The 72,089-nt window shown below is 46.0% G+C and overlaps 1 long non-coding RNA gene, 1 other non-coding gene and 1 pseudogene across 2 annotated transcripts; 1 reads left to right on the top strand and 2 right to left on the bottom strand.

Annotated features, from left to right (window-relative positions):
- Positions 1 to 18,286: 18,286 nt before the first annotated feature.
- Positions 18,287 to 18,359, top strand: trnak-cuu (transfer RNA lysine (anticodon CUU)). The gene has a single exon. It is a non-coding gene; the product is annotated as a tRNA-Lys (tRNA).
- A 17,957-nt stretch (positions 18,360 to 36,316) lies between these two features.
- On the bottom strand, positions 36,317 to 36,480 carry LOC132207998 (U2 spliceosomal RNA; annotated as a pseudogene).
- Positions 36,481 to 49,223: 12,743 nt separating this feature from the next.
- On the bottom strand, positions 49,224 to 65,297 carry LOC132207995 (uncharacterized). Its single transcript, XR_009444104.1, has 3 exons — positions 65,206 to 65,297; positions 52,211 to 52,324; positions 49,224 to 49,900 (listed from the first exon to the last, which is right to left on the bottom strand). It is a non-coding gene; the product is annotated as an uncharacterized LOC132207995 (long non-coding RNA).
- Between the last annotated feature and the right edge of the window lie 6,792 nt (positions 65,298 to 72,089).

Genomic DNA, 72,089 nt, shown 5'->3' with positions numbered 1-72,089 from the left:
ATCCTTTGGGTGCAAGACAGCCACAGTTCTGTTAGGAAGGAGCGTGGCTTGGATGGGACCTTGTAAATGCTGCTGGTGTCATACACCTGCTGCTGTTTTCCTTCCAGGTTGTTTATGGTGTTGTGAAATGCTGCTGCTGATGATCCTCGTAGATTGTGGACACTGCTGTCACGGTGCGGTACGAGTGAAGTGAGTTAATATCGTTCCAAACATGAGGCTGCTTTGTGCTGGATGGTGTCAAGCTTATTGAATATTGTTGGAGCTGCATTCACCCAGACAAGTGAAGAGAATTCCAAGACAGTGCTGACCTGTGCAGTGCAGATGGACAGCATGTATTCTGTGGGATGCTGTTGTTTTTAAAACTCCTTTTCATTGCAAAATATCGTTTCGGTGTTTGGGAACATTTATTTTGTCCTGTCAATGATGAATGGCCAGTTCTGGACAGAGAACTGTGCTTTATTTTCTTGCAGATTGAGAGTGGCCAGGCCTCTGCATGTTCAGTTGTGATTGTTTTCAATCTGTGTTCTCCCAGCAATTGCTAACGTGTGCAATGAGAGCAAACAGTCAGTTTCCTGAGTGAAACGAGTCTTTTTTTTTTAATATGTTCTGTGGACTGTGATTGCTCACAATTGTATGTGTGCAAACTGCACTTGCTCAGTCCTGTGTGAGCAGTTGTTCCCAACCTGTGACCTGCAGTTGGTCAATCCTGTGTTGCAAACTGCTTTTGTCTGTGTACATGTGAGATAACTGCACAGAGGCCGGTATCCTGTCATCAAATCACCCTTTATTTACCCTTGCTGAGTACACTGCCTATGGCCAGCCAGCTCCGAGTCATTCCCCTGAATTGAGGAGATTGTCAATCCACTGTTTTCTTTTTCCTTTCGAATCCCACAGTGGCAGATAGTGGAATTAGAATTCAATAAAAATAATCTGTAATGATGTGTCCATTGTTGATTATCAGTTGAAAAACAAAACCCCAACTCCTTCGCGAATGTCCCTCAGGGAAGGAAAACTGACCATGTCTGACCAAAATGTGACTCCAGACCCACAACAAAATGGTTGACTCGTAACTGTCCCTTAGCAATTGCCCAATGCAGTTATCAACGGGCACTAAATGCTGGTCCTTCCAGTGACACCCTCATTCCACGAATGAAGAAATAATAGGGTATATTTCCCTTCCCACCCTCTGCAAGCATTGCAGCAATTCGTACTGGTTTTGTAACATCATTCAAGCCCTTGCCACTCTCTAACGCTCTCACCACCTCCAGCTCCTTCAACTCTCCCTGGTCCTGTCATCTCATTGAGCCCCGACAATGTTTCCTCTTGCAACTACACTCCTCTTGCAAGGAGCCCATCTGCAGTCCCTTTAACACCTACTTCCATATATGATGGCCCGTTGTCATTTGCTGAAACGCATTCCTTCACTTCAGAATTTTTTTTTTTCCTTTGTTTCTTTCTTTGGTTTTCTTTGAATCCGATACTTGGTTCCCTGAGTGAGAGAGAATGGGAATTTCTTGCTGAGGTTTTGTCTGTTCCAGTGGAATGTCCATTTGTTGAATGTTTTACACCGTTCCGTGATTATTTATTCACTCGGGATGTGGGTGTTTCAAGCCGGCCAGCACTTATTTGCCACCCAAGCTGCCTTTGAACTGAGTGCCTTGCTGGGCCTTTTCAGAGGGAGTTGGGTGTCAGGCATGTTGCTCTGTGTCTGAGGTCACATGTTGGCCAGACCAGGTGAGCAGAGCAGATGTCCTTCCGTGAAGGATATCGTGGAACCAGATGGGTATTTCAGACATTGTCATTAATTTATGGATTAATAGTCTAGTGAGAGGAACACACGGCCATTGCCTGTCCCACTCGAAGCTCGTGTATCCCTGAGTACTGATACCAGTGCACCATGAATCAAAACTCCTTCTTCCTGACCATTGGGTGATCCTGACACCTTCCTGGTGATATCAGCCAGTATCTCTTCAAACAGTAACTGTCACAGTGTGGATCTAATGATTGCCGCTACAATGAGATCCTGAGCCAGCAGAATTTTCCACTCCAGAGATGTGGCAGCAGAGGCCAAGGATGGAGATGGGGATTGTCCAGATGGCTGCGGTGCTCAGCCCTCTTCCACATCTGTAGTCCTCACTGCATCAGTCTAATTTCTCAGTCTGTTTATGCTTCTGTCTTTGGCAGCTACTGAAAGTTGCTGACTGAGCAGAATTCCTGACTCCAGTCTCGTCCATCACCATGTTGAAGTCAACTGGAAAATTCAAGCGACGACGGACAGGGAGATCTGGAGCATTCGTCAGATCCTGCAGTCAGGTAAGACGCTCAGTGAGCAGAGCAGAAGGCTTAAAACATTGACCCATGAGCTGCAGTGCAGAAGGGGGCGCACAGTGTAGAAAGACCCCAGACTCAATCACAACCCTGCTGATGTTGTAGGCTTGCTCACCGAGCCAGTAGCAGGTAGACCAACATATAGGCTAGCCAAAGAACGATAACGGAAACTGAAATACTTCATGGACAACACTATCCACCCAATACACTCTTCCCAAGAATTCCTCAACATCATCAAGGACACCAGAATAGAAGAGGAGCAGATGATGATATTCTTTGATATTACAGCACGATTTACATCCATAAACACTGACCGAGCCAAAGAGACAATGGCCACTCTGCTGGATGAACCAGGATGGCAGGCGCTCCAAACTAACAGAATCAACAAGGACAGCATCCTGAAATTGCTGGATATGTGTCTCACCTCCATATATTCAAACAAATCAATGGAACACCAATGGGATCCCCGATATCAGGACAACTTGCAGAAGTGGTATGCAAAGATGAGAATGGAGAACGCTCCCCACTATCTAACCCAAACTCTGGGTCCCCTGTGGTAGATGACACCTTGATGATCACATATAGAGGACCAGAAGAAACCCACTGACAGATGAACAACATCCTCACTAGAATAAAATTCATAAAAGAAGAGGACAATAACCCTTCCTCAGCTATGGTGGAATGTAAGAGCAACAGGGAACTCCAGATCATTGTGTACAGAATGTGTACAGCCCATACGCACCAGATATTTTATCACACCAGCAACTATCCACCAATACCTGTAAACGGAGGTACATCAGGACATAATTCAAACGAGCCACAACACACTGCAGCAACCTGGAACTGCTCATAGCAGACGTGGAGCACTTATACGGAGTTTTTAAAGGAAATGGATACCCAAAAGGCACAATCCACTGTTACCCACAGGACAGACCACAACAATAAGGCACAATACAGCCAGACACACCAGTCATCCTACTGCAAATCAGAGACCTATCAGCGGTGACCACAAGACTATTCAGATCCTGAGGTATCAGGCTCGCCCACAAACCAACAACCACCTACGACTGCTCTTGACAAATGTCTGGGATCCCACACCCAAAACCAATACGAAATACCATGCAAGGACAGTGAGAAACATTATGCAGGCCAAACTGGAAGAAAACTGACAACAAGGATGCACAAATACCAACTATCCACCAAGAGACATGACCAGTTCTCACTGATTTCAGGACACACTGACAAAGAAGGACACCAATTTGACTGGGACAACACATCCACAATCGTACAAAGCAAACAGAGACATGCTAGGGAATTCCTGGAGGCCTGGTATTCCAACTGGAAATCCATCAACAAATAGATTGATCTGGACCCGATATACAAACCACCGGAAAACAAAACCGGAAGTGATGCCAACCACCCCAGCAAACCGAGGCACATAAATAACAAGTGGGACAGAACACCAGCCCTTCACTGGAGGCACACTGACAACGTTACCGAGCAGGGTGATGAAACATCTGCAATCAAACACACTGTCTCAGCGAGCAAGTCTAAAACATCATCCACAACCTGAGCTGCAAATCTTCTCAAAAACTTCACCACCCTACTTTCAGCTCTGTTTTACTGAACTTTCCAAGGACTGCATCGGAAGTCCATAATTCTCAATCCAGGCCTGTGCTGTCTTCGTGAGGATAAGAACAGCAGAGTTAAAAGCGGGCCTCTCTCAAGACAGTGGCATTGAACCCTGGGATGTTTCCGTTCCGTGTTCTCTCTCTAACAGTCAGTCATACAGCAAGTCTACAGATCCTTTGTTGCAACTCATCGTCATCAGTGCGTTGAATCCTTCTAACTGCTTGAACATTAGGTATCTCTGGCTCCTCCAGTCCTCGCTAAAATCCCTCTGTGTATTTAAAACCTCTGCCAATTCTGACTCCCCTTCCCATCTTTGCAAATTGCTCCAGTCTTGACAATGTGTCCAATCCTGGTATTGTCCTCCTCCTCAAGTCATAACAATAATTTTGACACTTGTCATCTTATCCACTACTTACAGTCCACCATGTCTCTGTGATATCCTCCAGCCCCGACTCACCTCCCCATCTGGACATACATCATCCTCATGCCCCTGCAACACATGATATCACTGTAACTTGCTCCAGTCCCAAGAACACTCCTGCCTCCCGTAACACAGCACCACATGACCTCTGACAATTGACCATTCCTACAGACCTCCCTATCTCTCTAAATTTCTCCAGTCTGATAGCTGTTCCTGCCTGTGTAAACTGCTCGAATATATTGCATTCTGAAGCCATTTTAATCCTCCTCATGTTTGCAACCTCGTTCAGTGTGCAATCTCTCCTATCGCTACAATGCTCCTCATTCTCCATCCTTCAGGCATTAATTAGCCTTCCTAACTCTTTAACCTCTTGAAGCCACTAAAATCATCCATGTACCTGTAAAATCCTCTTGATTGCCTTATCTAACTCCAGCCCCGACACCTCTCTTTCTTTCTCTAACGTCCTTCAGTCTGAAGATCCATGCGAACTGTCACCTCATCCAGTGTCTACAATACTTTGTATTACTAACTTCATCCAATTGCAAAAACCATCCTGAACTCTGTAACCTGCAACATGTGAATCCCTCCCTATCTCTGGAATTGGTTGCAGCCCCCATAGCCCTTCACATTACTGGAACCTTCTTTTGTTCTTGTAACCTTATCCCATTCCAAACCTCAACTTATCTGTATCCTCCTCCTGTTCCTATAACCCTTGTGAACTTCTAGATCTTGTCCAAACTCTGTAATGCTCTGTATGTTGCATCATCTTCCAAAGCTGTCAACTGTCTTTCTCTCTCAAACCTTATCTAGTTCCTGCTCATCGCCCTCTCTCTGTCAAGTCCCTCGGTCTCCAAAGTGCTACTTGCAAATGTAAACTTCTGCTGTCTAAACAAAGGGCCGTATGACTGTCACCTCCTTTTTGCCACTGAAATTCTCCGTGTATGTTACCTTCTCCATTCGTTATAGCATTCCCTTTCACAGTTACCTCCTCCAGCCCTGAGAACCATTCCTGTCTGTGTAAACTCATATTGCCTGTACAAACCTCTCTCGTACTGTAACCTCCACAGATCCTCTCTGTCAATTATGCCAATTGATCACAATCAGTGCCCCCCATCCTTAAAACACGAACCGTCTTTGTAACCTCTTCCCCACCCTACAACCCTCCCTTTGTCTGTAATCCCCTCTAGACCCTGTAATCCTTGCATTTCTTCCATTCAGGAGAAACCTCTCTGCCTTGATAACTTTTTTCATCCCCCGAACCCCTCACTATTGATGTAACCATCCCCCATCACCACAAACTCACTATCACCATCACCTCTTGCAGCTCCTCCCTATCTCTGTACACCATCAAGTCTCTACTAACCTTGCTATCATGTCGTTTCATCACTACAACCCTCACAATCACAATAAACTCAACACACTCATCAGTGACAACACACTCCATCTTCCTCCACCCTTCCTTGTGCAAGTAATCTCCTGAGTCGTTCAAAACCTTTGTCTGTTATCTCTTTCAAAAACAAAGATGATAATTACTTTTATAACGAAGAAAAGCTTCTACCATCCTCCCTGTCACAGTAACCTTCTCTAACCCCTACATACCTCTAGTTTTGTCACCTCTTTCAGCCTGTACACTTCTGTGTAACATTGTAATCTTCTCCAGGCTGAATGACTCTCCCTGTGTCTTTAACTTCGACAGTGCTCCACAGCTCTCTTTATCTCTGTAACTTCCTCCACTCACTCCAACACTCCCTATCATTGTAGATTGCTCCAGTCATGACAGTTTCCGTATGGGGAGAAAGCAGGAAGAGGGAACTGAGCTAAATGATCAGTCGTGATCTGATTGAAGAGTGGAGCAGGCCCATGGGGCTGAATAGCCTACACCTAACCCATTTTCCTATGTTTCAGCGTAACACTGCCTCTCTCCATAACCACCTCTGGCTCCTACTATCCTCCCGATCTGTGTAACTTACACAGCCTCTTATCACTGGAACTTTGTTAGACTGCAGAATATTGCCTGTCTCTCAAACCTGCTCCAGTACCTGCAGTACTCATGGTCTGTTTCCTCCTGCAGCCCAATAGCCTTCCATGTTTTCTTTACCTTTAGCTGCTGGAATTCTCCCTATTGTGTAACATTATATCCTCCAGTGTCCCGACCTCCGTGTGCTCCTCCAATCCCTGTAGCCACCCCTGCCTCTGTGACCTTGTCCCACACGCTCATACCTCTTACAACATTGAAACTTTCCCTATCTCTGTTACCGTTTCCTGCTCCTTTAAACCTGTCTGTATGATGCTGTATAGCTCATCAGCCCACCCTGTGTATGCAATCTGAACCAGCCTCTGTTGCCCTCCTTTTATATCTGTAAACTCCTCATTTTCCTGCAAACGTCTATCTCCAGTAAATTCCTCCAGCCCCTGTCTCACTCCCCATCTGTCAGGCCTCCTCCAGTCCCTGCAGACTCTGCAGCCCACAGTCTTTCTAACCTCCTTCAGGCCCAATAAATCTCCCTACACTCTGTACACTTTTTGTAGCCGTTGCAATGTTCCATTTCGCTGTTTGCTCCTCCCCTGCCTAGAGCCCTGCCATTCTTTGTAAACCAGCATCTCAAACACTGTCTCTTTGTGTAATGCTGCAATGTGTTCCCTATTACTGTAGCTTAAAAATGCCCCCCTCTCTGTAGATAGCTCTTCCACCCCTGTCAATGCAAATTTCACCCACCCCTACAACCCTCCGTGTCTCAGGAACCTATCCAGTTTGTTCAATGCTACTTTATCTGTATAACTGTCTCTTTGAAGACACTTTTGGACTCCAGCCTTCCCATCTATCTAAATTCCAGAAGCTAAGTCTTGCTTCATCTGTACATTTCTTCAGTCGCTATAAGCGTCCATTTCTGTTTTCGATCCTATTTTCTGTGTACAATGCACCATTCCATAAAACATTCCCTGTTCGTGTAAAGCACCGCCATCCTATAAGCATCCTTATCCCTGCAAACTGCTCCAGCCCTCCTAACTTCCCTCTCTCTATGAACTCATGCAGCCCCTACATCTCTTTGTCTTGATGTGACCTCCTCTTAGTTCTAAGGTCCTGTCTACCTATGACATCTCGTCCACTTAGCACAGCCTTCCCAAACTTGACATGTATTGACGTCTGTGTAGTCTCCTCTACTCCTGACAACCGTTTCTATTTATATTACTGCATTCAGATCACATGCTTTTTAGCTCCCTGAAACCCCTTCCTGTGATTGCAACCCTCCGTATTTATGTAAAATTTTCATGTGCACAAAATCATCCCGATCTCAATCACCTCCATTTACCTCCGGTGCTGTTCTGGGGATGTTTCAGAGATAGGAAGGTTATAGAACCTGGACATGTTCCAGAGAAAGGGACATTTGCAGACATGGGAGAATAGTGCAAATGTAGGAAAAGGTGGGATCCTGCAGAATGTTAGGGATTGGGGAATGTATATTACCTGTAGGACGGTACCGAGGTAGAAAGGGTGTGGAGTGAGAAGGAGGTTACTTTTTGTATCACGGATTTTCCTGATTGCATCATGAAATTGTAAAACAAAATAGTTTGTATCTGCAAATGCAATTGTGAGATCTTGCTGAGCTGATATTGAGGCTCATTACTTGAATGTCTGAGCACTGCCTCAGATTCCCAGGCTGGGAGATGTGAGCTCTGATGTGAATCTATTTGCCCAGTCTGTCTGTGTATCTGACACTCATCTGCTACAGCTCTGGTCAGAAAGCACTCTCCATGCATCAGGTGATACCCACATCTACATGACTGGTCAGAACTCCCCTCATCAACGCATTCATTTGGACTTTTTTTTGATGTTACTTTGAAGTAGCAGTTTTGTGAGCTACAAGAATTGTTCTCCAATGGGACAGAATGAAAAATGTAGTCTAAAGTTTTGGCAAAGATCAATAGCTCGGGTTGTGGATAAGACTGTTGACTTGCTCACTGAGCTGGCTTATATTTGTTCAGGAGTTTTGTCACCGTGCCTGGAGACAGCCTTTGAAGCAATGTTATTCTACTGTGCTGGGAATTTATGCTTTCCAGTCCATTATGGTGAGTACTGTCATTTCCAGTTTTGATCTGTATGGGTTTGTAAATAGGGTCCAATTCTATAAATTTGTTGATTTGAAGTATGGATGGAGAATCATGCCTCCAGGAATTCCCATGCATGTGTGTGTTTGGCGTGGGCTACTGTGCCCACTTAGCCTCAGTTAAATTGACGGCCTTCATTGTCTGAATGCACAGATATTAAGGAGAATTCATTGTGCCATTTTGCTGCTAGCTGATGTTCACATATTCTGATGGCTAATTTCCTTTCTGTCTGTCCAATGCCATGTTTTGTGGTAGTTGTGGCATGGTATTACGTTTTCGAATAGACAACAAGACTGGATGTAAATTTGCTCACCGAGCTGGAAGGTTCATTTTCACACGTTTCGTCGCTTTTTTTGAATTTAAAAAAATATACTTTATTCATAAGATGCACAAAATAAAACATATTTATACACCTACCCAGTCATGCAAGCCGCTCCGGATTACCTAGGGGGTACGTACACCAACTAAAGGAAAAAAACAAAACAAAGAAGACAAAAAAAGCAAAGAAAATACCCCGGCAGTCGTCTCCCCGCACAGTCCGCATTGGCCCCCTGACCAGTTGGGGAAGGCGCCAGCTGGGCCCAGTTACCAGATAGGGTCCAAGATAATAAAATGTGAGGCTGGATGAACACAGCAGGCCGAGCAGCATCTCAGGAACACAAAAGCTGACATTTCGGGCCTAGACCCTAGAAGGGTCCTGAGAAGTGTTCCTGAGATGCTGCTCGGCCTGCTGTGTTCATCCAGCCTCACATTTTATTATCTTGGATTCTCCAGCATCTGCAGTTCCCATTATCTCTGATACCAGATAGGGCCCTTTTTTTTCTATTCTGGACAAGGGGTTTCATACGGTGGTCTTTCCCCACCGCACCTTGGCGGCGGCTGCCCCAAGCTTTAGCGCGTCCCTCAGCACGTAGTCCTGGACCTTGGAGTGCGCCACTTTGCAAAACGCGGTCGGGGCCAGTTCTTTCAGCTGGCAGACCAGAAAGTTGTGGGCAGACCAAACAGCGTCTTTCACCGCATTGATGGTCCTCCAGGCGCGGTTGATGTTGGTCTCGGTGTGCCTCACGGGAAACAGCCTGTAGAGCACGGAGTCACGCGTCACGGAGCTGCTCGGGACAAACCTTGTCAAATATCACTGCATCCACCTCCAGACCTCCTGTGCAGAGGCACACTCCAGAAGGAGGTGATCAACAGTCTCGTCAACCCCGCAGCCACCTCGAGGGCAGCTTGCGGTGGCGCAGAGATTCCGGGCATGCATAAAGGATCTCCCTGGCAGAACCCCTCTCACTGCCAGCCAAGCAATGTCCTTATGTTTGTTTGAAAGTTCTGGCGATGAGGCATTCTGCCAAACGACTTCGGCCGTCTGCATGTGGAACCACACGACGGGATCCACCCTCTCCTTTTCCCGAAGGGTTTCGAGGTTACTATGTGCTGACCACTGCCTGACGGCCTTGTGGTCAAAGGTGTTTCCCTTCAAAAATTTCTCCACGAAGGACAGGTGGTACGGGACGGTCCAACTACTTGGAGCGTTCTGCGACAACAAGGCCAAGCCCATCCTTCGCAACACCGAGTACAGGTAGAACCTCAGTAAGCAGTGACACTTGGTGTTTGCGTACTGAGGATCTACGCACAGCTTGATGCAGCCGCACACACAGGTAGCCATCAGGGTGAGGGTGGCATTTGGTACGCCCTTTCTCCCATTTTCTAGGACTTTGCACATGGTGTCCCTGTGGACCCGGTCAATCCTCGACCCCCAAATGAAGTGAAAGATGGCCTGGGTGACCGCAGCGGTGCAGGTCCAGGGAATAGGCCAGGCCTGCGCCACATACAACAGTACCGAAAGCCCCTTGCACCTGACAACCAGGTTCTTACCCGTGATGGAGAGGGACCGGAGCGTCCACCTGCCCAGCTTCTGCTTCAGTTTGGTGATACGCTCCTCCCAAGTCTTAGTGCACGCCCCAGCTCCACCGAACCAAACACTGAGCACCTTCAGGTAGTCTGTCCTGACGGTGAGGGGGATGAAGTTCCCAAAGAACATGGCCTCGCTCTTACCCCTATTGACTTGGGCATCCAAAGCCAGTTCAAACTGGCCACAGATGTCCAACAGCCTACTCACCGACCGATCGGTGCAGAAGCCGGCAACATCGTCCATGTACAGGGAGGTCCTGACCTGAAGGCCTCCGCTGCCTGGGATAGTCACGAACTTCAGGCTCACGTCCTTCTTGATGGATGCGGCGATGGGCTCCACACAGCACACAAACAAGGCAGGAGAGAGGGGGCAGCCCTGCCTGACTCCAGATCTGACGGGAAAACTGTCCGATTCCCACCCGTTCATCGAGACTGCGCTAACAATGTTGGTGTAGAGCAGCCGGATCCCGTTGTGGATGCCCTCCCCGAACCCCAATTTGGCGAGGACGTCCCTCATGTAAGCATGAGAGACCCCGTCAAAGGCCTTCTCCTTGTCCAGGTTGACGAGGCAGGTGTCCACCTGCCTGTCCTGCACGTAGGCGATCGTATCCCTGATGAGCACGAGGCTCCCAGCGAGCTTCCTGCCTGGCACAGCACAGGTTTGGTCAGGGGCAATCAGCGACTCCAGGACAGACCTGCCCTGGTTGGCTATGACCTTGGCCATGATTTTGTCGTCCACATTCAATAGTGAAATGGGACGCCAATTCTTAATTTCTTCTCTCTCCCCCTTCCCCTTGTAAATGAGGGTGATGATGCCTTTCCTCATGGACTTGCACATTTCCCCTGCCCGAAGCACTCTGTCATACACCTCCATCAGGTCCTGACCGACCAGGTCCCACAGAGCGGAATACAGCTCAACCGGTAAGCCTTCGCTCCTGGGAGTCTTATTCCTCTCAACGGACTTGAGTGCTCTGGTCAGCTCGTTCAGGGATATTGGCCGGCCCAGCCACTCCCTCATGCCATCGTCTAAGACCTCCGTGATAGACGACAGGAACGACTCGGAGGCCATGCTGTCCGTGGGCTTCGTGTTGTTCAGTCCGGCAAAGAAGAATCTGCTGATCCTCAAAATGTGGGGCCGAGACGACATCACCGAGCCGTCGTCCTCCTTCAGCCGGCTAAGCACAGAGCTCTCTTTGTGCACCTTCTGAAAGAAGAAACGCGAACACATCTCAGCCTGCTCCACGGAGTGGACCCTGGACCGCAAGATAATCTTGGAGGCCTCTGCGGCGAAGAGCGAGGCTTGCTGGCCCCTCACCTCGCGGAGGTCCTCTGTGAAATCGACCCCCATTGACTGCAGGAGGAGCAGGTTCTGCATCCTTTTCTGGAGTCATGACAGATTTCCCCACCTCTCTCTCGCCTTCCGAACGCCCTTGAGGACAAAGAACCTCTTGATGTTCTCCTTCACCGTCTCCCACCAGTCGCCCAGAGATTCGGAGGGGTTTCACGGTTCTCCAACCAGCGTACTCCCTCTTAAGCTCCTTGAAGTTCTCTGTGGTCAACAGAGTCGTGTTGAGGTTCCACGACCCCTTGCCGGCCTGCTGGTCGTCCTGTAAGTGACAGTCGGCCAGCAGGAGGCAGTGGTCAGAGAAGAACACCGGCTCGACGCCGGTGGACCTGACTGAGAACGCCCGCGACACAAACAGGATGTCTATCCTTGAGCTGATAGACCCGTCTGGCCGCGACCAGGTGCATCTCCACTGCACTCCGTCTGCACGGGTGCTGAAGACATTGATCAACTTGGCGTCCTTCACCGTGCCCACCAGGAATCTGGATGTGACGTCTGGTTGACTTCCCCCCCACCTACTGTCCCCATGCCGGATGTTCCATCTGCATCGATGATGCAGTTGAAGTCTCCGCCTAGGATGACCGGCCTGGACGTAGCCAGCAGGGGTGGAAGCCGCTGCAGGACGGCCAACCGCTCACTCCGCTGGGGTGTACACCTTGATCAGCCTCAGGGGAGCGTTCCTGTAGGTGACATCAGCCACTAGGAGGCACCCCCGCCACCACCTCCTGAACTTGAGAGATGATGAGTTTGCGCCCCCGCAGCAGAATAGCCAGGCCCAAGGAGCAACAGTCGCTTCCCCCCCACCCCCCCCGACCAGATCAAAGGCCCACAGGTCCAGGCACCCGACCACTTCCTGTACCTGCTGAGCTGCGGTATCCCGTACTCCTGCAGAAACAGGAGGTCTGCCTTGACGGTGGTCAGGGAGGCCGACGTGGACACACATCTTGCGGTGGACTTGACCCTGCGCACATTAATGCTCGCAACTCGTACCTGCAGTGACCGCAGTACCCTCCCCGATTCCAAGGTCCAGCCCCTCCATCTGTCCCTTCATGCCCATTGCCCGGGCTAACTGCTGGACGCTCTCCGGGTTCAGGAAACCGTCCGTGCTGCCTTCCGGGTGGCATCCCCCCGTCGGGGGTATGGAGTCAGGAGAGTCCAGCTCTGGGTCAGGCTGGGGACACACTGCTTCCTGCTTCCCGCCTGAAGGTTCGGGGGGGCCTCCAGGGCCAAAGCAGCGCGTGGCTGGGTGTCGGTGGGAGTCTCAGGGCGCCTCCCATCACCTGGAAGCGGTGTGCTGCTTTCCTTCTCCCTTGAGATCTTTAGCTTCTGCTTTGGGCGGGTCCCCTCCGAATCTTCCCCCCCCCCTGTAGCTGCCTCTTCCTGCCTGATGGCTGCGGTGCCGGGGCCCACCGGCACACCTTCCTCCTCACTTTCCGGACCGTCGTCCACTCCCTTGGGTCACCTGTCGCCTCCTCCATCGACTCTGGGTTGTCCGGGGGGAGCAGAGCCTGCAGAGGCGCTTTGCTGGCCTCGGGTCCATCCTGTGGGGCTGGGCCCGCCTGCACGACCTGGCTGTCCTGCAGACTAGCGGGGTCCTGGCAGGGGCCTGGTGCCTTCCCCTCCTCTGGGGGGGCTCGCCCCGCATTGCCTCTGCTGGCGACCTGGGCATAGGTGTTCCCCTGATGCGGGCATGCCCTATAGATGTGGCCCGCTTCCCCGCAAAGGTTGCAGCTTTTTTCTTGTGGGCAATCGTTTGCCAAGTGTCCCTCCTCCCTGCAGATGGTGGCTTTGCAGTCGGCCGCCACGTGACCTGACCTACCAAAGGCCTGGCACACTTTAGGTTGCCCTGCGTAGGTCAGGTAGCCTTTGCTCCCACCGATCGCGACGCTGGATGGTGGGTGTATGATGTTCCCGTCCACGTCCTTCCTCAGCGTCACCTTGACCTGCCTCTTACTGGTCCAGATCCCGAAGGGTCCATGATGTTGGTTCTTTCCCCTTCCACCTTCACATACCTTCCGAGGAAGGTCAGGACATCAACTGCTGGCACATGCGGGTTGTATATGTGTACAGTCACCATACGGCTCCTCTGCACTGACATCACGAACAGCGGGACAGTGGTCAGTACTGTGAGGGTCAGTACTGTGAGGGGGCCCTTACCTCCTTTCTGCTTGAAAAACTCCAGGAAGCGCTCGCAAAGCTTGGCACTCCTGAAGGTTACATCATATAAACCTCCTCCAGGGAAATACTGCAGGCAGTAAATGTCCGCAGCAGTGAACCCACAACAGTCCAACAGGACCCTCTTCATGAAGAAGTTGCAGTCGACAGGTGCACCTTCATCCACCTTCTTCACGGAAACATGGATGGTGTTCTGGACCCCCTGACCCAGGGCACGAGCACTCATCGCAGCCATCGTTGCAGGTTGGCTGCTCCCCTGACCCAGCGCTAGGCTGAATCCAGCATTAAGATCCACCGGTTGCAAGGGTGCACAGCCAACCCGACGTCTTCTTTCCACCTCCAACACGGTCACACTGTCCTCCTCTCGGTCCACAAAAGAATGGGTCTTTATTTTTACCGGATGTAAGCTGGTTCACTGAGCTGGAAGGTTTGTTCCCAGACGTTTTGTCGCCATTTTAGTTAACATGATCAGTGGGCCTCGGGTGAAGCCCCCGTGTCATGTCCCGCTTTCTATTTATATGTTCAGGCTTCCTTGGGTTGGTGATGTCATTTCCTGTGTTTTTTCTCAGGGGATGGTAGACTGATTTTGGAGCCAATGTGTTTGTTTGATGGAATTTATTCCGGTTGGAATGCCATGCTTCTAGGAGTTCTCGTGCATGTCTCTGTTGGGCTTGTCTTGGGATGGATGTGTTGTCCCAATCAAAGTGGTGTCCTTCCTCATCTGTATGTAAGGATACGAGTGATAGTGGGTCATGTCGTTTTGTGGCAAGTTGATGTTCATGTATCCTGGTGGCTGGCTTTCTGCCTGTTTGTCCAATGTGGTGTTTGTCACAGTTCTTGCAAGAAAAAACCTGGCCAAAGAAACACTGACTGCAGTATTATGAGAAGAACAGAAGACACATACACCAGACACCACCAACCTCATCAGCAAGGACAACATCAGCAAGCTAGTGGACCTATGCCTCACCACCCACTTCACTTTCAATAACAAAACCTACAGACAAACCAACGGTACACCCATGGGATCTCCGATATCAGGGTTCTTAGCAGAGGCAGTAATGCAGAGACTCGAACAAACAGCTCTGCCAATCAGCCAACCCAAACTTTGGGTCTGCTACGTGGATGACACCTTTGTCATCACTAAACGAAACAAATCAGAGGAAACCTTCAAGACCATCAATAATACCCTTACTGGCATAGCATTCACAAAAGAGGAGGAAAACAACAGCAAACTGCCATTCCTAGATGTCACAGTAGAGCGAACAGCCAATGGGGAACTTCAAACCAGCGTCTACAGGAAAACAACACACACGGACCAAATACTGAAATACAGGAGCAACCATCCCAACACCCACAAACGAAGCTGCATTAGAACATTATTCCAACGAGCCACTGCACACTGTGCAGCACAGAGGAACTACGAAGAGCAGAAGAAAATCACCTATACAGCGTATTCAAAAAGAACGGGTACCCAATGAACACCGTCCGCCGATTTCTCAGCAACAAACCCAAACAAACAGACAAAACAGGCTCAGAAACCATAACCACGCTCCCCTACATTAAAGACATTTCTGAAATGACTGCCAGACTACTCGGACCTCTTGGCATCAGGGTAGCCCACAAACCCACCAACACACTAAAACAGCAACTAATGAACTTAAAAGACCCTAGACAGACAACGAGCAAAACGAATGTCATTTACAAAATACCTTGCAAGAACTGTGACAAGCACTACATTGGACAAATGGGCAAAACGCGAGCCACCAGGATACATGCTGCAAAAAGAAAATCGGAGATGGCAAAACCGATCTGCAGCGAAAGTGATCACACATGAAAACGCAAAAGCAGATCACTAAGCAAAGACACAATCTTTTCGGTCGCGTTCCCTGGTGGACTAGTGGTTAGCATTTGGCACTTTCGCCGCTGCGGCCTGAGACCAATTTCCCCGTAAGGGAATGGAAGCTCTGTAGTACTACTCTATGTTGGTGATAGCGCTTCTGACTGATTTTTCAGGAGCTGACACCCGATCTGTTTTGTCCCAAAAGTTATCATTTAAGATAAAAAATCTGACAATCTGACACAAAAACAGTAACCCAAAGAGAAACTCAGCAAGCATGGTAATATCTGCAGAGGGAAACATTTCGGATCCACTGACCATTCGTCACTGCCAGGTTAACTGTGTTTCTATCGTAATATGCTGGGAGACATTGTTAACTTTATCTTTTGAATCATTTATTTATCAAAATCACACTTGCTCCTTAGCTTACCAGCATTAACTTTTGAACTTTAAAGGGACTTGAACAGCACTAATGCTCCTTCTGTTGCCCTGAGGTAATGCGATCCTCTGTTTTTTTTTTCTTTTCTGTCAGCAGCCATGTGAAGTGGAGAATTGGTCCTTCCAGTGTCTACCACAGTAAGCTTCTACTTATCTCTCTTTGTCTCTGTGTATCCACCTGGCCGTCTTTCACATTATCTAACAGTCCATCTGTATATACCCCTCATTTCCTGTTTATGCTCTGTGTAAAGTCTGACATTCGGAGACACTCTGAGAATGGGATGTTTTGTACTGGACTTACATTCCTCAGATAATGTGTCTTTTGTTATGGCTGAGGTAAGGAGACATTTCTTGTCTCAAAAGATTATGAATCTCCAGAATTTAAATTGGAATTCCTAATCCACCAGGAAAAAAAAAACAATGTCACAATTATAGGATTATAGCGATTGTCTTTACTGTTGGTGTAAAATGTTTGATTGATGACACCAGAGAATGAGAGGGATTGGCTTGTGGTCTCTGTGCTAAGACCACCACATTCCTGGTAAGGGTGCAGTTTATCCTGCCTCACCTCGTTACTCCTGCCAAACTGTGAATGAAGGGATGAGAATACAAGTAAAGGTGAAGCAGAAGTGCTTGTGGAAGAGCAGAAAGGAACTTTATGATGAATCCAGCAGTAAAAGAGACCCTGAAGCAGACTCGTGATGTCAAATGTGTTTTCTTTGCCAGTAAAACTCACTCACCGTCACTGCTTCAATTCAATGGTCCCTGCTTTGTGAGGCGGTATCTTTGCTGGTTGTTCACACTGTGAATGTTACCATTGTTGCTCATGTTCATGCTAACTCCACAACTCTAATGCATGTAAGCATCACACATAAACTGGAGATTGGAGCTGAAAACCGAGAGACCTCCAGCTGTGCAACAAGACTGGCTCCCTGCATTAGGAGCTTCGGCAAAGCTTCATGCCAATAGCTTCGGTTTTGCAAATAGCCAGTGCATTCAGTTATTGAGAGAAAGATTGGCGTTTCAAGGCTACCCAAGAGCCCAGCTTCTTTTATTTTGCTACCCTGTGATGTTGCCGGTGATACAGAAAATCGTCAATCGGGATTATGCCTTCAGGAGATAGCTTCGAAACTTTGTCAGCTCCACTGTTTTCTAGTCAGACCTCCAGACATCCAGGTTTCAAAGCAGTTATTCTCAACATTGTGATCCGACAATAAACCAACTATGTACCTGCATTTAGTTAATTGAAGTTTATGAAGAGATTGGAATCAAACAAACCCATCAACGATTGTGTCTTCCCCAGCTCCACGCTCAGTGAGACAGGGACAAGCAGCAGGATTTTGTCATCACACTGTCCATGGCCACTGCATCTTCAATCAGCTGCTTGCTGCACATCCCTGGCAGGCAAGATCCTACAACCAGGGCCAATCTTCTCCATCCACCAAGCACAAGATCAAGAAAAAAACAGGAAGATTTCTCCCGCTCAGTAAATCCCAGAGCACCATTGACACAATCTCCGCGTGAGTGGAATTTTCTCTTAGCTCCACTTGGGAAAACTTAACTGACACTCCGTATGAACGTCTCTTCTCCTGTGAAAAATGACATTTCACAAGGTATGCAGCAGATTCTTCTTGATCTTTGAATAGTTTTTAACTGAAGTGTGAAAATCCAGCCCCCAAATGCGAAGCTACAGAAGTTGCTGATGTACTGATCAAACAAAGTGCTGAAAGTATTAAGTGAGACTGGGCAGACAGACACACATCTCACACAATCTGTAACAGAAATCACTGGGTTTATTGCAGCAGATTCACCATCCCAGAGTGACTGACAGTCACATGGGCAGCTAAAGGATGAGGGCACCGACATTAAAATATGAGTTTTGAATGTTAAATGAAAATGGGTTATTATGGTCTGAAGGAGTGACAGCTGAAAAGTGGAAGATGTAAATGATATTATTTGTGATTGAGCAGAATAAACTGGGAACTTGTGATTTTCGAGGTGGATCATCTTTGGCACATTGAAATGAGGTTGCAGGGGCTTTGGTGTGAAAAGGGAAAATAAGGATTTTAGATAAATAACAAGACAACCAAGTCAAGCCTGGCTGGCTCAGTTGGTAGAGCGTGAGACTCTTAATCTCAGCATCGTGGGTTCGAGCCCCACGCTGGGCGTCGTAGCTTCTTACTGCTTTGCTTTCTGTGATGCAGCATAGCTTTCCAACGTTATCAGTGAAACGAGCAGCTGCAGCTATGCTGAAAACATGACTGCACTTCTGCTGCTTTGAAAATCCTGGTTTCCAGTTTTGCAGTGAAATTTGATTCCACTTCACTGGAAATCGCAGAGATCGTTTTGGACGTGCAGCCGCTTGTGTAATAAATGACAGGACTTGCAAAGGCACTAACGCAACTCCAACCCTGCACCAATAAGATTGTTCAGAGTCACAAACTGAGAATGGTCACGTCCTGGGCAGCTCCATGTTAAATGGAGCTGAAACAGAACGAACTAACTCTGGGGATACCACGGAAAACATCGATGACGTCTACTTGAACTCAATGGCTACCCTCCTCGCCCATTTTCTTGGCTGCTCGATAGTGCCCTGCTACAATATTAATTTCACACCAAATGCTGATAGTTCTTCAATCAAAACAAATACCAACAGAAAGCTTCGGTCCCTCTCCATTGTGGGTAAGAACCTGGTTGTCAGGTGCAAGGGGCTTTTGGTACTGTTGTATGTGGCGCAGACCTGGCCTATTCCCTGGACCTGCGCCGCTGCGGTCACCGGTCCATCTTCCACTTCATTTGGGGATCGAGAATGGACCGGGTCCGCAGGGACACCATGTACAAAGACCTGGAAAATGGGGGAAAGGATGTACCGAACGCCACCCTCGCCCTGATGGCTATCTTTGTGTGTGGCTGCATCAAGCTCTGGGTAAATCCTCAGTACGCAAACACCAAGTGTCCTTACTTACTGAGGTTCTACCTGTCCCCGGTGTTGCGAAGGATGGGCCTGGCCTTGTTGCCGTGGAACGCTCTGAGTAATTGGACCGTCGCATACCACCTGTCCTTCGTGGAGAAGTTTATGAAAGGAGACACCTTTTGACCACAAGGCTGTCAGGTAGTGGTCAGCACGTAGGATCCTCGAGACCCTTCGGGAAAAGGAGAGGGTGGATCCTGTCGTGTGGTTCCCCTCGAAGACTCCCAAAATCGTTTGGCAGAATGCCTCATCGCCAGAACTTTCAAACAAGCACAAGGACATTACTTGGCTGGCAGTGAGAGGGGCTCTTCCAGTGAGATCCTTTGTGCACACCTGGAATCTCTGCGCCACCCCATGCTGCCCTTGAGGCGGATGTTGGGGTGATGAGACTGTCAATCACCTCCTTCTCCCTGCTCTACGGGCTGTTCCTGGGATGCACACCTAGACCAAAATCAGCTGCGCCTGGAGGACCATCAATGCGGTGAAAGATGCTCTTTGGTCTGCCCGCAACTTGCTGGTCTGCCAGCTGAAAGAACTGACCCCGACCGAGTGTTGCAGACTGGCCCACTCCAAGGTCCAGGACTACGTGCTGATAACGCGCTAAAGCTTGGGGCAGCCGCCGCCAAGGCGCGTTGGGGAAAGACCACCGTATGAAACCCCTCGTCCAGAATGGGAAAAAAAGGGACCTATCTGGTAACTGGGCCCAGCTGGCGCCGTCCCCAACTGGTCAGGGGGCTAACGGGGACTCTGTGGGGAGACGACTGCCTGGGTATTTTCTTTGCCTTGTATTTTTTTCTTCTTTGTTTTGTTTTTGCCTTTCGTTGGTGTCCGTACCCCCTGGGTAACCAGGAGCAGCTTGCATGACTGGGTCGGTGTATAAATGTTTTATTTTTTGTACTTTCTATGAATAAAGTATATTTTTTTCAAATAAAAACAAGTGATGAAACGTCTGAAAATGAACCTTACAGCTCAGTGAGCAAACTTGCATCCTCGATATTAGTTCTGGTGAAATGGAGTTTAGGTACAGTTTAGAAACAGCAAGGGACTGAAATTGACCGTGGTCCGTGTACACACACCCCAGTCAACTATCGTGGTAATTTTAGCAGAAGGCACTAAACAGGAAGTTGAAGACACCAGGAGAAAGGGGGAGCTCTAATTATGATGAATGGCCATTGACTTCAAGAGTCAGGTGACTTCAGTTGGCATAAAGGTTGGGCAAAGCGAATCAGTTATCATTCCAGACAGGAGGAATTTCTGACGTACTTTTTAAATTCATTCACGGGATGAGGGCATCACTGGCTAGGCTAACATTTATTACCCATTCCTAAATGACCAGAGAGCAGGGAAGAGTCAAACGCATTGCTGTGGGTCTGGAGTTACATGTAAGCAAGGAAGGCAGTTCACTTCCCTTAACTGATAACGGTTCGTATTGAATTTAAATTCCGCCGTCTGCTGCAACGGGATTCAAACACAAGCTCCCAAAATACTATCTGGGTTTCTGGATTAAGTGTCCAATGATGACGACCTCAGGCCATTCTCTTCCCCAATGAAGTGTGTGCTGTGCGGGTTTCTGGATCAACACTTTGAGGAACCAACAAGCAAAACTGAAGTTTGGGGTGGGAAGACTGTGCTCATGCCCCCTCGGGGAAGTGAACCTCATTTTCACCCACAGAAGGAAAGAAACAAGGACACCTTCCACCGAGAGTGCCAGAGGCTTTCGGAGAGAGCAACCCCCAGAAAGCAGAACTTCACTCACTTGGCTCTACTGTCCCATTCCAGACTCCAAAACTAGAACCTGTTTACAGCAACAAATGGAAGTATTTGACGGATGCCCTGGGTTTGTGCTCCTCCCCCATTGCTCACCTACAGTTTTCCTGCTTCACCTTGTACTTCCAGCCAAACATCACTGATGTCAGCTGCTTCCTGCCATTCCAAATGCTGCTCCTCAAGTGGAAGGACAAACAGCAATGTGGAAATTCACACATATTTCTGGTCTGTGGAGGAAATGATACTGTTATAATTTCAGATAATTTTTAAAGGGCTCTTTTTGACCTTTGAAGCAGGGTGTGTACAAACACTATCACAGGCTCGAACTCACAACCACTAGTTTCTGAGACCAGTGCTCTGGCCACTGAGCTGTGGGGCCAGGCACAAGACATGGAAAGAGGGTCTCATGTATTGGAAATAACAAAAGAATAGATAACTGGAGACTGTTATATATCAAGACGTAACAAAACCGAAACACAGCAGAGGGGCATCATGTGCAGAAGGTTGGGAGAATGCAAGGCCGAATCAGACAGTGTCCTGAGTGCCATAAACTGATCTTTCCTGCTGGTCCAGAGATTACGATTCAGTGCCTTCACTGTCGTAGCCTGTTCATGGTTATCATTTAAAGTAATAAATCTGAAATACTGACTGATCTTGAGAAGCAGAATTATGTCATTGATCAGTCAAAATCAATTCACTCCATGTTACAGTTCCACATCAGCAATGCCAGCTGAAACTGCCTGGCGTGCAATCAGTTTAAAACAAGAATAGAGGGGAGTTCAGGAAAAGTGAAGGGCAATGATAGTTTGTGAGAGTTGGCTGGAGGCCAAGTGGAGTCAGGTTCAATGTGGGTGCTGAAGACCAGTCTTCACTGTTACCGTGTTATACAGACCACATTGGATCAATCACACAAGGATCCTCCTTTGTGTGTTGTCCTTTGCACATCACAACTCGGGTCAGTGCCTCGAGGGGCTCGGATACTTTTAATGTGGCAACTAACTCAGGTCAGTTTTGCACAAACTAAGCTGTGTCGGGACACTATTTAAACGGACCACCACTCATTGCAATGACCCAGAACTATGCAGAAAGAGGAAGAACACCAATACAAAATCTTCGCTTTGAATGGATATCCCTGCAATTTCATCCGCAGGTGCTGACTAAACAGCAACACGAAGAGGACACATTATGCCCTAACACACTGGACACACTGCCATACATCAAGAACATATCAGAACTGACAACTCCTATGACCACTAGGAGTTACGGTAGCACACAAGCCCAAAGCCATGCTACGACAAACATTCTCAAGGATTAAAGACCCCATACCCACGACATGCAGAACTGACATTGTTTACAAAATACCGCGCAACGATTACCACGAACATTATATCAGACAGACAGGAAGGAAACTAGCCATCAGTGTACATGAACATCAGCCGGCAGCAAAATGACATGACAAACTTTCCCTAATATCAGTACACCCGGATAATGAAGGCCATCAGTTTAACTGGGACAACATAACCATAGTATTGCAAACCAAACACAGACACACATGGGAATTCCTAGAGGCATGGTTCTCAATCCATAATGCAGTCAGCAAACATATAGAATTGGACCCCATATGCAACCCATACAGAACAGAATGCACAATGACAGAAGTCGCCGGAACGGACCAGGCAGTATAAATTCCAAGTGGAGGAGGACAACATCACTTCATCGGAAGTCTCACCCATGACGTTACCTCGCATGGTGACGAAAAGTCTAAACGAAAACAAGCTCACAACTTTACTTGTTAACTTTACTGTTTTATGTGTGGCTCAAAGTCAGTCTTTGTGATATTATACACACACTGTTCTACCTGCTTATCCCGCTGTACACAAGGTTTCCCAACAAAAGGCAGCTTTATGTGGAACATAAGCAGTTTCTCCTGACAATGGGCACCGTTGCCATGAGCTGGGATATGAAATAGACTGTGAGCTGAAGTAGCCCCACACTCATGTTACTCATTTACCTTTCACTTTCAATTTTCAATTTCCAACACCCAGCGATCCATTCACTTCAGCTGCTGGGAACCTGACAAGAACAGCGTTGGGCAGACATTCCTCTTCGGGAGATTCTGTCAGTTTGCAAGGGTAGAAAAGCTGTCAACTTTACTCGAGTGAGACAGGATACAATATTCCAATCCAAATTCCGACGCAGTATCAATGACACCACTGGCTCCACATGTCTTGCTGCAGCTTTCATCCCGTAGATTGTGATGTAATCAGGGATACTGGCAGAAAAACCATTTGCAAGGTGAATATCCAATAAAATAATCACCGTCACTGCTGCACTTCAATGTTCTCCCCTTTGTGAAGCAGTGAATGTCACTGGCAAACGAAACACATTAGCCCTCACATGCCTGCTTCACTATCCCCTCACCTGTTTGCCACCTGTTTCTCTGCTGGAACTTGCCATTGTTTTATTCACAGTCATTGCAAAATTCTGCCTCACATATCTTTTTTTATTACATAATCTCCTCGCAACTTAAAAACATCCCCCCAGTCTTGAAATCTCCCACCCTTGGGAAATGATGACCATAATTCATACTATCTACATGTCTCATTATTTTATGAACTTCTAACAGGCCGCCTCTCAACCTCTTAAGCACCAGCGAGAAAAGTCAAAGTCTATCCAACCTTTCTTTATAAATCAAACCTTCCATACCAGGCAATATCCTGGTAAACCTCTTCTTAACACTCGCCAGCTTCATAATATGCCTCCTGTAATTGTGCGACAGAAACCGCGCACTGTATTCCAGAAGAGGTCTCATCAACATCCTGTGCAACCTCAATATGACTTCCCAACTCCTAAACTGAAACGATCGAGCAATGAAGGCTGGCGTGCCAAAAGCATGTTTAACGACTGTCTAAATGTGATGTAAACTTCAAATAATCATATACCTGGATCCCCTAGGTCCATGAGTAGACACCTTAACAGTGAGACAAAGTCTGTGGGAGGATGGGGAATAGTTTTGAATTTCTTTGACCTCACATCTAAAGAAATTATTTGTACACATGCAGCCGAATAAGATCAACAATTCATTCTTCGTGAAGAACTATAAATGAACCTGAACATTTTTCCATTAAAAAGTTAGACCCTCTCGAGTCAGAAGAAAGACGTCGCTGTTCTGTTTCTGAGCTTATGTTATCCAACGAGTTCTGTACCATGTCATTCATTCACCATATCCTGATACATGAACTTTGGATCACTCTCCAAAGGTATCAGTAACTATTGCCAATCCTCAGTTACATCTGGATAATTTGATGTTTGACCTTTCTGAACCAGTGCAGGTCGTGTGGTGAAGTCGCACTTGCAATGATATTAGGTAAGGAGTTCCCAAATGATCATGAAGAATTAGTGATGTTTTCCAAAAGGACAATTTAAATGTTTTCACATTTTTGATTCAATTCAATGATCTGACATATTACACAAGGTTGTCATAAAACAATATTTGATACCAGGCACTTATTAGGACAAGTGACCCAAAACTGGCCAAAGAAGTAGGTTTCAAGGAATATCCTGAACAAACAAAGGGCTTTGAATCCAGGGATGTTTAGGGAATAAATTCAAGAGCTTATGGCCTTGGAAGCTGAAAACATGAAAAAGGTGGGAGAGTTAAAACCAGAAATCTACTGGCGGTTGGAAGTCAGGGAGAACAAATGTCTTGAAGGAAAAACCAAAAGAACAGTAGATGCTTGAAAGTAGTAACACAAGCAGAAATTGATGAAAAACTCAGCTTATCTGGCAGTGCTTATGGAGAAAGAGCAGCATTATTGTTTTATGACCAGTAACCCTTCTTCAGATATACCTCAGAGGGTTTTGCAGCTGGAGGGACTATCAAACGAAGGAGATATAATGACAAAATTTCTAAATAAGGATATGAATTTCAATACCTTGGTGCTTTGCCACCCAGAAAATGTGCATGTTAATGAGCACAGGATGGCAAAACTCGAAGATGCTGAAATGGGTGAGAGTAAACACATGGGCAGCAGATTTTTGGATCATCTCAAGATTTCAGGGAAGTAGTATTAAGAAGCCGGCCAGGAGTGTGTTTGGGGAGTTAAGTCGAGAGGTAACAAAGGAATGGATGAGAGTTTCAGCAGCAAATGAACTAAGATGCTGTTGAGGTTGAAATTGTATGTGGCCTTTGTGATAATGGGCGGGGTGTGAGTAATGTGGTTGGAAGCTCACCTTGGGGTGAAATATTGCACCATGACTGTGAGCAGTGTGTTACCAGCCAGTTACCAGGGGCAGGGATGGAGTCAGTGGTGACGGAGTGGAGTTTGGCTGCCAGCCTGGATTGATATTTAGCATTTTCTATTTAAATGTGATCTATACCCCTTTTCAAACAGGAACAGACTTGGCAGCAGAACTAATTTGTGAACCAACTGTCGGCTTTATTGAGACAAAGTGTGGAGTTTATCTGTTATGAAGTAAACTACAGTGACAAACTCAGACAGCTATTTCCAGGTCCACTGTACCAGGTGTGGCTTCCTCTACATTGGGGAAACCAAGCGGAGGCTTGGAGACCGCTTTGCAGAACACCTCCGTTCAGTTCGCAACAAACAACTGCACCTCCCAGTTGCAAACCATTTCCACTCCCCCTCCCATTCTTTAGATGACATGTCCATCATGGGCCTCCTGCAGTGCCACAATGATGCCACCCGAAGGTTGCAGGAACAGCAACTCATATTCCGCCTGGGAACCCTGCAGCCTAATGGTATCAATGTGGACTTCACCAGCTTCAAAATCTGCCGTTCCCCCACCGCATCCCAAAACCAGCCCAGTTCGTCCCCTCCCCCCACTGCACCACACAACCAGCCCAGCTCTTCCCCCCCACCCACTGCATCCCAAAACCAGTCCAACCTGTCTCTGCCTCCCTAACCGGTTCTTCCTCTCAGCCATCCCTTCCTCCCACCCCAAGCCGCACCCCCATCTACCTACTAACCTCATCCCACCTCCTTGACCTGTCCGTCTTCCCTGGACTGACCTATCCCCTCCCTACCTCCCCACCTATACTCCCTCCACCTATCTTCTTTACTCTCCATCTTCGGTCCGCCTCCCCCTCTCTCCCTATTTATTCCAGTTCCCTCTACCCATCCCCCTCTCTGATGAAGGGTCTAGGCCCGAAACGTCAGCTTTTGTGCTCCTGAGATGCTGCTTGGCCTGCTGTGTTCATCCAGCCTCACATTTTATTATCTCTATTTACAGTTGAATGTGGATTATACTGCTTATGCCAATAACTAGGCAGTAGAGCAGTGATACAACTTATTGGAGTTTTTGCAGCCTCGGCCTTCAAACTTTTTCTTCTGTCATGGACTTTTATCTTCTGATTCTCGTTGCTTTCCATTACACAGACCTTTCTTGAGAATCTCTTTTCTGCTTGTTCTTTTTTGATTAACCTCCCTCTCTGCCCAATCACAGTTCATATGAACAACACTCACCTCACTTAACCACGTGGTGTTCTTCATATTCATAATTATTCTCTTTACATCTTACCTGAGGACTGCTATACCTGTATTTATCACCCTTATTTCACTGCTATTTCTCTATTCGCTGCCAGAGCGGTATCAAGAGCTATCTTTAGCTTTGAGCTGCAGGAAGCCTTTTCAATCGCGACTTATTAAAAATAAACAAAAGAACTGGGATGTTATAAATCAGGAACAAAAACAAAGTTGCTGGAAAAGCTCAGCAGGTCTGGCAGCATCTGTGAAGGTAAAAAGACAGAGTTAACGTTTCGGGTGCAGTGCCCCTCCCTCAGAGCGACTTATTAAAACCCCAGGATCGCGAATGTAACAATCTTTCTCATCCAGTTCTCAGTCTCATTTGTCTCAAAATGCAACATTGTGATGACCATCATTAGCTTCTCACAATGACAACATGAAGCACTGCGCATGCTCCAGATCACAATGGCATCTGGGTGATTGATGTCAGCGAGGGGCCAATAGGGCTGCCGTGCATGACTGGCGGATGTCGCTGCCATTCTAACCAATCAGAATGAGGAGGGGGGGGCGGGATCGGTGAAAACCACATGATCATTCACGAGAGCAGCGCAGAGTTGCTCAGATAATTTGAACCGCAGATGCTGGAGAATCCGAGATAACATGGTGTAGAGCTGGATGAACACAGCAGGTCAAGCAGCATCAGAGGAGCAGGAAAGCTGACGTTTTGGGCCTAGATCCTTCGCTGAGTCCAAGATTTGTGCAATTGAGGTAAGAGCAGGACACAGTAAAGAAAGCAAATCGGCAGAAAGCGGGAGGGAAGTGATATTCGTATGGGTTTGGAAGTTGTACAAAGACTTAGTGCACGTTGGAAAACACACACATTTAAAACTCCCAGACTCATGTTTGCAGAAAACAAATCAATGCCTCAGATGGCGATAGGCCCGTGTGACCGTCACCATCTTTATTGGGGGCAATGATCCGCGGGGCGTATGTGCGGCAGCTTTGAAACTTTAAAAGGGCCGAGGTGAAGCTGGGCGCATGCGCGGCCGCCTCTGGCTGAAAGTGAGAGAACAAGGTGTGGGGCTGGAGGAACACAGCAGGACAGGCAGCATCAGAGGGGCAGGAAAGCTGGCATTTTCGGGCCTAGACCCTTCAGAAATGGGGAAGGGGCAGGGGATACTGAAATAAACAGGGAGACAGGTGGAGAGGAGACAGACAAGTTAAAGAGGTGGGGATGGAGCAGGTAAAGGTGAATGTAGGTGGGGATAGGTCAGTCTCGGGAGGAGGGGATAGGTGAGAGGAAGAACATGTTAGGGAGGCGGGGATGAGCAGTTGTTTATTGCGAACTGAGCGTAGATATTCTGTAAAGTGATCCCTAAGCCTCTGCTTGGTTTCCCTGATGTAGAGGAGGCCACAACGGGTACAGCAGATGCAGTACAGCACATTAGCACCTGCATTCCCCACACAGATGGCCTAAAAGCCCTATACTATTTCCTGTCCTGCAGGTCTGACTAGTTCCCCTCCACTGACCCCCTTATGCGCTTAGGTGAACTCATCCTCACCCTCAACAATTTCTCTATCAACTCCTCCCACCTCCTACAGACAAAGAGGGTGGCCATGGGTATCCGCATGGGCCCAAGCTATGCCTGCCTCTTTGTCGGAACAATCCCTCTTCCGTACATACACTGGCCCTGAACCCCACCTCTTCTTCCGGTACATGGATGACTGTATTGGCGCTGCCTCGTACTCCCATGAGGAGCTCGAACAGTTCATCCACTTCACCAACACCTACCACCCCAACATTAAGCTCACCTGGGCATCTCAACATCTTTCTCACCTTCCTGGACCTCTGTTTCCATCTTGGGCAACCGTCTGGAAACCAATATCCATTTCATGCCCACCGACTCTCTCAGCTACCTAGAATACACCTCCTCCCACCCACCGCCCTAAAAAAATGCCATCTACTATTCCCAATTCATTCACTTCTGCCGAATCTGCTCCCAGGATTCCACTCCCGTACATCTGATGTCCTTCCTTTTCAAGGACCGCAACGCTGCCCTCCTCCCCCCCGCAGTGATCGAGAATGCCCTTGACCGTGTCTCCCGCATTTTTCCACAACTCCTCCCTCGCGCACCGTCCCTGCAATAACAACCGAAAAAGAATCTCCCTCATCCTCACGTACCACCCCACCAATCACCGGATCCAACGCATCATCCTCTGACATTTCCGCAATCAGGAATCCGACCCCAACACCAAAGACATTTTCCCCTCCCCACCCTTGCCTGTTTTCCGGAGGGACCACTCTATCCGTGACTCCTGTGGCTCCACACTCCCCTCCAGCCCCACCACACCTGGCACTCTTCCCTGCAACCGCAGAAAGTGCTACACTTGCCCCCACACCACCTCCCTCACCCCCATCCCAGGCCCTAAGAAAACTTTCTACATCAAGCAGATGTTCACCTGCACATCTGCTAATGTGGTATACTGCATCCCCTGTACCCGTTGTGGCCTCCTCTACATTGGGGAAACCAAGCGGAGGCTTGGGGACTGCTTTGCAGAACACCTACACTCGGTTCACAATAAACAACTGCACCTCCCAGTCGTGAACCATTTCAACTCCCCGTCCCATTCCTCAGACGAAATGCCCACCCTGGGCCACCTGCAGTGCCACAACGATGCCACCCAAGGGTTGCAGAAACAGCAACTCGTATTCTGCCTGGCAACCCTGCAGCCCAATGGTGTCAATGTGGATTTCACAAGCTTCAAAATCTTCCCTCCCCCAACTGCATCCCAAAACTTGCCCAGGTTGTCCCTGCCTCTCTAACCTGTTCTTCCTTTCTCCTATCCCCTCCTCCCACCTCAAGCTGCACCCCCATTTACTGCCTACTAACCTCATCCCACCCCCCTGACCTGTCTGTCCTCCCTAAACTGACCTATCACCTCACTACCTCCCCACCTATACTCACCTTTACCTGCTCCATGCTGGCATCTTTGACTTGTCCGTCTCCTCTCCACATATCTTCTCTCTCCATCTTCGATCTGTCTCCCTATTTAGTTCACAACCCAATTATCTCAGGATTTTGAACGTTGAAGAAGAAAGCAGCACTCACACTTTGGACAAATGCAAATGGTTTGTGTGTAAAAGAGTCTGAAGATTCATCTGAAATGTTCTAACACCATCGCAGTGACACTTGGGAGACACTGTGGAAATGGGCAGATTGCAAGAAGGAATTTCTTCATCCATCCCAGCTGGAAACTGACCACCAGAGTCACACTGGAGAGAAACCATTCACCCGCTCTGATTGTGGTATGGGATTCACTCAGTCATCTAACCTGTTTAAACACCAGGGAGTTCACACTGGAGAGAAACCATTCACTTGCTTGGAATGTGGGAAAGCATTCACTCAGACAACTCACCTACTGATACACCAGCAAATTCGCACTGGAGAGAGACCATTGGCCTGTTCTGTGTGTGGGAAAGTTTTTCTGACTCGAATTCCCCTCTGACACACCAGCGATTTCACTCTGGGGAGAGACCATTCGTGAGCTCTGAGTGTGGGAAAGCATTCACTCAGTCATCCAAACTGTCACAAAGAACCACAGTTAAAGGATTTTGCTATCACGCTCACGATCAAATGAACCATAGTTTTTGGCTGTTTGTACTGATGTTACTAATCTCTGCTCAATTAAAGGTGCTGATGTTGTGAATAAAATGTTAATAACAGTTGTATATTTGTCAGGTGGAGCTTGGAAATAGTCACGTCACGACACATTCACACTGACTAAAGACTATCCACCAGCACAGTGTGTGAAAAGGGATTTCCTGGTTCATCAGGACTGGTTAACTAGCAGCAAATTTGAGTAACTTTTTTAAAATTCTGCTGTTAGCTGTTTCCAAACCAGGTATTTTTGGGCTTGTTTCTGGAGATCGTAGAATCCCTCCAGAGTGGAAGCAGATGACTTGGCCCATCAAGTCCACACTGAACCTATGAAAAGTGTCTTACCCAGACCCTGTCTGCGCTGGTTTCCTCCCACAGTCCATAAATGTGCAAATTAGGTCGATTGACGATGCTAAATTACCCTTAGTGTCTTGTGTGCAAAATGCAAGGACAGTGTGAGACTGGATGGGATGCTCTTTGGAGGATTTGTATGGACTCAATGGACTGAATGGCCATCTTCCACACTGTAGGAATCCTATGATGATCTTGATGGCCCTTTATTTATTAGTTATGTCTGCACACCTTTTACAATTACGGATCCTATTGCTCTCCACAGACACGTTTCGACTTTTAATAGGTATTTGTTGATTTGTAAACAATCGTAATGTTTCCTTTTGATTTTTGCCCACAAAATGAAAGTTTTAAGTCTAAACAAAAGATTGGGAGGAGTCCAGTACTATATCCCCGATTGCATTTTCCCAATCGGCTATGAAACCTGGTGTCCATTGTGACTCTGTTCGCGGGGGGCGGGGAATGCAGTCTCTTCAGATCTTTACCTGATGTCCATGGCAGTGATGGATTTCATGATGAATACGTATGCGCTAGATATCATACAATGTCTTGGTTTATTTTCTATTTAGTCTGCTGTACTTTACTCCACAGAGACCGAGATAATGGTCTGGGGACCTAGGTTTGAATCCCACCATTCCAGATGGTGGAATTTGAGTTTGAAAAAAAAATCTGGAAATAAGAATCTAATGATGACCGTGAATCCGTTGTCATTGTTGGAAAAACCTATGTCCATTAGGGAAGGAAACTGCCATTCTTATCCAGTAATATCAAGATCCCATGAATGATTTTTTTAAAAATCTCCCACAAATACATTTATCTCTGTCTTAATTTATTTGACAACCGACAGTTCAAACTGGTTGATGGCTACTTTCACTTTTGATCAAGTTGTGGCCATTTCATGGTTGAAACAAAAAAAAGAGCATGAATAACCACAGTTGCTCTCGTAGGAACAATGCATGCTCTGCCATGTTTGAAAAAAAAGCCTCATCTCACTTATGAGCCAGATATCAAAGCTGACCAGATCCTGATGCTGTGGACCGTGAAAGTGAAATTCTTCACCGTCTTATCCACTTGTGTTGCTATTTCAGGGAGCTATGAAACTCCCAATCTCCTGAACACCTTTGAGAATTTCATCAAACTGACCCCCAATGGCAAGAATGGACAGGGTCAGCTTGGATTGATGATCATAATTCAGGCTCAACCAATCTCCTGGAGCATTTTGAGAATGCAATTAGTAGTGAGTGTGGCCACCTCTCTGTACTATGGTGATACAGATCCTCTGATCGTGCTTGCCCCACATGGCTGATATTGAGTAATTTCTTGGACATGCTGTGTCAGGATCTCCTGACTTAATCCTGTCTCCCTTGCCCTGACTGAGAACTTTCCCTGAGACTTTGTGACGCGACTATTTGGTCGAAACATATGTTTGTTGCCACAGCTGCTGACAAATCCTTGACTGACTGCTGGTAATAACAGTGCTAAGCTGCCTGGCTTATGCCTGTGATAAACAACCAGGCAAGACAGGAGTACTGTGAAACATTAAGTTCTAGTTGAGACATCAAAGTGCAAAAATGCCAGAGAAAGGCAGAGATATTGTGGCAGAACATGTCTCAGGTGCTGAAAAGCTTGCAGAGTTCTTTCAGAAAGCATGTACTTTGCAGACAGGCAATTCTGCATCTTGATGTAGCATTTTTATCTAACTTCTGGCTCATTTTGCTACATTTGCAAATATCTCATGAGTTAGACATGAGTTGGGAAGCATGGACTGGGAGCAGTTGTTCCACGGTAAGGGAACTATAGACATGTGGAGACTGTTTAAGGAACAGTTGTTGGGAGTGATGAGTAAATATGTCCCTCTGAGACAGGCAAGAAGGGGTAAGATAAAGGAACCTTGGATGACGAGAGCGGTGGAGCTTCTTGTGAAAAGGAAGAAGGTAGCTTACATAAGGTGGAGGAAGCTAGGGTCAAGTTCAGCTAGAGAGGATTACATGCAGGCAAGGAAGGAGCTCAAAAATGGTCTGAGGAGAGCCAGGAGGGGGCACGAGAAAGGCTTGGCGGAAGGAATCCGGGAAAACACAAAGGCATTTTACACTTACGTGAGGAATAAGAGAATGATCAAAGAAAGAGTAGGGCCGATCAGGGATAGCATAGGGAACTATGATAACATAGGGAACATCCTTCAATTCCCTCGTCCAAGTCATTAATAAAAATTACAAACAGTAGAGGCCCAAGGACAGAGCCCTGTGGAACTCCACTCACCACTGACTTCCAGGCAGAATATTTTCCTTCTACTACCACTCGCTGTCTTCTGTTGGCCAGCCAATTCTGTATCCAAGCAGCTAAGTTCCCCTGTATCCCATTCCTCCTGACCTTCTGAATGAGCCTACCATGGGGAACCTTATCAAATGCCTTACTGAAGTCCATATACACCACATCCACAGCTCGACCCTCATCAACCTTTCTAGTCACATCCTCAAAAAACTCGATAAGGTTTGTAAGGCATGACCTACCCCTCACAAAGCCGTGTTGACTGTATTTGATCAAGCCATGCTCTTCCAGATGGTCATAAATCCTATCCCTCAGAATCCTTTCTAACACCTTGCAGATGACAGACGTGAGACTTACCGGTCTATAATTGCCGGGGATTTCCCTATTTCCTTTCTTGAAGAGAGGAATTACATTTGCCTCTCTCCAGTCCTCAGGTACGACTCCAGTGGAGAGCGAGGATGCAAAGATCTTCGCAAGTGGCGAAGCAATTGCATTTCTCGCTTCCCAAAGCAGCCGAGGACAAATCTGATCCGGGCCTGGCGACTTGTCAATCTTAATGTTTGACAAAATTTTCAGCACATCAGCTTCCTCTATCTCTATCCATTCCAGCATGCACACCTGCTCTTCAAAGGTTTCATTCACTACAAAGTTGGTTTCTTTCGTAAAGACAGAAGCAAAAAACTCATTTAGGGCTTCCCCTACCTCCTCAGACTCCACACACAAGTTCCCTATGCTATCCCTGATCGGCCCTACTCTTTCTTTGATCATTCTCTTATTCCTCACGTAAGTGTAAAATGCCTTTGTGTTTTCCCGGATTCCTTCTGCCAAGCCTTTCTCGTGCCCCCTCCTGGCTCTCCTCAGACCATTTTTCAGCTTCTTCCTTGCCTGCATGTAATCCTCTCTAGCTGAACTTGACCCTAGCTTCCTCCACCTTATGTAAGCTACCTTCTTCCTTTTCACTAGAAGCTCCACCGCTCTCGTCATCCAAGGTTCCTTAATCTTACCCCTTCTTGCCTGTCTCAGAGGGACATATTTACTCATCACTCCCAACAACTGTTCCTTAACCGTCTCCACATGTCTATAGTTCCCTTACCATGGAACAACTGCTCCCAGTCCATGCTTCCTAACTCATGTCTAATCGCATCATAGTTTCCTCTTCCCCAATTAAATATCCTCCCATTCTGCCTAATCCTCTCCTTCTCCATAGCTATGTAGAATGTGAGGCAGTTATGGTCACTATCACCAAAATGCTCTCCCACCACAAGATCCGACACCTGCCCCGGCTCGTTTCCGAGCACCAAGTCTAGAATGGCCTCTCCCCTCGTCGGCCTGTCAACGTACTGCGTTAGGAAACCCTCCTGAACACACCTTACAAAAACAGCTCCATTCAAATCTTCTGCTCGAAGGAGGTTCCAATCAATATTAGGAAAGTTAAAGTCACCCATTACAACAACCCTACTGCGTGCACACTTTTCCAAAATCTGTCGACCTATGCTTTCTTCAATCTCCCTGCTGCTATTGGGGGGCCTGTAGTAAACCCCTAACGAGGTGACTACTCCCTTGCTGTTCCTAATTTCCACCCATACTGACTCAGTAGGCAGATCTTCCTCGACAAAGGAAGCTTCTGTAGCTGTGATACCCTCTCTGATTAGTAGTGCTACACCCCCTCCTCTTTTCCCCCCTCCCTATTCTTTTTAAATGTTCTAAACCCTGGAAGATCCAGCAACCATTCCTGCCCATGAGAAACCCATGTCTCTGTTATGGCCACAACATCATAGCACCAGGTACCAGGGTCAGCAAGTTTGCAGATGACACAACGGTCGGAGGTGTCGTTGACAGTGTAGAGGGCTGTTGTAGGCTGCAGCGGGACATTGACAGGATGCAGAGATGGGCTGAGAGGTGGCAGATGGAGTTCAACCTGGATAAATGCGAGGTGATGCATTTTGGGAGGTCAAATTTGAAAGGATAGGATTCTTGGCAGTGTGGAGGAACAGAGGGATCTTGGTGTGCAGATACATAGATCCCTTAAAATGGCCACCCAAGTGGACAGGGTTGTTAAGAAAGCATATGGTGTTTTGGCTTTCATGAACAGGGGGATTGAGTTTAAGAGTCGTGAGATCTTGTTGCAGCTCTATAAAACTTTGGTTAGACCGCACTTGGAATACTGCGTCCAGTTCTGGGCGCCCGATTATAGGAAAGATGTGGATGCTTTGGAGAGGGTTCAGAGGAGGTTTACCAGGATTCTGCCTGGACTGGAGGGCTTATCTTATGAAGAGAGGTTGACTGAGCTCGGTCTCTTTTCATTGGAGAAAAGGAGGAGGAGAGGGGACCTAATTGAGGTATACAAGATAATGAGAGGCATAGATAGAGTTGATAGCCAGAGACTATTTCCCAGTGCAGAAATGGCTAGCATGAGGGGTCATAGTTTTAAGCTGGTTGGTGGAAAGTATAGAGGGGATGTCAGAGGCAGGTTCTTTACGCAGAGAGTTGTGAGAGCATGGAATGCGTTGCCAGCAGCAGTTGTGGAAGCAAGGTCATTGGGGTCATTTAAGAGACTGCTGGACATGCATATGGTCACAGAAATTTGAGGGTGCATACATGAGGATCAATGGTCGGCACAACATTGTGGGCTGAAGGGCCTGTTCTGTGCTGTACTGTTCTATGTTCTATGTTCTATGTTCTATCTCCTGGTCTGGCTAATGTGAGAATTGGCTTGGTCATTTGCAGTTGTATCCCATGTTCGTGAATTGGTAATCTGATTAAACTCACAGGCCTTGACTTGAGAAAAATAAAGCACATATTTGATTGGTTGCTGTTGCACTCAAATGAAAAACGTGCAGTGTATATGCCATATCTTTTCCTAGCTCACAGTGTTTCCAAAATCTCTAGTTCAATACATCCCAAGTCGTCACCATCAAAGTCAAAACTAGTGAATACTTCGATCGCTTCATCTTTTGTTTTTTTTTTCTGAAATGCTATTTGTAATGAGGTAGTATTGGCAGGCAATTTTCTTTTACTTCTGTTGCCATGTGTGAATATTCAGGGATGGTGTTGGTGGGAAGATGCGACATGCACCACAGATGAGGCACGAACATTAGAACAAGTGCTGAGCATGCAGAAAAGGAGAGATTAACGGTTACCTTGGAAAAAGCATATTTGGAGAAAGTTGGGTGAGAGTGCTGAGAGAAAGCACTTTGGCGGCATGGTGGCTCAGTATTTAGCACTGCGGCCTCACAGCACCAGGACACGTGTTTGATTCCAGCCTTTGGTGACTGCCTGTGTGGAGTTTGCACATTCTCTCTGTGTCTGTGTGGGTTTCCTCAGAGTGCTCTCACAGTCCAAAGATGTGCAGGCTAGGTGATTAGCCATGTTAAATTGCCTGTTGTGTTAAGGGAGAGTTTGATTAGGTGGGGTGTAGGTCTGGCTGGGATACTCTGAGGTTTGATGTGGACTTGTTGGGCTAAGGGCTGTTATGGTTCCAGAGTGCTGATCTGCTGGAGATTACAAGGTCCAGAGCTGGATGAACACAGCAGGCCAAACAGCAAAGGAGCAGGAAGTCCGATGCCTCAGGCCTAGACACCCTTCTTCAGTTTTTGATAAGGCTGTTTTTAAAATTGGTTTAACGAGACTGCACCATTCCTAGGAACACTGCAATACCAGGATGATGCATGGAGAGGACAGAGCAAGCTGCTGTTCTTAAAAATCGGTTTAATATAGGGTCCTTAAGTAAAGAACATATCAGATATTAAAAGCTGATAAGAACATTTTTTTTAATTTGAAAAAATATACTTTATTCATAAGATGTATAAAAAAACACATTCATACACCTACCCAGTCATGCAAGCTGCTCTGGGTTACCCAGGGCATACGTACACCAACTAAAGGGAAAAAAAAAACAAAACATCGAAGAAAAAAATCAAAGCAAAGAAAATACACCGGCAGTCTTCACCCCGCACAGTCCCTGTTGGCCCCCTGACCAGTTGGGGAAGGCGCCAGCTGGACCCAGTTACCAGATAGGGCCCTTTTTTTCTATTCTGGATGAGGGGTTTCATACGGTGGTCTTTCCCCACCATGCCTTGGCGGCGGCTGCCCCAAGCTTTAGCGCGTCACTCAGCACATAGTCCTGGACCTTGGAGTGCGCCAGTCTGTAACATTCGGTCGGGGTCAGTTCTTTCAGCTGACAGACCAGCAAGTTGCGGGCAGGTCAAAGAGCGTCTTTCACCGCATTGATGGTCCTCCAGGCACAGTTGATGTTGGTCTCGGTGTGCATCCCGGGAAACAGCCCATAGAGCATGGAGTCCCGCGTCACGAATCTACTCGGGATGAACCTCGACAAAGACCACTGCATCCCCCTCCAGACCTCCTGTGCATAGGCACTGTCCAGAAGGAGGTGATAGACAGTCTCGTTCCCGCTCATGCAGCCGCCTCGAGGGCAGCGTGCAGTGGCACAGAGATTCGGGGCGTGCATGAAGGATCTCACTGGCAGAGCCCCTGTCACTACCAGCCAAGCAATGTCTTTGTGCTCGTTTGAAAGTTCTGGCGATGAGGCATTCTGCCAAATAACTTTGGCAGTCTGCGCAGGGATACAACAGGACGCGATCCACCCTCTCTTTTTCCCAAAGCGTCTCGAGGATACTACGTGCTGACCACTGCCAGATGGCCTTGTGGTCGAAGGTGTTTCCTTTCAAAAATTTCTCCACAAACGACAGATGGTACAGGACGGTCCAACTACTCGGAGCGTTCTGCGGTAATGAGGCCAGGCCCATCCTTCACAACACAGGGGACAGGCAGAACCTCAGTCAGTAGTGACACTTGGTGTTTGCGTACTGAGGATCTACGCACAGCTTGATGCAGCCGCACACAAAGGTAGCCGTCAGGGCGAGGCTGGAGTTCGGTACATACTTTCTCCCCATTTTACAGGTCTTTGTACATGGTGTCCCTGTGGACCCGGTCCATCCTCCACCCCCAAATGAAGTGGAAGATGGCCCGGGTGACCACAGCGGCGCAGGTCCAGGAAATACGCCAGGGCTGCGCCACATACAACAGTACCGAAAGCCCCTCGCACCTGACAACCAGGTTCTTACCCGTGATGGAGAGGGACCAGAACGTCCACGTGCCCAGCTTCTGCTTCAGTTTGGTGATATGCTCCTCCCAATTCTGAGTGCATGTCCCAGCTCCAACAAACCAAACACCCAGCACCTTCAGGTAGTCTGTGCTGACGGTGAAGGGGATGAAGGAGCGGTTGTCCCAGTTCCCGAAGAATATGTCCTCGTTCTTACCCCTATTGGCTTGGGCCGCAGATGTCTACTCACCGACGTCTACGCACACTCACCGACTGACGATCGGTGCAGAAGACGGCGACATGTTCCATGTGCAGGAGGTCTTGACCTGAAGGCCTCCGCTGCCTGGGATAGTCACGCCCTTCAGGCTCACGTCCTTCCTGATGGATGCGGCAAAGGGCTCCACACAGCACACGAACAAGGCAGGAGAGAGCGGGCACCCCTGCTTGACTCCAGATCTGACGGGAGAACTGTCTGATTCCCACCCATTGATCGAGACTGTGCTAACGATGTTGGTGTAGAGCAGCCAGATCCAATTGCTGATGCCCTCCCCGAACCCCAATTTGGAGAGACCCTGTTGAAGGCCTTCTCCTGGTCCAGGCTGACGAGGCAGGTGTCCACCCGCCTGTCCTGCACGTAGGCGATCATACTGATGAACGCGAAACTCTCAGCGATCTTCCTGCCCGGCACAGCACAGTTTTTGTCAGGGTGATTCAGCAACTCCCGGACAGTCCTGACCCGGTTGGCTATGACCTTAGCCAGGATTTTGTAGTCCATGTTCAATAGTGAAATGGGACGCCAATGCGTAATTTCTTCCCTCTCTCCCTTCCTCTTGTAAATGACGGTGATGATGCCCTTCCTCATGGACTTGCACATTTCCCCTCTCTGAAGCGCACGATCGTACACCTCCAGCAGGTTCTGGCCGACCAGGTCCCACAGAGCGGAATACAGCTCGACCGGTAAGCCGTCGCTCCCAGGAGTCTTATTCCTCTCAAAGGACATGAGGGCTGTAGTCAGCTCGTCCAGGGATATCTGCCGGTCCAGCCACTCCCTCGTGCCGCCGCCTAAGACCTCCGTGATAGACGACAGGAGCAACTCGGAGGTCATGCTGGCCGCGGGCTTCGCATCATACAGTCTGGCATAGAAGGATCTGCTAATCCTCAAAATGTCAGGCTGAGACGACGTCACCGAGATGTCGTTCTCCTTCAGCCGGCTGAGCACAGAGCTCTTTGTGCACCTCCTGAAAGAAGAAACCCGAGCACATCTTGTCCTGCTCCACTGTGTGGACCCTGGACCGGAAGATTATCCTGGAGGCCTCCGTGGCAAAGGGGGAGGCTTGCTGGCCCCTCACCTTGCGGACGTCCTCCGTGACATCGACCCCCATTGACTGCAGAAGGAGCAGGTTCTGCGTCCTTTTCTGGAGTTGCGACAGCTTTCCCCGCCTTTCTCTCACCTTCCGAACACCCTTGAGCAAAAGTACCTCTTGATGTTCTCCTCCACCTTCTCCCACCAGTCACCCGGAGACTCAAAGAGGGGTTTCACGGTTCTCCAACCTGCATACTCCCTCTTAAGCTCCTCGACATACTCTGTGGTCAACAGAGTCGTGTTGATGTTCCACGTCCCCTTGCCAGTCTGCTGGTTGTCCTGTAAGTGACAGTCGGCCAGCAGGAGGCAGTGGTCAGAGAAGAACACCGGCTCGACGCCAGTGGACCTGACCGAGAACAAACAGGAAGTCTATCCTTGAGCAGATAGACCCATCTGGCTGCGACCAGGTGTATCACCGCTGCGCTCCGTCTGCAGGGGTGCTGAAGACGTCGAGCAACTTGGTGTCCTTCACCGTGTCCAGCAGGAATCTGGACGTGGCGTCCAATTTACTCTCCCCACCCACTGTCCCCACACTGGATCTTCCATCTGCATCGATGATGCAGTTGAAGTCTCCACCTAGAATGACTGGTCTAGGCATAGCCAGCAGGGTTGGAAGCCGCTGCAGGATGGCCAACCGCTCGCTGTGTACCACTGGGGCCCTCCAGCGTGCCTTCCTCCTTGGCTTCCGGACCGTTGTCCACTCCCCTGGGTCACCTGTAGCCTCCTCCATTGACTCTGGGTTGTCAGGGGGTGGGTGGGGGCAGTGGGGGAGAAAGCGGAGCGTGCAGGGGCGCTTTGCTGGCCTCGGTTCCATCCTGCGGGGCTGGTCCCTCCTGCACAGTCGGACAAAGGTCCTTGCATGGGCCTGGTGCCTGCCTCTCCTACAGGGGAGGGTGGGTGGGGGGGCTTGCCCCGCATTGCCGCTGCTAGTGACCTGGGCGTAGGTGGTCCCCCACCACAGTCACGGCCTGCAGATGTAGCTCACTTTCCTACAAAGGTTGCAGATTTTTTCTTTTGTCAATCCTTTGCAAGGGGTCCATCCTCCTTGCAGTTCCATCAGATGGTGACTTTGCAGTCGGCCACCATGTGACCTGACCTACCACAGGCATGGCAGACTTTGGGTTGCCTTGCGCAGGTCAGGTAGTCCTTGCTCCCACCAATCGTGAAGCTGCCTGGTGGGTGTATGATGTTCCCGACTACGCCCGTCCTCAGCATCACCCTGGCCTGCCTCTTACTTGTCCAGATCCCAAAGGGGTCCAGGATGTTGGTTAGGTCCCCTTCCAAGGAAGGTCAGGACATCAGCTGCTGGCACATGCATGTTGTACATGTGTACAGTCACCATACGGCTCCTCGGCACAGGCATCACAAACAGTGGGACAGCAGTCAGTGCAGAGAGGGGGCCCCTCACCTCCTTTCTCCTTGAAAACCTCCAGGAAGCGCTCACAAAGCTTGGTGCTCCTGATGGTTACATTGTAAAAACCTCCTCCAGGGAAATCCTGCAGGCAGTAAATGTCAGCAGCAGCAAACCCACAACAGTCCAAAATGACCCTCTTCACACAGAAGGCGCGGTCCACAGGTGCACCTTCATCCACCTTCTTCACGGAAACACAGATGGTGTTCCGGACCTCCTGACCCAGGGCACAAGCACTTGCCACAGCCATCCTTGCAGGTTTGCTGCTCCCCTGAACCAGCATTAGGCCTTAACCAGCATTAAGATCCACCAGTTGCAAGGGTGCACAGCCAACCTGACATCTTCCTTCCACCTCCAATACTCGCTCTATCCTCTTCTCAGTCCACAATGATAAGAACAGGTATAAACACACCTTTTTTTTTAATTTGAAAGAAAATATACATTATTCATAAGATCTACAAAAAAAACATATTTGTACACCTACCCAGTCATGCAGGTTACCCAGGGGGTACATACACCAACTAAAGGGAAAAAAAACAAACAAAGAAGAAAAAAAACAAACAAAGAAGAAAAAAAGACAAAGAAAACACCCCAGCACAGTCCCCCTTGGCTCCCTGACCAGTTGGGGAAAGCACCAGCTGGATCCAGTTAACAAAGATAAACACACCCTCAATTTTAACCAAAGAAGGCCAAAAAGTAAAGACATTGTAATACTGGACTACCTTAGGTCCCAGTTACCTTCCATATTTTCCATCAGCCTGACTGAGTGCAAAGACTTGTAAATCACTGCTGACAGTTTTTACTGTTGTTCCCGTACTCCTGGGTTTCCTAACCGGGGAAAACCGATAGTCGGTTTACACCAGTACTTTTTCAAGACCTTTTCTATAAAAATCTCTTTGCAATGAATGTAGATCATTGGAAATGTACCAATCAGATGAGGTGGGGCATGTCACTAACAAGCCTCATCAACCAGCTCCATGACTAGCGGATGGTCAGTGAGATTGCAGCAACAATCGGTACAGAACCGCACACTCAGAGAATGTCCCAGCACAGAGGAAGGTGCTTCAGCGTGTCACTGTCTGCATCAGCTGACTGTACAGGTAATTTCACCAGTCCCACCCATCATGGTCTTACCGATGCCCTGTAAATCTCTCATTGTTCAACTCTCTCCTGAGGGTCACGAATGATTCTGCCTCCAGCGCCCTCTCAGGCAGTGCGCAGCCAGCAGGAACCACTCGCTGATAACAGTGGGTCTATCTCCCTCGATAAATATGACTTTTTGTTGCAAAAAAGGCAAATCACCACGGCCTCCCTCCAAACCCATCCCACTCCATGATCTGGGCTCATCCTTCCCCCCACTGCATCCCAAAACCAGCCCAGCCTGTCTCTGCCTCCCTAACCTGTTCTTCCTCTCACCCATCCCTTCCTCCTACCCCAAGCCGCACCTCCATTTCTAACCTACTAACCTCATCCCACTTCCTTGATCTGTCTGTCTTCCTGACCTATCCCCTCCCTACCTCCCCACCTAAACTCTCCTCTCCACCTATCTTCTTTTCTCTCCATCTTCGGTCCGCCTCCCCCTCTTTCCCTATTTATTCCAGATCCCTCAACCCATCCCCCTCTCTGATGAAGGGTCTAGGCCCGAAACGTCAGCTTTTTGTGCTCCTGAGATGCTGCTCGGCCTGTTGTGTTCATCCAGCTTCAGACTTTATTAGCTTGGATTCTCCAGCATCTGCAGTTCCCATTATCTCTGATTGCTGCAACTTGTCTATTCGAACCAGATATCCTAAATTATTTTAGTCCCATTTGCCAGCATTGGGCCCGTATCCCGCTGTCCCCTTCCTATGCATTTCCCAATCCTGGTGCTGTTTAAGAGCTGTGACTGTACCACCTCCTCCATACATGCAGCATTCTCTACATGTAAAACTGTCCCTCAGGTCCCTTTTAAATCTTTCACCTCTCAACTTAAACCCATGCTCTCAGGTTTGGATTCCTTTCCCTGCAGGAAAGGTATTGCCAATTCACCCCATCCAAGCCCCTCGTGATTTTATAAACCTCTGTAAGGTCACGCCTCAGCCTATGACGTTCCAGGGAATCAGCCCCAGCCTATTCAGCCTCCTCTCCCTGTAGCTCAAACCATTCGATCCAAGCACCATCCTTGTAAATCTTTTTTTTTCTGAAACCTTTCAGTTTAACAACTTTCCTGTAGCAGGGATATTATAACTGAGTGCAGTATTCTAAAAGTGGCAATGTTCTGTGCATCTGCATCGTAACGCCCAAACTCTGATACTCAATACAATAAAAGCAAGTATGCCAAATGCCTTCTTCGCCACCCTGTCTAACTGTGAGTCCACTTTCAACGAACAATGCATCTGCACCCCAATGTCTCTGTTTGGTGACACTCCACAAAGTCTGACCATTAACTTATAAGTCCTGCCTGAGTTTGCCTTACCAAATTGCAACACCTCACATTTATCTAGACTTTATCTGCCACTCCTTGGCCCATTGGCCCATCTGATCAAGGTCCCGTTGTACTCTGAGATAACATTCTTCACTATCCACAACAATATGAATTTTGGGGCCATCTGCAAACTTACTAACCATCCCTCCTCTGCTTCCATCTAAATCATTTATATAAAGTTATGGATAAGCAGTGTCCCAGCACTGATTCTTGTGACACACCACAGGTCACAGGCCTTCAGTCTGATATATAACACTCTACCATCACTCTGTGCCTCCTGCCTTCAAGCCAGTCTTGGATCCAAACCACTAGCTTCCACTGGATTCCATGTGATCTAACCAGTCTACCATGAGGAACCTTTTCAAACACCTTTGCGTAGTGCATCCAAACAATGTTTACCCTCTCTGCCTTCATCAACCTTCTTTGTCACCCCTGCAAAATCCTCATGTTAGTGGGACTTGATTTACATCACACCAACACCAGAGTCAGATAACTGGGAACAGTATATGAAGCAAAATGTGTACATGAGATTACAAAGTGTGGAGCTGGATGAACACGGCAGGCCAAAAAGCCAGCAGCCCCAGAGGAGACAGCCACGCTGAGCCCTGCTGAGTTTTCACCATCACCCCTAGACCTCCCCCTGACTGAGGTCAAATGGTCAGTCCTCAGTAAGGGGCTCACCTTTATCCCCCTCCACACACACATCAATGAATACCACTCACGTTTGGACATCGAGCAGTTTTTCGGCTGCCTTCACCGCTCCACCTATCTTCTCCTCTCTCCCTCTTTGATCCGCCTCTCCCTATTTATTTCAGAACCCTCTCACCATTCCCCTTTTTCTGATGAAGGGACTAGGCCCGAAACATCAGCTCCTAAGCTACTGCTTGGCCTGCTGTGTTCATCCAGCTCCACACTTTGTTATCTCGGATTCTCCAGCATCTGCAGTTCCTATTATCTCTGATACAAAATGTGTACATTACTGGTTAAAAATACTGAAATAATTTCATTGTCTTCAACTTTAAAATCAAATGCTGGAGTCTGCAGCTCAAAAGATATCAGAAGCACTGGGGTGAGAGGAAACCCACAGTTCAGGAAATGCTCAGGAATCAGGGTGACATCATTGAGCAATTGCCCGTGTGTGATAACATCACCCACTTGAACACAGAGCATTCGGGTCTGCACAAACAGGTGATGTGCACAAAGGATGTGAGGGTCTGTGGAGTGATTGAAAGGAGATTGATCAGAATGATTCAGGAACTGAGGGATATTAGTTGTAAGGTCAGGTTGGAGAAACTGAAGGTGTTCTGCACAAAGCAAACAAGACTGAGGTGATCTTTGACAAAGGTGTCTAGGTTTATGAGAGATTTAGATAAGGTAGATAAAGAGCAGCTGTTCCTCTTCACTTGTAGTAAAATTCTTAGAAACACAGATTTAAGATATTGGGCAATAGTTACTGGGAGATGTAAGGAAGGAACTTAACGTTACTTTTATTTGACTCAATACTGACATTCAAAGACCAACAATATCCAGGGCTGAATGATTAAAAAATCAAGTGACACGCTTAGATCTTGCTGTATCTAAGCAAGTTTCTGATCTGCAAATCCTTTTCTAACACTGAAGCTCTGAAATTCATTTCCTTCGTCTGCTCAAACACTGTTCTACAAAACAAAATCCTTGCTCCTTGTTGAAACATGCAGGTTTTTTGGAGGATTAATGGGTTGGTTGCAGAAAGGTTGGTTCCCTTCTGGACCATCTAGGGCCAGAATACCTCATATCAGAAAGGGGTTTCATATTTAAGCCAGAGATGAGGAAGAAATTATTCTCTCAGACAGTTGTGAATCAGTGGAATTCTTCAGAGCAGAGGTTTGTTGTGGCTGGGCCAATAAGTATATTTAAGGCTGAGATCAACAGATCTTTAAGCAATAAAGGTATCAAGGTTTATGGGGAAAGGCAACAAAGTGCAGATCAGACAGGATCTTATTGAATGGCAGAGCAGAGTTGATGGTCTAAATGGTCTCTTTCTGTTTGTAAACTCAATGGTCTTGAAATGAGGCTGCAAAACTCTCCGCAGTAAAATGTGCAAAATGAAAATTGCATGGAACCCTTCAGAAAGCTGAACCAAGGTGAGACATGGAAAGGGCAACACACAAATGATAGTCAATGTGGGTGATTGATCCGGAGTGATCTGTGTACCAGGGTAAACAGGAAAACTGGTCTTCAGCTCTCACATTGAGCTCGGCTCAAAGTTTTGGCAAAGATCTATAGCTCAGTTTGAGGGTGAGTTGTTGACTTGTTCGCCAAGCTGGCTTGTTCTTGTTCAGATGGTTCATCACCATGCTAGGTGACATCATCAGTAGAGCCTCCGTTGAAGCAGTGTTTTTCTCCTCTGCTTAGAATTTATACTGTTTGCTCTGTTATGGTGAGTAGTGTCATTTCTGGTTTTGATCTGTGTGGGTTTGTATAGGGGTCCAATTCTTTATGTTTGCTGATTGCATGATGGGTGGAGAACAATGCCTCTAGGAATTCCTGTGCATGTCTATGTTTGGCTCGGGCTACTATGGTTACCTTGTCCCAGTTAAACTGATGGCCTTCATTGTCTGAGTGTCTCGATATTAAGGAGAGTTTGTCATTCCGTTTTGCTACTAGTTGAAGTTTTTGAATTCCAATGTCTAGTTTCATTCCTGTCTCTCCGATGTAACATTTACAGTCATAATTGCATGGTATTTTGTAAACCACATTGGTTCTGCATGTTGTGGGAATGGGGTCTTTAATTCTTGTAAGTGTTTGTCATTGAGCAGCTGTGGGAGTGTCCACCACCATGACTCTGAGTGGTCTGAGGGGTCTTGTTGTCACTTCCAATATATTCTTGATGCATGACAGTGTGGCCAGCGTGTGAGGGCGTACTGTGTCCTTCTATTGTTGTCTGTTTAACATCCGCAACCTCACCAAAATTCCCTCACACAAGGTACTACTGCAGAAGACCAGATAATCCCAGTTCCCAGGCCTGGAATCAGAGTGTCAGTGGCCCAGCCACGAAGATACAATGGGAAATGTGGGATGGCAATGAGCGCACAGGGCTACTCTGTGGTTCCTGTCACACAATCGGTGAGCGTGCGGTCCTTCTATGATGGTACAGAGGTGCGTAAAATGCCGAGGCTGTGAGCTTGAACCACACCCAGAGATGCTTTTATTGACATGGAGCAGGGATTATTGGGTCATCGGGCTGTGGGAAATATCACAGATCAATGTTGGTCAAAACAGAATTTGTAAAAAGACTAGCTTCTTTTGTTGGTTCTTGAACTTTCCCAGGGAAATGTCTCAATTATCAACCATATTAGAGATTGCTCTCCCATCCCCTGAGAGACTCCCCCTGCCTGTTAAATTCACTTTTTGTATGTCTATCTCTGTCTTTGAAAACTTGATTTTAATTTCATATCCACGACCTTTTCATTGGAACCAGTTGAATTTTCATGTGTTTGACACCATTATGGAGAGGAAGTGAAACAACCTACCAGCTGTGGGGTGTGACAATGGAAGGCAGAAGGGTGAGAAAATGATGATCAAGAGAGTGGGGAACGATGATAGCCTTCAGATGAATTTGAATGTCATTGTTCACAACCCGGGGAAAGTTATCACCCACTGATAAATAACAATCAGAAAAATAACAATGACGGAAATTGCTGGTGAAACTCTTGAAGTCTGACGGCATCTGCGGAGAGAAAGCAGGGTTAATGTTCCCAGTTCAGTGACCCTTCTTTGGAATGAGGCATGTAGCTGTTGGTTTTGCATTTACCAAAAGTTCGGTCAAATCATGAGTCTGCCCACCTGTGTGGGTTGCTGGTCTGCTTGGTCCCTTCGACGTTGTGTGTCTGTTAGTCAAACATTTATTTGTGTGTGTGTGTGTGTGTGTGTGTGTGTGGCGGAGAGGGAGCATGCTGGGCCCATTACCCAGAAGGTCACTGGATTGAAACCATTCTCTGCTGCTTACACCAACAAATTGATGTTTGTTAGCAGCTAAGTTAATTTTGCTCACATTGTCTCTGCACCAGCTTCTTGCTCTCAGTAACCACTTCAACCTACATTTAAAACACATTTATCCTGACATGGACGCACACTGTAAATGTTACAAACATGCACCAGCTGGTACTTTTTCCTTTCACTCAATCCCTTTCTCAACAGGAACCAACACCGGTGTGATGGTCCAAATGGCCTTCTCCTGTCTCTGTCACTCTGGGATGATCTGAACAGTGAAAGTTATCCTCTACAGTAAGGCAATACAGCGAAGAGATAGCAGTGCAGTGGTGATAATCCCTGGGGACTGAGACACAGCAGCTGCTGGAGTTTGAATTCAATGAATAAAATCTGGAAAGTAAACATGAATTTCAGGAACAGAGACCATGACTTTAATTTCCTGAAATCCCATTCATTCATGTCCCTTTGGAAGGGAAGTCCTTGCCTGGTCTGGCATACAAGTGACTTGAGGCCCACAACAACATGGTTGACCCCTATCTGCCCTCTGACATCAGTTCAAGGTAAATTAGGGATGAACAACAAATGCTGTCCTGACCAGTGATACCCACGTCCAACAGGAGAATAAGGAAGAACAAAAACACATTCACAACAAGAAAAAAATAGGCCTTCTATCTGCATTGACTTGAATTCACCTGATCGCCCAATCTGGACAAAGACAAGGATACCCACAGCACAGAGAAACCAGGGAAATTGCAGAATGAGGGAAGGATTCAATTACCCACTGAGGTGGAAACTCATTTACTCAGGTGTACTGGGGAGAGGTTGTTCACCAGTCCCATGTGTGGGAAGGGATCATTCAGTAAAATAAACTCCGGAGCCCGCACAAATTCACATATAGTGATACTCTGCTGTTATAGCTGCTGCGAATCCCCACCTCAGAAGGAACCATATCTTGACACCGGTTTCCAGTGGAATTCTGAGGGTTACTCACCCTGCAATGTTATCTCTGATTTCTCTCCATAGATGCTGCCAGTTCTACTGACCTTTTCCAGTAATTTCTGTTTTCTTATTTGTTTCTGATTTACAGCAATTGCAGTCCTTTCAGTTTTTAATCCAGTGGAGTTCCACTGCTTTCTGATGTATAACCATCATTAAATCCTAGTTGTAGAAGCCATCATTTAGAATAAGTAATCATGTAGTTGACCATGACGAAGAAAACCGTGGACTGCAGGGAGTTATCAATCAAGTGGAAAGATAAAATGGTGAAAGGAATTGAATCCACAGGAGTGAGTGATAATGAATTTAGGGAGACTGAACTATGAAAGTGAGGAATAGTGAGTGGTGTAGAGGGACAAACAGACCTTGGAACGAACATTCACAAATCCCTGAATGTGGTTAGATAGGAAGATCAGGTGGTTGAGAGGGTTTGATATATTTTGTATGCACATTATTCAGCTGATAGTTCCAATTCAGCTTCTCATCAATATTAGCCCCCAGGATGATGATAATGGGGAATTCCATAAAGATACACCCAGTGAATGTCACTTGGCTGTGGTTAGATTCTCATTTCTCAGATTTGGTCATTATTTGTTGGTACTTGTTGGTGCAAATGTTCTTTGTCACATGGTAGGGTCACTTCAATGTTGTCCAGGCTCACTGCATTTAGATATCTACTGCTTTGGTATCCAAGGAGCCACAAACGGTGCTAAAGTATTGTGCAAGCATCAGCAAACATTCCCACTTCTGACCTTATGGCGCAGGGAAGGTCATTGATGAAACAGCTGAAGGCGGTTGGGACTAGAACCTGATCCTGAGGAACTCCTGCAGCTGAGACGATTGCCATCCTACAATCACAAGCCTCCCCTTCTGTATTCAGTATTATCAAACCAGGGTGAAGTAGAGTGAGGAGGGTAAGAGAATGTACATTGGAAACAGAGAAGGAAAAGGAGAACATTAAAACACAGAACAAGTAGAAAATAAACGTGTCCCAGCAGTGCAGCACAAGGTAACTGTCAAATACAACCATATCAGGTCAGAATTATTGTTGCTCAGACAGTTTAACTGCAGGTCCATAACAGTGAACCATCAACAGTTACTTAGGGCTCAGAAACTATCTGTATGGCTTAAGATAGTCACGTAAGTGTTACTCACCCAGCTGTGAGCTGACGGTCGGATAGAGAAGCTCTGAAGATAGTATGGAAGTGGAAGTCCTGTTGAAATTAGAGGACTCAGAACTTTGTCAGAAACTGAACAGCATCCTGTTTTTATAGTAAGTAAGTGAAATAATTTATTTTATATCAATGTCATATGCAACCATTTTTACATGAAAATGCCTTCATATGCTGTTTTGAGCTGTAAAAGGTGTAGTGTCTCCGAACTAAACTTACAGACCTCTTCCACAAGTATGTGGTACAAGTTTGAATAAATTCACCTTGTTTCGATTTACTGAGGTCTGAAGATGCAATCTTTTCAAAAACCAGCTATCAAAGGAAGAATAATATTCTCTGGTTCCTATTGAACTTAGCTTTGTCATGATTCCTTAATACAATGCTCTGTCAAATGGAGCCTTAAGATAGTGAATAGTCCCTCTCACATTTGGAATTCAGCTGTTTGGTCCATGTTTGCACTAAGAATGTAGGGAGGAGAGGAGATGAGTGGCCCTTGCTTAACTCAAACTGAGATCCTTCACTATGATATTACAAAGCAAGAGCTGTTTGATGTTATGGTTGTCACCCTGTTTTGACTGCATTTACGTACTGACAGGCCAGACAATTGACTGAAGGCTTGTCCACACAGGCCACGTATATGGTTTCTCTTCACTGTGAATGACACTTGTTCCTTCCATATTCAAAGCTCCTGAGAATTAAGTGTTCCCGGCAGTTCTTGATCCAGTGTTTGAGTTGAGCAGCCTGTCAGTAAATGCTCCCTTTCCAATTCCCTGAAAAAATAAATTTACAACAGTTAAAAGTAGAATGAAAGCTGCTAGATTGTCACCTGGATCATTAAAAACTGCAGATGCTGTAAATCAGGAATGAAAAATAATTTGCTGGTAAAGCTCAGCAGATCTGGCAACATCTGTGAATGAAAAAAACAGGTTAATGTTTCAGGTCTGATGATCCTTTCTCAAGTTCAGAGGAAGGGTCACCGAACTCAAAACATTAACTCTGTTCTTTCCTTCACAGATGTTGTCAGTCTTGCTGAGCTATTCCACTTGGATCATTTGATATCTTTGAAAGGACAGAAGATGAAAAATACAGGACAAATCAGGCTGTGGGAACTGGCTACAGAGCCAATCATTATTTGTGCAGAGCCAGAGTGGGAGGTTTAAGTGAGACCACAACAATGCTGTCGGTGTAACAATACAAACCGTACAACTATCTGACCATAACCTGTGTCAGTCTGTAACTGGATACGTGTAAATGACCGAAGCTGGCTGAAAATGCATTCCTGCAAGCAGGTGGGAATTCATGGTCCTCCTTTCGATAATTAATTCCCCCTTTTGCACTGGTGGGATTTGTATTTGGAGTACTGTGTTCAGTTCTGGTCACCCGACTTAGAGAAGGTTGTTATGAAACATTCCAGGGCAGATTCAATAGACTAATACCTGGAATGAGTGGATTGCCTTAAAGGAACATCTGGAGGAAAATACAGGCTAGGTCTGTATTGTCTGGAGTTTAGAAAAGAAAGAGGATACTAAATTGAAACATGAAAGATCCTGAGGGGACCTGACCAGATGCATGGTGAAAACATGGTCCCTCTTGTGGAAGGATCTAGAACTGAGGTCATTGTTTAAAGGGAAGGGTGAGTCCATTTGAAATAGTGAGGAACATTTCTCTCAGAGGGCTGAGAATCTTTGTGACTCCCTTCGGCAAAAGGCAGTGGATGCAGCATCTTTTTTTTTAAAAGGCAGAGACAGATTCTTGCTGACCAAGACAATGAAAGATATTCTGCGATATGCAGGTACATAGAACCGAGGTTGAAATTAAATCAGTGATTTTATTGAGTCGCAGAGCAGGCTCGAGGGGCCGAGTGACCCACACTTGTTCCTCATTCCTACGTTTGAATAAACCGCAGGACAAAGAAGCTCAGGTCTTGTCTGATGACTGCGGGTGAGGAGGGTGTTTGAGCTCCCACTTCACTCACCCAGTGGATTAGTTCCTCTCTACACCCCGACCAGCTTCAATTAACATTTGAAAAGTTTTAATCACATCAGCTGTCATCCTTCTAAATTACAGGGAATACATCATTCCTGGTGAGATGATGCATTTTAATAGGAGAAGAGATCAGAAATTCGGAATCAGTTATCCATTCTGCCTCTCAAGCCTCAAAAAGGTCAAAGTTGATCTATTTCGGCTTCAATTCCACATTCGCACTTGGCCTTGATAGTCTTTTTAAAAACACATCCTGTGGGCATTGCTGGCTGTGTTTAACTGTCATTAAGAAAGTGGCAGTGATCTGTCTCCATGAACCACTGTAGTCCATGAGCGGTAGGTGGACGCATAATGCTGTTAGGGAGAGAATTCAGGATTTTGATCCAGCAACACTGAAGGTGTAGCGATACATTTCCAAGTCAGGATGGTGAGTGGTGTGGAGGGAATTCACACCCAACACAGAGTCTACAGCACGGAAAAACGTTCTGCTGACTCTGTCTGATCTTGACACTATCTTGCAAGTACTCTGTCATTCCATCTTTTATAGTGGACACGAACATATTTTTCCAACCAACAATTTTATGCAAATTCCCTGTTTTCTTTCTGACTCCCTTCTTACATATTGGGGTTACAGTAGCGATTCTCCAATCCATAAAAACTGAGTCTATAGAATTTGGAGGAAAACTAGTTGTGAATCTGCTATTTCTATTGCCACTTCCTAAGGTACTTTGAGATGAAGGTTATCAGTGTCTGGGGATTTATCTGCCTGTTATCCCATTAGTTGTCCCAATATCATTTTCCTACTAATTCTGATTCCACCTTCCCATTAGACCCTGTGATCCCCTTAATTTTGGGAGGTTATTTGTACCCTCCTTATTGAAAATCTCAGTCATATTTAATTGTTCCGCTATCACTTTGTACCCCATTATAAATTCCCTGTTTCTGCTTGTCAGGAGACCCTATATTCTTCTTGACCAGTCTTTCATTACCAATCTTCAATTAAGAGTTTAATGATGATCATGAAACCGTTGTTGATCGTCAGGAAAAAGCCATCTGGCTCATAAATATCCTTCAGGGAAAGGAACTGTTATCCTTACCTGGTTTGGTCTGTGTGTGACTCCAGCCATACAGCAATGCAGTTGACACTTGATAGCCTTCTGGGCAATCACAGATGGGCAATAAATTCTGGCCAAGCCACCAAAGTTCACATCCTGTGAATGAATATAAAACAAAATTCTGTTGGTTTGTATGGTCCCTGCAGCATGCACTCATGTTCTGTTTTCTCACTCTGATTAAATCCCTTTCTTTCCCTTTGCAGAAACCTAAACTGCTCCCAATCCTGTTGTCAGTTGTTTTATTGACCTAATTGTGTATGCTGCTTCCTTAAATTTAACACGTGTTCATTTCCCTTTCTGTGCTGTGGTTTGATCATGTTTCCCATTTTGTTCTTATGCCAGGCTGCGATGAAGAACTTCCACAGCTTGTCCACGTCCTCTTTCAACATTTGCCATTACCCATTTCCCATCATCCATTTAAACACTGATTCACCATTTATCACAACTAGCTCGTGCCTCATATCATTTTTACTTCTTTCATTTAAATACAGGACCCAAGTCTCAGAAACAACATTCATCACTCTCCAGCTTTGTGAAGAATTCTATCCTATTGTGGTCCCTCATCCTTAAGGGCCCGTACTCAACTCGATTGTCAATTATTCCATCCTCATTATACAACACCCATCTGCTTCTTCAACATGTTGATTCATAAAATTGTACCATATAGATACTAAATATCCCTCCTGCACTGTACTGCTACAGTTGTGATTTGGACAATTTATAAGTAGGTTGCAGTCACCTGTAATTAAAGCCATAACTTTATGCCTTATATCTCTCAATTCCACCCTAATGCCTTCCCTAATATTACTGCAGCTTGGGTTCCATATGCAGCACTAAGGTCATTTTCTGTCCATTGGTGTTTCTCAGCTCAACCCAAACAGACTCTACTTCACTACACCCTATATCCTGGCTCACATCAGTTTCCTGTTTTAATCAGCAGCTCCTGACAAATCCTTTTCCCTCTTTCCTGCCCAATCCATCTTCCTCAGACAACCCACTTATTCCAGGTTTCAATCTTGTCAACCTCCTCTGAGCCACTTTGAATAAACGAACAGAAGACCAAAACCTGCATACGGTATTCGAGATTTGGTCTGACCCCTTCCTTGTACAAATGAAGTGAACATCTTTTCATTGATGATTATTTGTTGTCATAATAAGGGAGATGGCCTAGTGGCTTTCTGGATTTCAGAGAGATCTTGATCAATTGGGGCAATGGGCTGAGGAATGGGAGATTGAATTTTATTTGGATAAATGTTTGTTCTACCAAAACGCAATACTTCACAAGGGCAGGACTTACACAATTAATGGTTGGGCTCTGGGTAGTGTTGCAGATCAGGAGAAAAAACTAGGGTTTCAGGTACATCATTCTTTGAAATTTGCATCACAGATAGACAGGGTGGTTAGGAAGGCATTTAGCACACTTGTCTTCATTGCTCAGGCCTTTGAGTACAGGAGTTGGGAAGTGATGTTGGCGAGTCCTCTTCTGTCGGACTGTGCGCTGCTCTGGTCGTCCTGTTATGGGAAGATTATTATTAAACTGGAGTGGGTTTGGACAAAATTACCAGGATATTGCTGGGAATGAAGGGGTTTGAGTTATAAAAATACGCTGGATAGGCTGGGACTTCTTTCACTGGAAGCTAAGTGGTTGAGAAATGGACTTATGTAGGTTAATAAAATAATGAGACACACAGATAAGGAATAGTAAAGGTCTTTTCCCTCAGGTGGGGGGGGGTTATCAAAACCAGGGGAATTTTTTTTAAGATGAGGGGAGAAAGATTTAAAATGGACATGACGGACAACTTTTTGTTTTACACAGAGTGCTCAGTGTGTGGGATGAACTGCCAGAGGAAGTGGTGGATGTGGGTTACAATTACAATGTTTAAAAAACATTCAGATAATACATGAATTTGAAAGGATGAGAGCGAATATGGGCCAAACGCAGGAAGATGGGACTAGTTTAGTTTGGGAACATGGTCGGCATGAACTAGTTGTATCGATGGGCCTGTTTCCATGCTGTGTGACCCTCTGATAACATTCTATATCTGCACACTAACTCTGAAATTCAATTTCTTAATTTTCATTCTTCTGCACTTCAGAACTCCATTTAACAAATATTGTGCTCCATTCATTTTGGTAGGAAGAATTTTTCCACATCATCCACCTCCTGCAAGATATTTTGCCTGTAATAATGTTCCAGATTTCAGAGGAAAGATCGAAAGGGAGGCAAAACAGGTGAGGGAGTAGCTTTTATTAATAAGGAAAACATTGCTGCTTTCACCAGAACAGATATTTTAGAAACACCATTCAATGAAAACATATGTTGAAATTAGAAATAAAAAGGAACGATCATCTAATGGGATTGTACCATAGGCTTCCTAATAGTCAGAGGGAAATTGAGGAACAAATGTGCAGAGAGATCTCGGATAGGTGTAAGAATAATAAGATTATAATAGTTGGTGATCTTCAGTTTCCAAACATTTACCTGGACTAACAGAGTGTTAACGGTTTGGATGGTGAGTAATTTGTGAAATGCGTTCAAGAAAATTTTCTTTACCAATAAATCAATGTTCCTATGAAAATAAAAAGCTTTTCTTGGTTAATAAGGCAGAGCAAGTGACTGAAGTGACAGAACAGAGAAACTTTGAATCTTGTGATAGTAATTCTATCAGTTTTACAACAGTTGTGGAAAAGGATATGTCTTCCAGAAAAATTAAAAGTTTTCAATTGGAGGAAGCAATTTTTAATGGTATAAGACAAGAACTTTCAAAAGTTCTGAGGAAGGATCAACAGACCCGAAATGTAAACTGATTTTTCCTCACAGATGCTGCCAGACCTGGTAAGCTTTTCCAGCAACTTCTGTTTTTATAACTTTCAAAAGTTATCAGGAGTAGACGGCAGGCATAAGGGTGTCTGATAAGTGGGAGGCTTTCAAAAGTGTGATAATTCAGAGTCATTATGTCCCTGTTCAAGTGACAGGTATGGCTGGTAGGATTAGAGAGCAATGGTGAAAAAGATACTCAGGTTTTAGTCAAGAATAAAAATAACAATAATAAATTATTAGATGAAAACAACTTGGCTCAAATGAATATCTTGAACAGTGTAAATAGTGTTAGGGGAATTCTGAAACAGGAGATCAGGACGGCAAAAAAGCAACTTGAAACTGCCGTGGTAGATAAGCTGAAGAATAATTCAGAGTTTTTACAAGTGCATTAAGAGGAAGAGAGCACCGAGAGAGCAAGCAGGGCTCCATAAAGATGAAAAACGTCAACTTTGTGTTGAACCACAGGAGGAGAGAGAGATCTTAAAGGAATATATTGCATCAGTTTTTACTGTTGAGAAAGAAATGGAGGCTAGACAAACCAGGAGGAGAAATATTTTGGTTTGAAAACAGTTCACAGAAATGGGGGAGATTTTTAATGAATTTCTTCTCAGTGTTTACTAAGCAGAGAATCATGGATGCTAAGGACAAAAAGGGAAGCAAGTGGGGATGTTCTGGACCATCGCGGAGGTGTTTACAGCCTTAAAGCACATTAAGGTTGATAAATCCAATGGACCTGATGAAGTCCAGCTTCAGACACTGCGGGAGGCTGGGGAAGAAATTGCAGAGATTTTTGCTTCATCTTTTGCCACTGCTGAAATTCCGGAAGACTGGAGGGTGACTAATGTTGTCTCATTATTTAAGAAAGGTAGCAAAGACCCATGGGGAACTGCAGGCCAGTGAACCAGTGCTAGACAAGGTATTGAAGATGATATTCAGGGAGTGGATGCACAAATGTTAGGATATTCAAGGTCTGATTTGGGATAGGCATCATGGCTTTGTGCACAAGAATCATGTCTGACAAATTATTCATGCTTTTCGAAGAGGTAAGCAAGAGGATTGATGACAGTAAGGCAGAGAATGCTGTCTATGTGGACTTTAGTAAGGCCTTTAACAAGGCCCCGTACAGCAGGCTAGTCATGAAGGTTCGGTTGTGCGGGATCCAGGGAGAGCTACTCATGGGATCGATGGTAGGAAGCAGAGCGTGATGGCCGAAGGTTGGTTCTTGGACTGGAGTCCTGTGGCTCATGGTGTGACACAGGGGTCAGTACTGGGACCTTTGTCATTTTTCACTTACATAAACGATCTGGATGTGAATGTACACGGCATGATTAGTACGTTTGCGGATGATACAACATTAAGAGGTATCACTGATAGCAGTGAAAGTTATCAAAAATTACAGGGGAATTGTGATCAGATGGGGAAGTGGGCTGAGGATTGCCAAATGAAATTCAATACGGCTAAGCGTGAGGTGTTGGCCTTTGGAAAGTTCAACCGAGGTCAGAGTCATACAGTGAATGGTATGTTCTGAGGAGTCTTGTGGGACAGAGACAGTGAGGAGTACAAGTACATAGTTGGTTGAAAGCAGCATCACAGATAGACAGGGTGGTGAGCAAAGCATTTAGCATGCTGGCGTTCTTCAGTCAAGGCAGTGCATATAGGAGTTGGGACATTAAAGATGTACAAGTCATTGGTGAGGCCACACTTGCAGTGTGGTGTACAGTTTTGGATCACCCTGTTACAGGAAAGGCATAGTTAAACTGGAAGCTGTGCAAAGAGCCCGGAATAGTAGGCCTGAGTTCTGAGGAGAGGTTGGCCAGGATTGGGCTTTATTCCTTGGAATGGAGGAGAATGAGCGGTGACCTTACTGAGGTCAATAAAATCATGAGGGGCATAGATAGGATGAATGCATGTAGTCTTTTTCCCAGGGATGGGGAATGGAAAATTGGAGTGTACAGATTTAAGGTGAGAGAGGGCAGATTTAAGGAGGATGTGAGGAGCAACTTCTTCACACAGACAGTGGTGCATATTTGGAATGGGCTGCCAGAGAAAGTGGTTGAGACAGGCACAAAAACAACGTTTAAAACACATTTGGGTAGGTACACGGATGGAAAGTGTTTGGAGGGGGACATAGACCAAATGCAGGCAATTAGAAATTGCTAAGTGGGCACCACAGTCAGCATGGACCAGTTTGGGCCGAAGGGCCTGTTTCCATGCTGTATTACACTCTGACTTTAAACCTCCAGGTCCTGCTCTAGTGCATCAAATCATGTTGAGGGAAGTTAAAGAGAAAACATGGGGCCCCTTTGCAGAAATATTTGTATCATCTATAATTACGGGTGAGGTTCCAGATGACTGGAGAGTGGCTAAAATTGTGCCTTCGTTTAAGGGACGTAAGGAGACGCCTGGGAACTATCGAGCTGAGAGTCTGACTTCGGTTTTGGATATGTAGTTGAAGGTAATCGTGAAATGTAGGATTTATGTGTTTGGAGAGGTAGGAATGATTAGTTGACTGATTTTTTTTGGAGAAGTAACAAAGAAGATAATTGAGGCAGAGTGGTGGAAGTCGTTTATATGGCTTAGTGACAGGACACAGGGTCTGGTGGTGGAGGGTTGCTTTTCAGACCGGAGGCCTGTTACCAGAGGTGTTCCACAGGGGTCAGTGCTCAGTCCAATTTTGTTTGACTTTATATAAAAAAGTGATTTAGATGAGAATAGTGGAGACATGGTCAGTAAGTTTGCAGATGACACCAAAATAGGCAGGATAGTGGACAGCGAAGTAGGTTGTCCAAGATTACTAAGAGATCTTGATTTATAGGGTTAAGAGGCTGAGGAATGGCAGGTGGTGTTTAATTTGGATAAAGGCGAGGCATTTCATTTTGGTAAAACAAACAAGATCAGGACTTATACAATTAAACGTAGGGCCTCAGGGTTAGTGTTGTCGAAAAGAGAGACCTCAGGGTTCAGGCCCTTAATTCTTTGAGGTTGGCGTCACATGTTGAAAGTGTGGCTACTTCAGATCTCCTGTTATATGAAGAACATCATCAAGCTGGGGAGGGTTCAGAAAGGATTTACCAGGATGTTGCCAGGAATGGAGGCTTTGAGTCGTAAGGAGAGGCTTGATCGGTTGAGACATTTTTCCATTGCGGTCTAAGAATTGGAGGCGTGGACTTGTATGTTTATAAAATCATGAAGAGTACAGATAAGGTGAATGGAAGATCCCTTTTCATTCACGTGAGGTATTTCAAGACTCGGGGGCTGGAGAAAACCAGCTGAAACGTTCACTCTCCATGTATGAAGTTGGACGGTTCTTATTGCCAGACTATTTGACGAAGGGCCAAAGAGATGGCGGTTAGGTGATACTTCTCGTGGTTGGATTAACTTTCTACTCTGGATGGCGTCATGCTACTCTTACAGTCTATAGGTTACCAGTACTGGAGGGTATGAGTTATGAGGAGAGACTGGGACTTCACTGGAAAATAGGAGGTTGAGGGATGACTTTAGAGAGGTTTATAAAATCATGAGGGGTATAAAGTGTACAACAAGTGTCTTCTCCCTTGTAGAGGGGAGTCCAAATCTGGAGGGTATATTTTTAAATGGAGAGGAGAAAGATTTAAAGGTAAACAAGGGGGAGCTGTTTCAAACAGAAGGTTGTTTCTATGTGGAATGAACTGCCAAAGGAAGTTGTAGATGCAGGTACACTTCCAATATTTAAAAGACATTTGGAAAGGTACATGAATAGGAAAAGTTTAGAGGGATATGGACCCAACACAAGCAAGTGGGACTCGTTCAGTTTGGGAAGCCTGGTCGGCATGGACAAGTTGGAACAAAGGAGGCTAAAGAACTCAAATAATTTTTGATATTTTGGAAACAGTTCATGTTGCAGGAGAGGAAGTGTTAAATATCTTGGAAATATGAAGATGGATAAATCTCCAGCACCTGATCTAATGTATCCCAGGACATTATGGGAAGTAAGGGATGAAATTGCAAAAATGTTGGTATCATCTCTAAATACGTGTGGGGTGTCAGATGGCCAGAAATGGCTCATCTTCTGCCTTTGTTTTCGAAGGGATGTAGGGAGAAGCCTGAGAACTATAGACCTTAACGTAATACTGGAAAACAGTGACAGAAGTAGAGTCAGTATGGATTTATGAAAGGGAAATCATGCTGGACAAAACTGCTGGAATGTTTCAAGAATGCAACATTTGGAGTTGAAAAGCCAGTGGATGTGGCTAATGTGCGCTTTGAGAAGGCGTTCAAAAGGTCCCACAGAAGAGATTAGCAAGTAAAGTAAGAGCATGTGAGATTGGGTATTCAGGGGGATACAGAACTGATTGCTTCTGTGTGCCAGTCATTTCTTGTGTGCCAGCCAGTGACCAGTGTGGTACTGCAGGGGTCAGTGATGGGCGCCAGGTACTCACATCATCTATTAGTTATGTAAATGAGAAAACTCGAATATTGTATCTGCAAGCTTGCAGGTTTAGGACAGTGATCTGTGAGGAGGATGCAAATATGCTTCAGTGTGACTTGGAGTTGAGTGAGTGGGGCGAAAATGCAAGGCAGATGAAATATAATGTGGATAAGTTCAAGACTATCCAGTTGGATTACAAAACTAGGAAAACACAAGTCACTGACAGTAAGCATGCAGGTGCAACAGTGGACGAAGAGGGCTAATGGTATTTTGACCTTCAGGGTGAGAGCATTTGAGTGCAGGAGCAGTGATGTCTTACTGAAATTGTACAGGATCTTAGTGAGACCACACCTGAGGTGGTACGTGCAAATTTGGAATTCTTGTCTGAGGAAGGATGTTCTGGCTATGGACGCTCTTCACACAGTTGATGAGACTGATTCCTGGAATGGCAAGGCTTACGTGTAAGGACAGCACTGATTGGTTAGGATGAAATTCACTGGAGTTTAGATTAGATTAGATTCCCTACAGTGTGGAAACAGGCCCTTCAGCCCAACAAGTCCACACCACCCCTTGAAGCATCGCACACAGACCCATCCCCCTCCAAACCACATACCCCCGAACACTACGGGCAATTTAGCATGGCCAATCCACCTAGCCTATACATCTTTGGACTGTGGGAGGAAACCGGAGCACCCAGAGGAAACACACGCAGACACGGGGAGAATGTGTAAACAAATGTGGGGTATGGATGCTAGGGCAGTTGCTTGCTCCTCCTGCAGAATGTGGCAGTTGGGAGACGTGGCACACGTCTCCGCTGGCTACATCTGCGGGAAGTGCACCCAACTACAGCTCCTTGAAAACCGTGTTAGGGAAATGGAGCTGGAGCTGGATGAACTACGGATCATTCGGGAGGCAGAGGGGGTAATTGAGAGGAGTTACCGGGAGTTGGTCACTCCTAAGGCTCAGGACAAGGATAGATGGGTTACAGTTAGGGGGAGGAAAGGGGACAGACAGACAGTGCAGAGATCCCCTGTGGGCATTCCCCTCAGCAATAAGTATACCGTTTTGGATACTGCTGGGGGGGATGACCTACCAGAGGAAAGCCATAGTAGTCAGTTCTCTGGCACTGAGCCTGACACTGTGGCAAAGAAGGGAAGGGGGCAGAATAGAAAAGTACTCGTGGTAGGGGACTCGATAGTTAGGGGAATCGACAGGAGATTTTGTGGTCAGGATCGGGATTCCCGGAAGGTATGTTGCCTCCCTGGTGCCAGGGTCCGGGAAGTCTCCGATCTGGTGTATAAGGTTCTAAAAGGGGACGGCGAACAGCCAGAAATCGTGTTACATATTGGCACTAATGATATAGCCAGAAATAGGGTTGAGGATATAAAAAGTGATTTCAGGGAGTTAGGATGGAAGCTGCAAAGCAGGACGAACAGAGTAGTGTTCTCTAGCTTACTACCGGTGCCATGAGATAGCGAGGTGAGGAACAGGGAGCGGGCGCAGCTTAACACGTGGCTACGCAGCTGGTGTAGAAAGGAGGGCTTCAGATATGTAGATAATTGGGATGCCTTTTGGGGAAGTGGGACCTGTACAAGAAGGATGGGTTGCATCTGAACTGGAAGGGGACCAATGTCCTGGGTGGAAGGTTTGCTCGAGTAGTTCGAGAGGGTTTAAACTAGTATGGCAGGGGGGTGGGAACCTGAGCTGTATACCAGAGGCGAGAGTTGATGCAGGTGAGGCAGTAGCAAGAGGTAGACCAGCTAGTGGAAAGGAACCAAGGGATCGGTTAAAGTGTGTTTACTTTAACGCAAGGAGTATCAGGAATAAAAGTGATGAACTTAGAGCATGGATCAGTACCTGGTGCTATGATGTTGTGGCCATAACAGAGACATGGGTTTCTCATGGGCAGGAATGGTTGCTGGATGTTCCAGGGTTTAGAACATTTAAAAAGAATAGGGAAGGGGAAAAAGAGGAGGGGGTGTAGCACTACTAATCAGAGAGGGTATCACAGCTACAGAAGCTTCCATTGTCGAGGAAGATCGGCCTACCGAGTCAGTATGGGTGGAAATTAGGAACAGCAAGGGAGTAGTCACCTCGTTATGGGTTTACTACAGGCCCCCCAATAGCAGCAGGGAGATTGAAGAAAGCATAGGTCGACAGATTTTGGAAAAGTGTGGACGCAGTAGGGTTGTTGTAATGGGTGACTTTAACTTTCCTAATATTAATTGGAACCTCCTTCGAGCAGAAGATTTGAACGGAGCTGTTTTTGTAAGGTGTGTTCAGGAGAGTTTCCTAACGCAGTACATTGACAGGCCGACGAGGGGAGAGGCCATTGTAGATTTGGTGCTCGGAAACGAGCCGGGGCAGGTATCAGATCTTGTGGTGGGAGAGCATTTTGGTGATAGTGACCATAACTGCCTCACATTCTACATAGCTATGGAGAAGGAGAGGATTAGGCAGAATGGGAGGATATTTAATTGGGAAAGAGAAAACTATGACGCGATTAGACATGAGTTAGGAAGCATGGACAGGGAGCAATTGTTCCATGGTAAGGGAACTAGAGACGTGGAGACTGTTTAAGGAACAGTTGTTGCGAGTGATGAGTAAATATGTCCCTCTGAGACAGGCAAGAAGGGGTAAGATAAAGGAACCTTGGATGACGAGAGCGGTGGAGCTTCTTGTGAAAAGGAAGAAGGTAGCTTACATAAGGTGGATGAAGCTAGAGTCAAGTTCAGCCAGAGAGGATTACACGCAGGCAAGGAAGGAGCTCAAAAATGGTCTGAGGAGAGCCAGGAGGGGACACGAGAAAGGCTTGGCAGAAGGAATCAGGGAAAACACAAAGGCATTTTACACTTGTGTGAGGAATAAGAGAATGGTCAAAGAAAGAGTAGGGCCGATCAGGGATAGCATAGGGAACTTGTGTGTGGAGTCTGAGGAGGTAGGGGAAGCCCTAAATGAGTTTTTTGCTTCTATCTTTACGAAAGAAACGAACTTTGTCGTGAATGAAACCTTTGAAGAGCAGGTGTGCATGCTGGAATGGATAGAGATAGAGGAAGCTGATGTGCTGAAAATTTTGTCAAACATTAAGATTGACAAGTCGCCAGGCCCGGACCAGATTTGTCCTCGGCTGCTTTGGGAAGCGAGAAATGCAATTGCTTCGCCACTTGCGAAGATCTTTGCATCCTCGCTCTCCACTGGAGTCGTACCTGAGGACTGGAGAGAGGCAAATGTAATTCCTCTCTTCAAGAAAGGAAATAGGGAAATCCCCAGCAATTACAGACCAGTAAGTCTCACGTCTGTCGTCTGCAAGGTGTTAGAAAGGATTCTGAGGGATAGGATTTATGACCATCTGGAAGAGCATGGCTTGATCAAATACAGTCAACACGGCTTTGTGAGGGGTAGATCATGCCTCACAAACCTTATCGAGTTTTTTGAGGATGTGACTAGAAAAGTTGATGAGGGTCGAGCTGTGGATGTGGTGTATATGGACTTCAGTAAGGCATTTGATAAGGTTCCCCATGGTAGGCTCATTCAGAAGGTCAGGAGGAATGGGATACAGGGGAACTTAGCTGCTTGGATACAGAATTGGCTGGCCAACAGAAGACAGCGAGTGGTAGTAGAAGGAAAATATTCTGCCTGGAAGTCAGTGGTGAGTGGGGTTCCACAGGGCTCTGTCCTTGGGCCTCTACTGTTTGTAATTTTTATTAATGACTTGGATGAGGGGATTGAAGGATGGGTCAGCAAGTTTGCAGATGACACAAAGGTCGGAGGTGTCGTTGACAGTATAGAGGGCTGTTGTAGGCTGCAGCGGGACATTGACAGGATGCAGAGATGGGCTGAGAGGTGGCAGATGGAGTTCAACCTGGATAAATGCGAGGTGATGCATTTTGGAAGGTCAAATTTGAAAGCTGAGTACAGGATTAAGGATAGGATTCTTGGTAGTGTGGAGGAACAGAGGGATCTTGGTGTGCAGATACATAGATCCCTTAAAATGGCCACCCAAGTGGACAGGGTTGTTAAGAAAGCATATGGTGTTTTGGCTTTCATGAACAGGGGGATTGAGTTTAAGAGTCGTGAGATCTTGTTGCAGCTCTATAAAACTTTGGTTAGACCGCACTTGGAATACTGCGTCCAGTTCTGGTCGCCCTATTATAGGAAAGATGTGGATGCTTTGGAGAGGGTTCAGAGGAGGTTTACCAGGATGCTGCCTGGACTGGAGGGTTTATCTTACGAAGAGAGGTTGACTGAGCTCAGTCTCTTTTCATTGGAGAAAAGGAGGAGGAGAGGGGACCTAATTGAGGTATACAAGATAATGAGAGGCATAGATAGAGTTGATAGCCAGAGACTATTTCCCAGGGCAGAAATGGCTAGCACGAGGGGTCATAGTTTTAAGCTGGTTGGAGGAAAGTATAGAGGGGATGTCAGAGGCGGCTTCTTTACACAGAGATTTGTGAGAGCATGGAATGCGTTGCCAGCAGCAGTTGTGGAAGCAAGGTCATTGGGGTCATTTAAGAGACTGCTGGACATGCATATGGTCACAGAAATTTGAGGGTGCATACATGAGGATCAATGGTCGGCACAACATTGTGGGCTGAAGGGCCTGTTCTGTGCTGTACTGTTCTATGTTCTATGTTCTAAGTTCCACACAGACAGTTGCCCGAGGCTGGAATCGAACCTGGGTCCCTGGTGCTGTGAGGCTGCCGTGCTAACCACTAAGCCACCGTGCTGCCAAAGTTTAGAAGAATGAGGAAAGATTTCACAGAAGCCAATAAAATTCTAACAAGCCTAAAAATACAGGAAGGATGTTGTCAGTGACCAGGTAGTCAGAGCTGAGGGGCATGGGCTAAGCTGTTAAGGACTGAAATGAGGAAACCTTTTCAAAAAAAAGAGAGACTGGGGTCCCTGTGAAATTTGCTGCCACAGAAATCAGTTAAGGCCAAACACTGATACTGATAATGATGATGATGATATGTATAGTTGTGAGGGCTTAAGGGATCAAAGGGTATGACTCTCAAGTGGGAAGAATATGAGTAGAATGATCAGCCATGATCAAAGTGGCTCTCAGAGAAGGATCGAAAGCTACAATGGCCTGCGCCTGTTCCTATTTTCTATGTTTCTAATATGGTGAAGGTGGAATAAGAACAAAATGACAACAACTGACACAAATATCAGCACAACCTTATCACCACTGGATGAAAATCCTGTAACTCCTTACCAAACAGCAACATGGGAGCTAAGATAATAAAATGTGACGCTGGATGAACACAGCAGGCCAAGCAGCATCTCAGGAGCACAAAAGCTGACGCTTCGGGCCTAGACCCTTCATCAGAGAGGGGAATGGGGAGAGGGAACTGGAATAAATAGGGAGAGAGGGGGAGGCGGACCGAAGATGGAGAGTAAAGAAGATAGGTGGAGAGAGTGTAGGTGGGGAGGTAGGGAGGGGATAGGTCAGTCCAGGGAAGACGGACAGGTCAAGGAGGTGGGATGAGGTTAGTAGGTAGCTGGGGGTGCGGCTTGGGGTGGGAGGAAGGGATGGGTGAGAGGAAGAACAGGTTAGGGAGGCAGAGACAGGTTGGACTGAGCTACTTCACCATGTGGATTGCAGCAGATCAAGAAGATGCAGTGCAATTTTGGAAGCTTCTGGAGTGGCTGCTCTGTCTATCATTTTCAATCCAGTTTTCAAGTTGTTGAATGCTGTGAGAAAAGTAACAGAGTATGAAGCTGCCCTCCCCTTTAACCTGTACTCACCGCTTGTGGCTCTCATGGAGGACCGTTTCATTCCGGATATCCCACCCAGTACGCATGCTCCGTGGCTGAACGACGTTGAATGACCAATAGCAAGCAACAGGCGGAACAGGAAGAAGGCACCGGACGTGCTTGTTCTCCAACCAATCAGAGGACGAGGCCACAATTCTGAGGGCGGGTCACCGGACCTGAAACGTTAAACTCTGCCTGATCCTTCACAGATGCTGCAAACAGGCTGAGCTTTTCCAGCAAAACAAAGTGTGGGGCTGGATGGGCACAGCAGGACAAGCAGCATCTCAGGGGCACAAAAGCTGGTGTTTCAGGCAGTTTTAATGCAGTTCCCATGATCTCTGAGCTTTTCCAACAGAGATAGTAGGAACTGCAGATGCTGGAGGATCTGAGATAACAAGGTGTGGGGCTGGATGGACACAGCAGGACAAGCAGCATCAGAGGGGCAGGAAGGCCAACGTTTGGGGCCTAGGCCCTTCATCAGAAATGGGGGAAGGGGGCTCAAATAAAGGGAGAGAGGGGGAGGTGGATAGAAGTTTTATTTGTTCTGGTGAGGTGAGTTTCATTGACAAGACCAGCATTTATTGCCTCTGTCTAATTCCCATTCAGAATACGATGGTGAAACCCAGGCGCACTAACAGATATGTTTCATGGAGAAGTACAGGATTCTGAGCAAGTGACAGTGAATGGACAATGATAAATATCCAAACGAGGATGCTGTGTGGCCTTGGACAGCGTAATCCTCAACATTTGATGCTCACAACATATGGAAATTGTAAGACTGTATTTTCTGTTTTCAAAAATTAAGGTCAGAGAGTTATTCAGTTGACAAACAGGACCTTCAGCTCAGCATGCCTATTCCAGTCAAACAAACAAAACTACATTGATCATACTTACCTTGAAGCCTACAGCCACTAGGCTCTGGCATTTTGAATGCTCCTCCAGCTGCTTCTCAAATGCTGAGTTATCTTGAATTATCTGTGACCTGAGATTTTGTTTTTTTTATGCATGGACTGCGTTTTGCAAATATATCCCACAACATCAAAGACAGTGATTAGCTCGATAGATCATTACAAATGTCTACATTGCTTTATAATCTTCGGGAAAATCAGACTTTCTTTTGAATCCATTTGGGATTTTAATGTAGCTAGATCAGCCCTAATTGACCTTGAAAACTTCCAGCCCGAATTTCACCAAATTGGAAATGTAGTGGATACTGAAAAAGGTTACTTCAGAGTACAATGGGATCTTGATCAGATGGGCCACTGGGCCAAGAAGTGGTAGATAGAGTTTAATTTGAATAAATGTGATGTGCTGTGTTTTGGAATTCAAATCAGGGCAGGACTTATACACTGAATGGTAAGCCCTTGGGGAGTATTGCTGGAAAATGTGTCCTGTTAGTGGGCGCATAGTTCCTTGAAAGAGGATTCAGAGGCAGCTAGGATAGTAAACAAAGAATTTGGTGCACTTCCCTTTATTGGTCAGTACATTGTGTATTGTAGTTGGGAGGTCCTGTTGCAGCTGTACACTGGTTAGGCCACTTTTGGAATATTGCATGCTATTCTCTCTCCCTGCTATCGGAAGGATGTTGTGAAACTTGAAAGGGTTCAGAAAAGATTTTTAAGGGTGTTGCCAGTGTTGGAAGGTTTTAGCTGTAAGGTGAAACTGAATGAACATTTTCCTGGAGATTCGGAGGCTGAGGGGTGACCTCACTGATGTTTGTAAATTCAGGAGGGGAATAGATAGGGCATCCAGACAAGGTGTTTTCACTGGGGTCGGGGAGTCCAAAATTAGATGGTGTGGGTTTAAGGTGAGCTGGAAAATATTTAGAAGGGACCTCAGGTGTAATTTTTTCACACAGAGGCTGGTGTGTGTGTGGAATGAGTTGCAAGGGGAAGTGCTAGATTTTGGTACAATTACAAGATATGAAAGGATGGGTATGTGATTCGGAAGGGTTTAGAGGGATATGGGCCAAATGCTGGCAAATGGGACAAGATTTATTTGGGATATGTAGTTGGCATGGACGAAGTGAAACTGAAGCCTGTGTTTCTGTTCTTCACAACTTTATGACTCTATGATTTGGTGAATTTCTGATGAATAGTTACATGCAGGATATTTGTTGCTGGAAGTTGATTATCTCATTGAATATCAAGGGAGGGCTTTTGGATTGCCTCCTGTTGGAGATAATTCCTGCCCGGCAACATTGAAGAACTGTTCTTGTTAGCCATTCATCAGCTAAACCTGAATGGTGCCACATCTTTTGGAATAACGACATAGACGACTGCAGTAACTGAGGACCATGAAATGGTGCTGAGGACTCGGTTTCAGTACAGTTGGGCTGCTGATGTTTTAATCTCCTGCCAATATGGTCTATTAGTTTGTGAGCATTCAGAATCCTGGCTCAAACAGAAACATTTTCTTTGGCAATGCATATTCGAGTGACACAAACATGGAACCAGATCATGGAAACAGCACTGGAAGGGAGTGGAGGTTAAGAACTGGCAGGAAAACAAATACATCATCAAAATATGCACATGGGAAGAAGGAGTTTATTGTTCTTTTGAGAAATGACACCATAACAGCTAAAATACATTATTCTAATGAAGGGAAAGCTGTATCCATTTTATTGGTTTCATGAAAATAATGGTGATAAAAAGCTGGAATAATCTGGCACTGACCATTTGAAAAAAGCTGGATGTTTTCCGAGATAGCTGGGCTGTCCCAGGTTGAGTAAGTGCTGATACTTTATGAGAGATGCGGTTTTGAAAAACTTTCTGAACACAGTTGATGGAACAGACAAACAAGTGCCATTGGCTAGTACTTCGGAATATATCAGACCTTTCAATGGCTGCTACCACATAGAATCAGACAATTGAGAAAAGACTCATTGAGACTGCACCGCCTGGTGCTGATCCAAATGCTTTTTATAGTTTGGCATGTTACCTGCCTCAGCCATCCTCCTAAGCAGTGCATTTCATACACCAAATAGCCTCATCACAATCGGACAAATATCTCCTGACAGAATTGGAAGTCCATACCGAAAATTCTTCGGAATTTTCTGAGGACAGTGAGCACAGTGTTCTGTACTTTCGCTCTTTATTGTTTCAGCTGGTGTTCCAATATCATTTGAAGTGAGATCAGAGTAACTTCCCATGCTGACCATGCTACTTCACTCATTATGGCATCATGGACCCAAAGCAAAAATGTGGTCAATGCAAATTGGAGACAATCCTGCACAATCTTGGAACCACTTATAAACAGCTCTGTGTGTACTTCTGCACCACTTGGATTGGAAGCGTTTCAGGAAGGCAGCTTCATGTTACGTTCTCCAGAGCCACTGGTGATGAAAAATAAACATAGCCTTTGCTCGTGCCTGCTAAAATCCATGGATGAGTGTGTCTTATTAAGAATATCAAGATACTTTATGGTTTCAAAGTTGAGTCTAAAGTCTTGGAAGGTAAGACTTTGCCAAATGAGTGTAAGCCCAGCAACATCAGAAGCATGGCATGACATTGAGGTAAGGATCCTCATCGTTTTCAATCAGAGGACTGATCATGCGATATCAGTGCCACTGAGTTCAAACCATTCTTGGCAATTTATCTCAATGCGACATGGCATAAATATTAGGGATCTTTAATATAGAAACTTTGCAATGTCTCCTTTAATGATCATTCACAAATACTTGAAGGCCAACTCAAATGGCAGCTTTGTTGTTCTGATCCAGATCATACAAATTGTGACAGTCCAAAAGAAAGAAAGAAATTCTGGAATGTAACTTATCCAGTCCAGCAGCATCTGTAATATGACTTTTTCAGAACAGGTTCATAACAGACTAGATATGTTAACTCAAAACCTGTCTCCAGATGTTGCCTCATCTGTTGTGTCTCTCCACCAATTTCTGTTTCTGTTTCAAATTTCCATAATCTCCAGCATTTTGCTTTTCTGGACCGGCCCAGCTTGGTGAGATTTTGACAGTATCATCCATTTCTGTTTCCGTTAGTGTCATTGTGCCGATTACACTCATCATGCCCCAGTATCTGTTTCTTCTTTTAAGTTCCAAAAAAAATTGCGAATATCATCCTAAATGCATAAATATCTGGAAATCAATTTTGATTAAAAGTAATTTTAGAGGCAGCTGCACTTCATGAGACAACAGAAATAGATGACGGCACAATCCGTGCCCTTCACTGAAAGCATCTCCCCTCAGGCTCTGAAAACTTTTCATACAAATCTCAGAATATTTACAGCAAAGCTGTGGTCACTCAGCCCATCATCTCTGTACCGGCTGGGGATGAACTATATTCCTACTATTATTATTCTGTCATCTCGCGATACACCTAACATTTTGAAATCTTGATCTGCTCTTAATTTTGAATATCCTGGGCATACCCCATGATTAAAAAGTGTATACATAATACATAATTTCCTACATCACATTTAAAGTTATCATACTATGATCATATTGTTGTTTGGCACTCCGTCTCCCAAGTATAACGTATTGACTTGCTCTGCTTTGCATTTCATTCTGTTTGTCAGAATAGGTGCTAGTTAAATACTGGTGACATTGGGATATCACTGTCCTCCTCTCCAGTCACTGCAGCCACTGCTGCCATTCCACTGTGTCTCTGAACCATTGTCACATTCACTCTGTCCCTGACTATTTAGTCCATGCTCTTTAATGAACAACGTCATTGTACACGCTGCATTTGTTATTAGTTTTGGTCAATTGAATCAAGAAATGTAAATGTTACTGCTTTAAAGCACATAAACTGCAATGAAGAACTTTGCATGTTGAAGATACATTGTTGTTTTATTACAGCAGCGAGGAAACCACACTTACTCTGCAAGGTCAGCCTGACTATGCCCAGCAATTTTTTTGTTGTTGTTGTTGGCTGTGTCAGAGTAATCAGCACAGGAATAACATTTTGATTGTGTTTTTTTTTGGAGGGGGAGGGTGTTGGTGCAGGTGGTTACAGCATTGCACATGGACAACAGGGCAGAGCCATTTAGCCTAAAAAATGAAAACATCCATCATTCTCCCTCACAGCAGACATCGTTAGAGCAATTGCTGATGGTATATAAGACCTATCGCCAATGATGTTAACATATGCAATCCAGTCCAGTTTTAATTGTGAACTGAAGGCTCACTGAAGGTGTATTGAAAGGGGTTAACTGGAACTGTTTGTTCGGTGACTGTGATTGATGTCAGTCTCCATGGATTCGAACTGTGTCACAGGAGGCTTTACCTCTCCTATTACTAAGGGGCTCCATTCAGTTTGTTATCCCACAGTATAAGTGAGACATCAGCAACAGCGCTAACAGGGATCAGCAGCTGCAGAGAGAGGGGGCGGACAGATCAGAATCTGAGAACAATAGACTGGAATGTTACAACAATGGATAAGAATCTGACAACAAAAGACTGGAATGTTACAACAATGGATCAGAATCTGAGAACAATAGACTGGGATGTTACAACAATGGATCAGAGTCTGAGAACAATAGACCGGAATGTTACAACAATGGATCAGAATCTGAGAACAATAGACTGGAATGTTACAACAATGGACAGGAGTTTATCCTCGGGTCTTTACTTTCTTACCAACTATAGGTTGACATTACCATATCGGATACTAGGTCTACTGTGGGTTATTCAAGTTGGTTACTATCCCATTCTCGCTATTATTGGTGTTCCTGGTAAGTCTCTCTATCTCTGTCCAGTCATTACTTCCATAAAGTATATTCAACTTTATTGTTGTTTCTGTTGCCTACATTTGGAAAAGATGGAATCTATTATCTTCAGTTTAATTAAAACCTCACTTCATTGTCCATGAATTTCAGACTCATCCTTCACAAGCATCTGAGAACAAGAATTGTTCACATCATTGAAGGCCTTTATTGATTTATGTTTCGCTATTGTCTCCATCGCCAAACCTGTCCAACACCAGCTCCATAAAATCCCCACTCTCCCCCTCTGCCTCTGTACTGTTACTGAATAAACCATTATCTATGACGTGGTAAAATTCAGACTTTATAGTTCCAGCTCTTTTCTGACCAGTCTTCTAAGTTATAAATAATTTGATCACACCCTTTGTTCTTGTTTCTGAAGTAATTAACGTAAGAACATCATGTCAGAGCAGTTAAGTCACTCAGCAGGTAATTCCAGAGACACAGGCTATTATTCTAAAGATACTGTTTCAAATCACACCACAGTTGGTGGTAGAACTTAAATTCTAATGATAAGAATTGTAACGAAAGTGAATTTCAGTAATAACAACCATAAAATCAGCACCATTTTGACTAAAAAAACCGATCTCATTCCACTGATCTCCTCTGATAAAGAAATTTTGGTCTGGATTAAGTGTGAATTCAAACCCACAACAATGTGTTTGGCTCCAAACTGCCTTGTGGAATGGTCACAGTTAAAGGTAATTAACGATGGTTAACATACGCTGCTCTTGCCAGTGATTCTGATATCCCATGAAAAAAAACGTTGAAATCAAAGAAAGAAAGATGTCAGAGATCTGAAACAAAAAGAACCAAAGTGCTGACGGAAATGAACAGATTTGACAGTCTTTAATGAAATGTAAACAGAGTTAGCATTTCAAGTTCACTGAACAGACATCAGAACTGAAATCAGCTGGTAACTATTGTGATTTATTTTGTTGACATGGATGTTTGTTTTGAAGGGGAGAAGGAATGAGTTGAATAAATGCTGAAAGATAGAGCTAGAGGAAAACAAGAAACAAAGAAAGGGATTGTTGATGATCAGGTGGGATGGAAATAAAATGTGAAATAAATTACATTTATTTTTCACCTTTTCCCATATTCCTGAATGTCGTGCCCATGTAGATATACTTCAAAGTCCCTGTCTGAAATAA

This window comes from Stegostoma tigrinum, unplaced genomic scaffold (assembly GCF_030684315.1).
Source record: "Stegostoma tigrinum isolate sSteTig4 unplaced genomic scaffold, sSteTig4.hap1 scaffold_240, whole genome shotgun sequence".
NCBI classification, from domain to species: Eukaryota; Metazoa; Chordata; class Chondrichthyes; order Orectolobiformes; family Stegostomatidae; genus Stegostoma; species Stegostoma tigrinum.
The sequence above is the reverse complement of the archived record's forward strand: the minus strand, read 5'-3'. Positions and strand labels throughout refer to the sequence as shown.